The sequence below is a fragment of the Eucalyptus grandis genome, chromosome 4, assembly GCF_016545825.1.
Source record: "Eucalyptus grandis isolate ANBG69807.140 chromosome 4, ASM1654582v1, whole genome shotgun sequence".
NCBI classification, from domain to species: Eukaryota; Viridiplantae; Streptophyta; class Magnoliopsida; order Myrtales; family Myrtaceae; genus Eucalyptus; species Eucalyptus grandis.
Window position 1 is genome coordinate 6,821,612 of NC_052615.1, and position 72,089 is coordinate 6,893,700.

At 37.2% G+C, this 72,089-nt stretch overlaps 3 protein-coding genes and 1 pseudogene across 3 annotated transcripts; all 4 read right to left on the bottom strand.

Moving 5' to 3' along the window:
- Positions 1-7,146: 7,146 nt before the first annotated feature.
- LOC104440814 (purine permease 21) lies at positions 7,147-10,660 on the bottom strand. Its single transcript, XM_010053796.3, has 2 exons — positions 10,501-10,660; positions 7,147-8,628 (listed from the first exon to the last, which is right to left on the bottom strand). The coding sequence occupies exons 1-2, from the start codon at positions 10,550-10,552 to the stop codon at positions 7,445-7,447; spliced, it is 1,236 nt and encodes a 411-aa protein (XP_010052098.2). The 5' UTR covers positions 10,553-10,660; the 3' UTR covers positions 7,147-7,444.
- A 13,080-nt stretch (positions 10,661-23,740) lies between these two features.
- On the bottom strand, positions 23,741-27,067 carry LOC104440816 (purine permease 21). Its single transcript, XM_010053797.3, has 2 exons — positions 26,898-27,067; positions 23,741-25,084 (listed from the first exon to the last, which is right to left on the bottom strand). The coding sequence occupies exons 1-2, from the start codon at positions 26,947-26,949 to the stop codon at positions 23,910-23,912; spliced, it is 1,227 nt and encodes a 408-aa protein (XP_010052099.2). The 5' UTR covers positions 26,950-27,067; the 3' UTR covers positions 23,741-23,909.
- Positions 27,068-45,192: 18,125 nt separating this feature from the next.
- On the bottom strand, positions 45,193-51,417 carry LOC104442545 (annotated as a pseudogene).
- A 9,959-nt stretch (positions 51,418-61,376) lies between these two features.
- LOC104442547 (purine permease 21) lies at positions 61,377-64,242 on the bottom strand. Its single transcript, XM_010055964.2, has 2 exons — positions 64,191-64,242; positions 61,377-62,557 (listed from the first exon to the last, which is right to left on the bottom strand). The coding sequence occupies exons 1-2, from the start codon at positions 64,240-64,242 to the stop codon at positions 61,377-61,379; spliced, it is 1,233 nt and encodes a 410-aa protein (XP_010054266.2).
- Positions 64,243-72,089: the final 7,847 nt, after the last annotated feature.

The following is a 72,089-nucleotide window of genomic DNA, read 5'->3' on the forward strand; positions in this document are numbered from 1 at the left end:
ATCTATTTACTTACCACAAAATTTGAAATTTCCACAAAATGAAGTCTATTTTCTAATGATAATGTCATTGGTAAGAAAATGCACTTGGTAAGAAAATTCAAATCTAAAAGAAAAAAAAAAGATTAACTAAAGTATTCACTCAATAGATAGTTATGCGAATAAATTACAAGATAGAAATAAATATACACGATTTACCCGACTCAAACTTTCTGCATTCTCAATGCACTCTTCAACATTAATTGGCACGCAAGCAGCTCTCAATAAATCTCGAGAGCAAATCAAACCTTCCACCACTTTAGGAGTTAAAGAGCTTTGAAAGTCATCAAGTACACGTCCGATGTACTATAGGTTGACTTTGAAGCAATGGTAGTCATGGGAATAGACAAAACATCTCGAGCCACCAAAGATAAGATTTTACACTTTAATCCAGTGCTTTTCCACCACATCAAAAGGGCGAGATTAAGGACATCTTCACTTTCAGATTCAAGATACTGATTAAGCTTAGATTTTTATTTTTATTTTTATCAAACGATCTTTCTTCGTGTGGAGAAAGCTTTTTCACCAAGCTTGGATGTCATCCTCATTGTCATTAGTATTGACATTGAAACCACTACTATTAGTACTCACACTTGAACCACCAAAATTTGGTTTACTAGAATAACCAACAAAAGATTGCTTATTAATTTTCGTTTTATCATCATAAATTTGTTTATAATAGAACTTTACATAATTCAACTTCTTTATAGGATTCAATGCAACCCCAATCAACACTATCATATTTATTTTCTTTAGACTGCCATAATACTTGTAAAACTTCTCTCTCATTTTTATACCTACAGCTTGAAGCTTTAGGTCAAAGAATTTGCTGCATTATTCAAATATTTATAATCAAGTTAAGTATATGAACATTACACCTTCTATGTAAAGCACCAACATTCAAAATCAAAACTATTCTCTTGAAATTTTTTCCTACAACACTACAAAATTGATGATTTTTTTATACAACTTCCAATTTTTATCAATAAAATGTGTAGTGAGATATAAGTAGTTTAAGTTTTGAATGAAACTTTATATATCAGTCGCGAGTGCAATTCTAGAATTAAACTTACCAAAGTAAGCTTTCAAATAAGTTCTTTCACTGAGATATAATTTCATACAATCTCTAGCCACCATAAATCATGAAAGATGTTGGAAAGGAGGTTGTAATTCAGTAACAAAATTGTGAAAACCGACATGGTCAACCGTGGAAAAAGATTGTTTATTAATAATGATCATTCGAGCAAGCATATGCCTACAACATTCTTGATCAAACTTTCACGTTGTTAAGACACTACCACCACTAGTATTTTCCCCTACCTTGCCAGTCACATCTTTGTTACGTGGTGTAAACAATATTTGCTTCTTATATGCATGAGGATACTTTTTACACTTTCTCAAGTGCTTTCACATAGTATATGTTCCATTATCAACATTATACCCATACTCAAGCCCATAATGAATTCACTTCACCCTAATTGTTTTATGTATTTTCTCATTTACAATTCTCGAAAAATTATCCCAAGCCTTTGATTAGCTCGCTTTTTACCTAGAGGAGAACAAGAGTTAGGTACCCTTACCTTGCTTGTCTCACTTTAATACCGAATTAGGCTATGTGCATTTGGTGCCTTTGGGAAGTAGTGTATTGGGGATTGGGGCTTAGGTCTTGTGTGCTTGGTGTTTTCCTAGAGGGGGTAATTGTCATTTAGGTTAAGAGGTTTTGTGTTGAGATGAAAGGTGAGGAGCGTATTTGATATTGTTGCAAGAGTATTTGTATCTGAAAGGAGGTCCAAAACAACTAACTCTCCTTATGATGATTCTGAAATTTCAGAAATCTATAGAAGTATGTCCAATCAATCCGAAGGAAATATGGAACTTGTCGTCTAGTTTAAATGGCCAAAAAACTTTTCTACCTAACTTTGAGTAGCACAATGGAAATAAAAGAGATTGGCGACAACTTGACAAGACCTTAGTCATTTTTTTTTTTTTTTTGAGAAAATTGTCCAAAAAGCCTTAAATGTATTGCAATTTTACAAATTTAGTGCTAAATTTTTAATTTTGTCAATTGAGTCCTAATTTTTTTAATTTTACCACTAATTGAATCCTCAACCTTTTAATTTTGCCAATTTTTCCAATCTACCAATTGAGTCAGGAATTTGTTGACTTGGATGTTGGCTATTCTATGTAGCATAATCGGCTGACATGTACAACTTTTAATAATATTTTAATATTTTGTAATTTTTTTATTAAAATTTTCTTTAATTTTTTTTTCTATTTAACTTTTCTTCTTGTTGTGGCTAGCAATGGTTCTGAGCTATTGGCGGCCACCGGGCAAGGGTGATCGGGCCCTCATTGGCCATTGGCGAGGGCCACAACACCCTCGCTAGCGATAGGCAAGGGTCGCCACCCTTGTCCAACGCAGCCTAGATTTGGGCAAGGTTGTCTTACTTGCATCCTTGATGTAGCCATTGGTGCCATCTCCTATAACCTCTTCAGCTTTGCCTCCACCTTCAATTGTCGCTTTGATGGTTTCGTTGGCCGCCACTTCTTTTGACTCAAGAAGATCCCCTTCGACCCTTTCGACTATAGCTTCTTCCTTTACCAATGGACCTTTGCCATCGTTGTTGCCGGCATCACCTGTGGCCGTACAATCCACCGCCAAAAGACCATCGTGGTTGTGGGCAAGTCTTGCCCAGATTTGAGTTGGCCTCACCCCTAGTCATGATGGCCTTGCTTGGTGGTTGGCAAGGGCCCAACAACCCTAATCGGCCACAACAAGAAGAAAATTGAAAAAGAAATTAGAAGAAAAGGATAAAATGGAAAAGAAAATAAAAATAAAAATCAATAAAAATTTGGAAAAATTAAAGATATTATTAGAAATTATTCACGTCAATGTTGGTTGTGCCACGTAGGACAATTAGTGTCCAAATAAGCGAATTCTAGTCAAATTGACTAGATGTAATGATTGGCAAATTGTGAAAAGTTAAAGGACTCAATGGGCAAAATTGGAAGATTTATGATTGAATTAGTAAAAATGTAATAGGTTTAGGAATTTTTGAACAATTTTCCGTTTTTTTGTGTCTATTAAGCAACTTAAGTGGGGGATGCTTTTTCCACTCCTCATTTAGACACTTCCTTTTTTTTTTTTTTTTTAATGTTTTGATCATATTGTCCCTTGTGGGGTCCACCACTTTGAATAACTTTACAAAAGTGATCTTTTTATTATTATTTGATCAACACTAGGGGTGAGCGTGGTTTCCGGGTAGAAGCGAGAACCGGAGAACCGAACCGCAGTTCCGGTTCGGTTCCGGTTCTAAAGAGACCGGTTCCGGTTCTTATGGGAACCGGAACCGGTCAAAGTTAAAAAAAATAATAATAATCCTATAACACATTATTTCTCTTTTCCCCCACGTGATTCCCCCTCTTCCCCTTTCTTTTTCTCTCTCTTTCTTTTCTCCACCTTTTCCTCTCACGTCACTTCCTGCACCCCCCAACTTTTTCTTTTCTTCTCTCTCCTCTTTCCCCCTCTCTCGGCAGAAACCCCTTCTCTTCTTCTTCTTCTTCTTCTTCTTCTTCTTCCTTTCCTCTTGCTCGCTGTTGCTTCACCCACCACCACACTTTGCCGCCTCATGCTCTACTCACCACCACCACCAACTCTTGGCCACCGAACCACCACCACCCCGCCGCCCCACGCTCGTCCGACGAGCCGTCTCGCCGTTGAGCCCAACAAGTTGTCGCGCCATTCGCGCCGCCCCTCACCGCCGTGAGCCACCGCCGCCGTACCCAAGCCACTGTCACCACCTCTTGCCACTGCTGTCTTGGCCGTCCGGGCCGTCGTTGCTCAGAACCGCCACTGCCTCCGCCAGAACCGATCTCTTCCCCCCTTGGCCGTGGGTTGAGTCGCGACCGCCGCCGTCTTCGCCGCGCCGTCTGTGCCGCCGTTGGTGCCGTGAGACTCGTGTCTTCTTCGCCGTCGCGCCGCCGCGTGCTCGCAGTCGCCCAACCTCCCTCGACACCCTCGAAGTTCTTGGGGTTCATGTGGAATCCCCGTCCGGGTCATAGAGCTTGCTGCTATCATGGCCATTGCACTTACAAATGGAGGGGTTGGTGAATTTTTCTTCTACTGTTCTGTCTCTCTTTCGTTTTTAGGGTAAAATTTGAGTTTTTGTGAAAGATGGTATCCATTTGTTTTTGATTCTTCCTTTGCGGGGCAAGCCTCCAGATTGGCAAGATTTCATAGGCATCGTCACTATTTATAAACTCCACTATTAGCTTTATCGAGGAGAACAATGCCAGTAACGCTACGGTTTGAAGAGCTCGCTAAATCGATTCTAACCACTGAAGTCGAGGTTATCTAATGAACTCAGAGCATGTGCATTGCTTTTTTGGCTGCGATAGTTAGTTTTAAAATGGCTTATTTTGCTTCATGTTGCGTTCTTTTTTTATAGGAAACAAAGTGATAATCATAATATAGAAGAAGCCAAGAAATTGACCCATTAACTTTATGCTTCAGTTTGGGCATCCCTTAACCGAGTCGTTCTTGTACTTTGGATCAATTGGTTAGTCTTTGTCTTTGGCGCACTTCATCTTGAAGGAGAAACTACACAAGCTAGGGATGTTGGGCTGTGTGATGTGCATTGTCGGTTTGGTCATAATTGTCATCCAAGCACCGCAAGAAAGTCTCATTACTTCTGTTCAAGAAATATGGATTATGGCGACTCAACCAGGTCGGTCTTCGGGCTGGTTTATGTGTTCTTTATACGATCACTGATTTGCTGATAACTGACTGCATTTACATATCTTTTTCAGCTTTTCTGCTTTACATCGACTTGGTAATCATGTTGGTGTTCATCCTGGTTTCCATTTTTCACCTAGATGTGGGCACACGGATGTGCTAGTTTACACCGGCATCTTGCTCATTAATGGGCTCTCTCTCGGTAAATCAAGCGCATACGCATCTTTTGGGATTTTTTCTTCCTTCCAACCTACTTTAGTGTATTTACGCCAACCAGATTGTTGGAAGCGCCACTTAAACACAAGAGTTGACCTTGCATCGTTAGCTTTAGGTAGATCATTGATTCGGGGGTGCGGGGAGGCTCATCACCGGGGACAAATTGTATTTTTCTGATTCTTTTTGTCCTGTCAAAACAAAGTTAATGAGTTACAATAATTGTTGTGGGGACATGTCTAAATTACTTCTGCATATGGGTATTTTTTTCTTTCTCGGTTTTCATAAGTTGTATGATCTATCTGCAGGTGATGAGTGTGAAAGCACTGTGGGACTTCTTTGAAGTTGACTTTTGAGGGGAAGAATCGGTTGATCTATTCCAGAGACTTGGTTCTTTATGTTGGTGGTGGCTACATGTGTAGTTACCCAAATGAATTATCTCAACAAGGTCTGTCCCAAGATGTTATCCAACTTTAATTAGCTAACTTGCTTAATGCTGAATTTGTAAATTTCATTTGTCATTGCCTCACAACAATCGATAATATTGAATGACACCAAATTTCCTCTTTTACAATAACTTTTACTTTTCCCATATGTTGAGATTTCATAATATTGGGAGAAAAGGAAGTCATTGAATATATGCATCTTTCTTAACTAGATTTTCACCTGTAAACTTGAAAATCTATGTTCCGTGGCCTTTTGGCAAGGTTCTTGCCCTCCTTCTTCATTGCTGGATGTGATCTGTCCTTTTCATTTACCTATGTGGTAATTCTTTATGTCGGGATTGGGAGTCAAATCTCTTGCTTCGAAACTATTTACAGTTGTTTTTTTTATTGCAAAAGGTTTCTTTGGGTTCTGTTTACTTGTGGATGATATAGTGCTTGATGAGAGCTTATCTTAAGAGCTTTTCTTAGTCTGCTTGGTTTCTCTTTGGTTTGTCTATTTCCTTTTTGTTATAGTTCAAATCTGAAAATGAAAAAAAAAGAAAAAAGAACCTGTTGGAATCTGGAACCGACCCCGGAACCTGTGACAGGGTAGGTTCCAGGTTCTTGGTTCTGACGGGTAGGTTCTAGGTTCCAAAAAATGAGGAACCTGTACCCGAGGGTAGATTCCAGGTTTCAAGCGGAACCTGTAAGGAACCGGGAACCGCTCACCCTAATCAACACTTTTTATTTTGTTTCTTTTTTTTTTCCTCATGGGTCTCACTTTCCTTCTTTTTCTTTCATTCAATGCCTTTGACATCTCTCTCTTGCAAATCGTTTATCTATTCTCTCTTATAGGCCATTCTCTCTTTTCTACACCTCATACTCCTTCTTTCACAAATATCTCCTACATCTGCAATTCCCAAAAGAACTACTCACTTCGACAATTCACACCCTCCTCATTCATGTGGAAGGTATGGCTCTGGCAAAAGATATATATTTTTTTCCTTTTTAGTTTCTTGGTCTCAAATCATACTCATTTGGGTTGCTATTGAGTATTTCTTGATATCTTTTCTTAAAAGTGAAATTGAGTTTTGGGTTGTGGAAATGCATAATCTTGTGTTTCAATCCTGCATTTAGAGCGTAGATGCATCAAAATAGTGTTTGTTAATTAAATGTGTAGTTGATTTATAGTCTGAAGCATACTTGCATCCTATAGACTTTTGTTGCCTCTAGGTTAATAAGAGGATCTAGATAGGGTGTAATGAGTTTTAGATTGCCACACTATGCCTAGTCAGTTCAATGATATGGCGACACTCAAGAGGCTTGGTTAAGAATTAGCAACTGTCAATAACACTTTTCTCTAGTGTTATTCCAATTAAAGATGAACTTACATATATAATTTGATCTCAAGAATATTGAAAAGGAAAAAAAACAAGCTTTCACTAGATTGTTTGATAGCGAATAAGGAGGGCGCGAATTGTTGAAGCAGTTCTTTTGGGGATTGCAAATTCATGAGAGATTTGTGGAAGAAGAAGAAGAAGAAGGTGTGAGAGGCGTAGAAAGAAGAGAATGGCATGCATAGGAGAAAATAGAGAGACGATTTGCAAGAGTGAAAAACTAAGATGACAAAGGTGTGGAAAGAAAGAAGAAGAAGAAAAGTGGGACCCACAGAAAGAAAAAGAAGAAACAAAAAAAGAAGTGTTGACCAAATAATAAAAAAAGATAACTTTTGTAGAGTGGTTACCAGAAGTGGTGGCCCCACAAGGCATAAAATGCGACACCCTTTAAATTTCTCCAGTCCCAATTTATAATAATAATATCTAAGTATACACCATTGATTGGAATAATTAGTCAAATAACATATAAGTACCCTTTCTTGTAATAAAAACAGCGAAGAAATTAAATATTAGCAACATTTTCAATCTTCTCATTCTGTTCCTCGTTCTCTTCCTCCTAATGGTTATAGCAAGAAATTACCTCTCTCTCTCTGATTGAACTTGGCTAAACTCAAACTAAAACACTCCACCATCTTTAATTATCCGCCAATTCTCGCAATTGGAGTGTTTAGTGGTGATGTCACGCTGACCTCATCCCCACCAACACTCTTCCTTTGAGCCTTAAGCTCGGCATCTTCCAAATAATGTTGGTATACATAAGAAACGAACCCCCAAACGGCCAAGATCATGGCAATCACCTTGACACCATCCATCCTCTCCCCAAAGAACACGACTGCTAGAATGGGCACAATCGGCAAGCCCACTGCACTAATCGAGTTTGAGAATAAAGACGAGACGTCGAATATCAACCCGACTGCGCCAATCATGAACACTTGCCAAGCAATTGCCGTCCCGACCAAATTCACCACATACCTCACCTTCCCAAGCTCATAACCATCCATCTCTGTTCTCAAATGCTCCCACTCGCCACTAGCAAAAAATCCCACCATAACAATCACACTAGACACTAAAGATTGGTAAACAAGCATGTCTAGAACTGCCCTAAACGTCTCCTTCCTTATGACCCTCCTAAAGCAAAGCTGGTTCAAGGATAGAAGAAGCCCATAACCAGCTGATGCCCCGATGGTGCATGCAAACCCTAGCGCATATTTCCCTCTGGAGACTCCCTTGGGGTCTTCTGAATTTGAATGGAACACAAGGAGGGTTGAGGAGATTGTAAGGAGGACTAGGGAGTTGGTGATGTAGGGAGTGAACTTTTGGGCATTTAGGAAGAAGGAGAAGATGGCATTGAAGGCCAATTGGGAGGAGCTAATGAGGGAATAGGTGGAGACAGGGAGGTACATGAGGCCGATTGAGTATAAATAGCAATTTAGGGCCACAATTGTGCCTAGAGAGAGGTACACAAGGGCAAGGCTCTTGAGAGAGGGTGACTGTGAATGAGATTGAGCTTCTGGGTTTGTTTGGATGTGGGGGTAATTAGGGTCATTGGGGTCTTTGTGCGAGGGGATAAAGTAGAGAAAGAGGAGGATTGGGAAGCCCACAAGCTGAACAAGTGTGGCAAGCCACTTACTGTTGCCTCCTTTGTTGTAGTAGAGCCTCCCAAGGAGAGTAGCCACCGATTGGCCGGAGAGCACAAAGAATGAGTAGAGAGCCACTCTAATCCACCACCTGAAGTTCTTGGGTTTGGGGGTTAGTGTCGATTGATTATTGGTGATGGTGCTTGTGGAGTGGTATGAGTTCTCTTCTTTGGCTCCTTGATCACCTGGTCAAAAGTTGGATAGCAATTTAATTAAGGATCTTAATTAGTAAGAGAGAAAGAATACACATTGCTCGTAAAGGGAATTGGGGTCCAAATAAGTTCAATGATTAGTCCCAATGAATCGTATACATGACTATGATGACTATGATGAAATTCACCATTTAGTGAGCACATTACATCTATGTCCAACGTAAAAATTAACTAATTATATATTTATAATATGTATGCAAACTAAGTACTGTGTCAAAACGAAATGGTTTATTTAAACTTCTACTTTGTGACCATCTCTCTTTACGTGAAGAACTAGACCTTCCAATTTTTGGGAAAATATTTAAGATTTAGACCTTTTATCGGGAAAGCAGCTAGGATTGAAGAATGCAATACCATCTTTACTTGATTCATCGTGTGTGTAGGTGGAATCACACGAGGGACCAAAGCAAGTTCATCCCCCATTGACAATGATGCCTTCCCTAGTTGATCTCGGGCGGTCTTGACCTAACCCCGACAAAGACTTTCTCATTAACATTATTATTGTAATTGAGGAATGATTACGTCCTTTCTCGTCAGAGGCCACTCATAGATATCAACCAAAAGTTTCAGATTGCTGCCAAACAAAGAGAAACTCGACCACAAATTGAGGGGCTTTGTTATAAGAACCGTCTACGCACCTATGTCATGGAAAACGAGATGGAATTTGCGGCAAGAATGGTGATGCCAATGAAAATACTTCCCTAGAAGACTTTCCAATCAGTTGGCAGAGCTAACTATAAAAATGTTATTTATAATACTGAATACTGATCGCTAATACAGAAACTATGATGTTAATCTCAGTTCCAAGCATTTAGACTCAAATAATGGGCAAATGATTATGTACTAATTCAGTTTGACATGCTTTGAATTAGACAAACTGTAGTTTTGACATTGTCAATTACGCATGATTCTAATTCTTTTAAATGGGTTTGGCTTTTTATTTTAACAACGATAAAGCCCTCCTTAATTCCATAAACATCGATCCATGAAGTATCTAATGAAAATCATAAATGCATAAGACTAAATTCCAAAGCCAGGAAGATGGCCCAAACATGAAATTATTTGTACTTGGTGTTGATGAAAATCTAATCTGTACCATGACCTAATCTAAAAATATATATTAGATCCTTCATTAACCACTAAACCAATGATGCTTTTTCCCTATTAAATCCATCAGTTAAGGCCACATCATCACTCAATTGGTCAAAAGCAAACAGATGCTCAAGGTAGGTCCAATTTTTAGTCACCACTAGATTAAACATAATGCATCATGCTTGATTTTCTGAACTGATACAGACGTAGAGTTTGGTCAAGATTTTTTGCTCAGAAGTTCATGCATGCAAAATATCAATTATTGATAAGAAAATGGCATAAATACCAAGATAAGAATTAAAAGAAAGGCGATTCATTGGACCACCTACCTAAGACCAACGCCTGAAAACTTCGATCTCTTGCATTGAAGGATGACAAAAAAATTATAGGTTGAGAAAAGCACTTTTGTATTCTTGCTTGTCCAGATGAAGAAGCAGAAGTTAAAAGTCCCAAGATTCATCAAAAGTCCAGGAGCAGGAGCTCACGATATTTAAAATTTTAGCTTGTTCACATCAAGAATTTAACCATCTGGACCTTCAACACACATCCATGTATATTCTTTACAAAACGAGACAAAACACAGAGTTGCAGGGAGAGAAGTGAACATACGCATGGTGGTTATTTTCCACGCCTCTCTTTTGGGTCCATCTCAATTCGTTTCATCATTTTTGCTTCGAAGGATCCATGCATAAATTCCATTGCAAAGCTCAAATAATTCAGATATCCGTATACTCTTCAGAGAACTGGACTTACCTGGGACGTGGAGTTGCAGCTCCTGAGGATGATGATGAGCTAGTTCTCCCATGTCGAGAAGGAGAGAGAGAACCCAGAGGAGAGTGACAGAATTATTATGAAAGCTGAGGGAGTGTTAAGACAGAAACCTATCAGAGATGAAAGAAGAAGAAGAGGTTCCTATGTGTGAACGTGTCCCGAACGCTACTCTCCCTAACATATATACCTGATAAATGTCCATTTTCGTCAAGGCACAAAAATATTAATTATTCAAAAGGGAAATCGACGTGTGAAACAACGTGTAATAAGAAATCGGTTCTGCAAATTTGATGTGTTCAATAATGTGATGGACCATAAGTTCTGCAAATTTGAAATTCAGTCTAATAAATCGCTCATTACCTAGCGTTTTCCTTCATCTGTTGCTGCAATGTCGTCTGAACTCTGAACTAATTTAATACGACCTTTTTTTTTGGGGTCGGAATACAAACCATTTATTATGCATATACTTTGGTTATTTTTGGGTAAAGTGGACTAATGTTCCTAAAGTCATGTTCATAAAAAAAAAAATAAAAGAAAAGAGACCCCAAAAGATGAGATGATTTGATAGTTATCTTGTTAGTTCATGGTAGTTGAGATTAACAAGGACATCATTACGTAAATTCCCAAAAGAAAGAAGGAGGGACACGGTTGATCAACCGAATAGGGGATATGCTATGCATGAAAATACGTAGTTGTTGTCTGCGCAAAATCAACGTGGTTTTTTTCGTTTTGCAGAAATTATCGACGTGTAGCACTCTTATGTAGGCTCAATTTTATAGAATATATGATAAACCACTTCACTTTGCATATTTAGATTATTTACTGATGCCTACTAATAAGTGCTCTTACATTTACATAAAAAATACGTGATTTTTAAATTAAGTTTCCGTCTCGCTCACTTATGCAGAACTAACACAAAAATTTAATCCTTAATTTGAAAAATGACCATATTTTATTTGCAAACATCATCAATAGAACCTCAAGAAAACTTTAATTGTCCAACGAAGGTGGACAATTAAACTATTTAGATCCGGCAAAAGCTTTTCACTCAGTCAATAACTTAAACTCCCATTGTTTTCAAAATCCCTGCAAGTCAAGGAATATTTAGGTGAACCGTAGAACATCAAGAACTAGAAAAAATAAAAAAAACGAGATACAATGATTGAACCAAACAAAAGGACTAACTTGTCCAGTTAAACATTAAGACTGTCGAAGCACCTCACTATTAATAATCCAAAAGTAAGTAGACACCGTGGAATTTTTGGGCAAGTTTGGTGAGTTCGTGTATTAACTAAGCTATTGTACAGGGAGACGAACAAGACATGTCCATCCAACAACTTCTTCCACCTGCTATTTGAGATCGGTTCGGAAGAATCTCTACCCGTTCTGCGTCAGATAAACCTTGATTTAAATCTTCTAAAATACAAGGTTGAAACTATGTGATCTCATTTGCTTCGAAGGTCGCATCCTCCGATTTGGGGCCCCAACCTCAAATTGGAGTTTGTCTGTTTGTGGTGTTGTTTGGACGAATGGCAAAAAGTGTGGTGGTGGCGGAGGCTAGGTCTGGTGATGCTTATGGTAGTGGTGGATAAGTTTGGTTTTGCTAGGGGTTCGGTAGTCCTCGTTGACCGCGTGGTGGTTGACGAATATGATGCTCGTGCCGATTTTACTAATGGTAGCGTTATTCCATCATGGTGGTGATGGACAGCTGATAAGTCCAAAATTTACTGTACGACAATTGTAAATCTTTTAATTTTATCAATTTAGTCCATAAACATTGGATAATTTGTCAATTTAGTCTTCCCAACCAATTTAGCTCTGAAAATGTTTGCGTGGATACCCAGTCAACGCCAATTTAGGGTGCATTTAGGAGTAGCATTTGGAAGGGACTTTGGACATCCAAAACCCCTTAGGCCAAATATTGGGTGTTTGGCAAAAAATTTGCAAACCCACTTGAAGAAAAGTGGGCATTTAGAAGTAGGGGTGAGCAGCGGTTTAGGGTCGACCCTTGACCGACCCCTGGACCGGCCCAACCCTGCCGGTCCTGGTCCGGTTCCCAAGGGGACTGGGTCGGTCCTTGGTCCTGAAATTCTAGGACCAACACTGTGCGGGTTGGTCCTCGGTCCTGAGAGTTTTGGGTCGGTCCAACCCTGGACCAACCCTGTATATTATATTATTTATAATTCTTTTATATATTCAAACCTAAGTAAAATTTATGTTATATTATATTATATATAATTCTTTTATATATTCAAATATAAGTAAAATGATGTTAAAGTTGTTGACTCCTCATGCTCACGAGTCATAGATAGACAGCATCCAATTCCAAAAGGTGTGAAGTTTACGTTGTAAAGGTTTTCACGGCCTCCTCCTCCTTGATCTAGACTCAGTACATTCTTCACCGTGAGGACCAAGGACTCCTCATAGTCATGGACTTGCGACGTCCAAAATGGCGTGAAGTTTATGCTGTAAATCTCCTCACGGCTTTCTTCCCTAAAGTACGTTCTCTTCCATTTTGTCTTCTTTGTTCTTCAATTTGCCAAAATCAAAAGTAGCAACATCCCGCTCGCCTCGGTTGCCGCGCCACTCACCTTTGACCGTGCGCGCTGCTCGTGCCGCTCGCCACTCACCACTCGCCCTTTGCTATCGTCGCTGGCTTCGCTAAATGCTCGCCACTCACCACTTGCCGCTAGTCTTGCTCAACGCTCACCGCTTGCCATTGGCCTCACTAAACACTTGCCGCTTGCCAGTTGACGCTCACCCCACTCAACACTTGACGCTTGCGCTCGCCACTCGCGCCAGTCGCCTCACTTATCGCCGAGTAAATCAAAAGGAAAAAAGAAGAAGCCCTAATTAGAAACCCTAATGCTTAGCTTGCCCTTGCTTTCCAAACACAACTTGACTAGTGATATCTACTTTGTGCTTCATTTGAGATCTTGTATTGGTATTTATAGTTTAGTTACACAATGCCGCATTGTCGATGGATGTGTAATTTGAATTTGTAGGTTTACTTTTTTAGGGAGTATAAAAAATAAGGCGAAATAAATTATCGATCGGTCCCGGGTTGACCCTGGAACCGGACCGAACCCATTGGGTCGGTCCGGTCCTTGGTCCTAGGCTCAGTAGGGTCGGTCCTTGGTCCTAAAAATTGAGGACCGACACTGTACGGGTTGGTCCTAGGGTTAGGGGGTGGCCCGGACCAACCCGGACTATGCTCACCCCTATTTAGAAGGCTAAAAGCCCAAGGCAGATAGAAGGCTGTTTTAGGCTTCTAGCTTTATTGGCATGCCAAATGATACTGTGCAACTTTATTTTTCCCAAAATTGTCCTCATCAAATTTTTGTTTTTCTGTTTTTACCCTTGTTTTGTGACACTATTCATCTTCCCTGTTCCCCATGGCCGGCTTGGTTGTACCTAGCTATGAGGGGTTGACAACAACTTGAGAGACCAACATGGTCGCCGCGGCCTAGGCGACCATCGCCAGAGGGTCGGGCGATCTTCGTGGGTCGCTGCGCCGTGTGATTATAGAGTGGGGCCCGATCTAGGTCGCACAACCCCAAAAGTTGTGACTGCCCAGATTTGGGTAACCTGAGCAATCACGACCTAGCAGCCTAACAGCACTTGAAGAGGTCAAGGGAGCAAAAGGAGTCCCTAGGGTGGCGGCGATGATAGTGAGGGAGGCGTCAATGATGCGGAGGCAAAGGGAGAGGTCAAGGCCGGTGGCCTTTAGATAGTAGTTGAGGGCGGTGGGGAGTACTTGGTGTGGAGGGGGGAGGGACTTGCGGTGATGGGACTTGATGGCGTGGGAGGAGCGGTAGACGAGAGGGAGGACTTGCAGTCGAGCACTTCCTCGTCGAGCAAGTCGAGGATGAACGTGATCTCCTCGACGGGAGGTTGAAGAGGGCAGGGCCCTTCGGCTGGACCGTTGGGCTTACGCTTCTTCGTGGTCCTTATGAAGAGAAATTGTGAGATGTTGGAGAAGAAGATGGAGGAGAAGATGATGGTGGTTAAGATGAAGAGGAGGAGAAGAAGTGATGATGAGTTTGGCAATGTGATCTTAGCGATGTGTGACTAGGTGGCCCCCACCGAGGTCACGCGACCTCGGGTGCCCTTCGCCTAGGTTGCACGACCCTTGTTGTGGGTTGCTTGACCCCAAGCGGCTCTATCGATGGTCTCCGACAACCGCTTGAGGTCTTCAACTTAAGACGTCGACCGTCGGCATAAAATTTTGATTGTCGGCAGCCGCTTGCCCTTTACCAACCAACCATTTTTTTTTTTTTTTTTAATCACAAAAGTCCTTTGTGAATTTAAATTTCTCCAAACACTATTGTCGCGACCTATTTTTCGGGTGCACCACCTAAAATTAGGTTAATTGACTACCAAGTCTTTAAGCTTAGCTCGGGCTCTCCCAAGCCCATACCAAATCGCAACTTAAGGTTCAATTATCTAACATGCGAATGATTAATAACTAGGAGTCGCCACTAATCAGTTTTCGGTAGGTCGATTAGACACCTAAGTAAAATAATTGAAGCATTATTTTACTCCTATGAACCAGAGACTAAAGGTACGGGGACTTGGTTACACTAGATTTCTCTAATGCCCTTTCGGTACCATTTCTTTTTTTAATTTTCAAAAGTGTTTTTGCAGGCAGCTTGAATTTATTTTAACCTAAATTACTATCATGCAATGGGATGACCACACAGAAGCTCAATCATCATTAAATATTGAATAAAAAGATAAATAAATAAATTGCATCACACAAAGCAAGCAATCATTTTATTTTATTTTTGGTTTTCTTGAAATTAGAATTTTTTCATAAAAACATGCATTTTAACTACATGACCTAAACTATATGATGGGTAATGCGATGCAATGACATACAAAATTATTTTAACTAAAATGACACGCAACATACAATTTAGTATGCGAGTTATATGTCATGCGACATTTATTAAATAACTTAGTCTAATGACAAGGAAGTTCTAATTAAATGAACCTAATAAAAACTGAATGACATGCATTTGATATTTCTATTTTTAAAAATGCAAAAATGATCTAGCTAGATTAAAATTCTATCTAATTTAAACTAAGGATCAAGTCACATTAAATCCTAATTTAAACTAAGATATTATCTTAATCTAGCATGCAATTTATCTAAAAGATGATCTAAATTTAAAATGAAACATGCCATTCTAACCTAATATGCTCAATGATTTTTTTTTGTGATTTTCTTTATGAAAATTCGAAATTAAAATTAATACATAATTAAACATGCAATCCAAATAACAAACTAACAACTTAAATGTATGCATTTTTTTTTTTTTTTTTTTATATTTTTCTAAGTTCGAAATAAAATCCATATTCTAGATATGCAAGATAACAAGAAATATTCCAAAACAAACTGAATCCTAATTCAAATATTTTTTTGGATTTTTTTTATATTTTCCAAAACAAGCAATTATCAAATAAACATTGTATTTAAACTAATAAGGACATTCAATCAAATAAATGATTAAAATAATCAAAAAAATAACTGTTGCCTTACGAGGTCAAATTAATGATTATCCTAACCCTAATTATCACGACAAAGAGTTCAAAATAACTAAAAATCTGATCCGAATTCTTACGGATCAAATTAATAATTATATTGATTCAACACTTAAAATACTATTGACAAACCCTAAGAATTAATATAATTAAAAAAATGATCCGACATCTTACGTGTCGGATTAATAATTACAATAATTTTAGAGATAACTCTTGCAAGTAATGCCTACAATATCCATAACCTAAAAGTCACATCACAATATTCAAACTTAAACAATAATAATAAAACCAACTAAAAGTAAAGTAAAATAATAAAAAAGAAAAAAAAAAAAAAAAAGAAAAATAAAGAACCTAAGGAAAATGGAGGGTAGCCAATTCATCGACACCGGGTAGGGGTTTGGGTCGCTGGCGTTTGGAGTTTCGGCGAGGTGAATCGCCGGTGTGGCTAGACGGCAACGGCTCAACTCGACTTGGGTAGAGGCGGAGCAAGGCGGACAGGCGGTTGCTGTGGCGTGCGTCGCTCGGAGCAGCTCGTTGGGTGGTGGGTGGATCGCGCGAGCTCACGGGCAAAGGAACCTAAGTGGTAACGTAGCGAGGTGGATTGACTCGGGCGTTGCAGAGGCGCGAGATTGCAGCGGTGCGAGGGTGCGGGATCGCAGCGTGGCGGTGCGGCGTCAGACGGAGCGAGCTGTCGGAGCGGGGCTTAGGCGCGGCGGGCTTTGGCCACCGAGCGAGCAGGAGGCGAGCTGCTGAGGCAGGGGTCCGAGCAGCGTGCAGTGGGGTCGCGGGTCACCAGTGTGAGGCGGTGCTGGTGAGGCGACCGGTGCGGCTCAGTGGCTTCGCGGCTACCGGTGGAGGGCAGTGTTTCTGGTCGTCGGGGCAGGGCAGGGGCGCTGATCGAGGTGGAGGCGCGCGACGGATCGGCGACTGGCTCTGGCGTCGGGACTGGTCGCGACGGCAAGGAGCGGCTTGGCGTCAGGTCATCACTGAGATGCGGCGCCGACGCGGCGATGGCGGTGGCTCGGTGGGCGGCCCGCCGACGGGGGCGGGGGGAAGCGTCGAAGAAGATGATGAATAGTGCTAGGATTTTCTCCTTTTTTTTTTTTTTTTGGTTTTTTTTTTCTGTCTCCTGTTGCACGTCCCTTCCTCTCTGCCCCTTCACTTTTCTGTAGAAGCTTTTGCTTTTGACCTTTTTCTTTTTTTCGACCCCTCGAAATCCCCTAGAAAAGCCCCCCCTTTTATAGAGCAAGAACAAATCAATCTGTTCTACCAACGAAGATTTCATATATTGACTTAGCGATTGAAGATAATCTAAAAATTTTTGTGAAGATTTTCCAGATAATTCACTCAAGATAAAGCTCCATTATCCAACTCTAGAATCTTTCGAAATCTCTATCCGCAACAAAATATTTTAGATTATTGCTTATCCTCCTTAATATTCTCAACGATTTTACCACCAAAAGACTAAAGATAAGATTGTAATATTTTTTTTTTAAATGTAAAAAACCACCGTAATATCGCATCAAATCTCAATTTCTCATAAGATAATTAATTAATTAAAAAGCAATAGGCTTGGGCTAATTTGCTCCTTTCGTGGGCTTAATCTAACTAATTTGAACCCATCCGCACCGGTCCAAAAAATAAAACGCCAATTAAAATAAAATAATAAAAATGCACCTAAATCTATATGCTACGCAATTAATATATATTTTTGAATAAAATTAAACCCTAATTTTTAATGCGATAAATGACTAAACGGGCCGTCAAAATTTAGGTGTCAACAACTATTTTGCACAAAAATACTTCACAATGGACTTTTAGATTACAATTTACTAAACACAATATGCAATTTAGATTACTCCTTTGACTTTAAGTCCTTTGCACATTCTCAAAGGCTTTCCCCAAAAGTCCAACCAAATGCATCCTCAATAGTGGTTTCCGTTGAGAGATATGGTTTGGAATAATTGATAGACATGGTGATTTTCTTGTGAACTTCACACTAGTCGCAACCAACGTCTATTCTCCTTCATGTCACATCAATATCTTCTCACTCTATATCAAAATCTAGAACTCTCATCCCCATTTCTTCCATAGTAGTTTGTTTGGTAACTAGTTTCAACAATGATCACATTAAATAGTTGGAGATTAGTTGATTATTTTATAGATTGTTGGGATGGTACAATCTCTATGAGTGGTTGCACTATAATCCGACCCCATGTGGCCATCCTGTGGAATTCCCTAAAATTCTCGATACCTTCTACAAGGTCCTCATGATCCTTATCCTCATTATTAGTTAAGAACTTTGCATCGACTAGGAAGCTTAAGTGCATGTTATCTGAATCAATTTCATCATCCTGACCAAGCCATCACCAACACCCTAACCAATGTCCTTACCTTGACCAAACACCCTGAGTAGCACCTTCACTTACCTCATTATCAAAATATTCTCCATAAACCTCAACGCACCCTCATTGCAAAAAAGAGAAAAGTATATCAACAATAGTTATATAATTAAATATGTATTTCAAACCATTTTCCAAAGAATTTTGAGGAAAGTTAAAATAAAACTTTTCAAATTTACCATTTACCCCATTCTCGATGTCTATGATGAACACTTTCATAACTTTTTGAGCTGATATCTACACGTACTAAACTATCTTCCCCCAACATATTTAAGCATTGGACATCTAAATAATTTTTCAATGTGGAAAAGGCAAATCATTGTTGACTTCCCGTTCCTTCTAACCCTATATAAGAGGAGAACATATATTATAAGAGACACATATAGAAAGTCAACATAATAACACATGTGAAGACAATTTTCCACAAATATTTTGTATTAATAGTATAATTAAAGACTCTTTTATGGCCAAATATTTAAATCTCTCGGCAACATCCCTAAAGTACTGGTTATTGTTTTATATATGCATACATTCAGTGTCTTTCACCTTATTGAAAATTAGAAGTAATGAGCAACATGTTATAATGTAGAGAGGATCCATGAAATTCGTAATTTAAATGGATTTGATGTAGCTTAATTATCATGTAAACGTAATATTTGTTGAAAAACTTAAGCTCTATTTTGCCATATATCTTGAGTCATTCAGGGAGCTTTAGATTGTCGAAATGACTTTGTTAATTCTCAAATGCACAGATAAATCATTATTCATTGATCATAATTCTCGATGGAAAAGCCATCTTTCAGGCTTCCCAACATAGAAATGTTAAGCACAATGATGGAAAAATGAGAAATCAAGCCTTGTGACCCCTTTTCACGATGCTAATAGCATCGACAAAACGTTTCCCGAAAAAAGCATGGCAAATGCAAACCACTTAGCTCAAATGCACTCCTATATAAATTTAAGTTCAAGGATGAAAATTTTCTAACATTTCATCCTTGAACCTTGTTGACACCTTATTTTTGTTAAACAAAAAATAAAAAAAGATAAGAAGGAGAAATACAAAGAATATAATGATGAAAACAATGCAAAATAATAATAATAATAAAGGTGCTGTTGTACTAAGCATGGATAAAAAGATCACAAGAATAAAGAAAGTAAAGAATTTTTCTTTAAAAATAATAATAATCAAGTGGGCCTATTTTACCTAACCCATGTTTCTTTTAGCCAAGTTCTCAGCCCACTACGCATCCAGCCTATCCTCACTCTTGGACCCTACTTGTTACTTCTTTTGGGTCGGGTTTTATTTCTTTTTCTTTAACCCATGGATTAAGCCCAAGAGAGTAAAAATGTTTTGAGACACTAAATCTAATTATTTGAATAAAATAAGTCACAAATTCAATTGCATATTTATACTTTTGTCTACTTTTCTATTAAGGGTTTTCTTTACTGTTAATACTTAAATTTTGTATGGTAAGCTATATAAGTAAATATGTATTCTGAGATATTTTCTCTTTATCTGTATTTGCAGTTTTAAGCTCAAATATTTGAATTGTAGATAGAAAAACACAAGTTATGTAGGTAAAATTATAACTCATGAACTTTGTTCTTATCCATAATTTTAATATATTGAATTAAATGAATTTCTCTAGTCAGTGTAAATTTCATGTGTTGAAAATTACTTCAATAGGATATGTCATAATTTCAAATGACAATAGTTTATTCTGTTCTTCTTAAACGGGTTTCTTCAATTTTTCTGCAATATGAAGAATAGAAAACAGTGTACCCAAATTTGTCTTAAGTAAATAAATGGGTAGAATCTCTATTTTTTTAAATGAATTCGAGAATCCTTATGATTCTCTTTCTTTAATAATCAGAAGACAGTGTGAGGGCTTAAATGGCGCAATTTTCCACCGAATAGGATAATCTCTATCATTTGAATATTGACAACCTTAACGACTCTATCTTTGGCTGATCACATAAGGACAATTCGAGGGCGTTGGAAGCTTGATCTTTAATCAAACAGCACGATCTTTGATTCCTTTTCACGAACCAACTTTTAGTGCTTGAAGGCTTGATCGCTAATATAAAATGGTTGAAGTCTTGATGATCTGAATATCTAGTAAGGTGGTTGAAGTCCTCGCCACCGCTCTTGATTGGTTAAAATTACGAAACATTATTGAAGCAGTTTTAGATCTATTACAATTTTTCCAATTCAGTCTCAATTTTTTTTTTGGCCAATTTAGTTCTAAACTTTTTGTAATTATGCCAATTCAGTTTATTTGACCAAATTTGGCCGGCTGGGGTTGACATAAATGTCGGTCGGTGCCGACATGGACAAATTTTTAATCATTTTTATTTATTTTCTTTCTTCTTCTTCTCTCTCTCTCTCTCTCTCTCTCTCTCTAGAGAGAAAAAAAAAGGAGAAAGATAAAAAAAAAAAAAAAGAAAAAGAAAAATAATTGAAAAATAAAAATATTATTTAAAAATTATCCATCTCGGCGTCGGTTGGACAGTCGGCGTCAGTTAGGATCCACATTAGTGCTGGCTGGCCAAATTTGGTTGAATGAATTGGATTGGTACAATTGCAAAATATTTAGAATTGAATTGGCTAAAAATAAAGGTTTATGACTAAATTGGAAAAATTGCAATATGTTTAATGAAAATTAGATAGTATATCCACAGTAAGAATGATCAATATTTAATTTAATTTTAGCAAATCTTGATACCATTTGAATCATATATGGCAAAATATTGATTCATTTATTTGAAATGCATACCCTAATTTGATTGGACAACTACGCCTATGAATGAGAATTAGTGGGCACTGAAGTATCTTTGTAGAATTTCATATTTGGCTGAAAATTTTCGTTGTTTATGAATTTAAATTACATTGAAAATAAGCCATGTTGGTAAAGATTAAATTTTAAAGGGATAAGTGCACCAAAGTCTTATAATTAACATGAAAGTGCAATTTAATCCTAAAACTGTTTAAAAAAATAGAATAAATTTCTAAATCTTGTCAAATTGGTGCAATCAAGTCCCTCCATTACCTCTATCTAAGAGCTAATGAAAAATGCTAACTTGGGTTTATGTTATTTATTTATTTCTTAAGACAAACGACACCGGTGTGATGCCCATCAACCGCTTCATTAGAAAAACTTGACAATTTAAAAAAAGATAAAAAAAAAAAAATGGGAATGAAAACAATAAAAGAGAGAACCAAGTTTTATTTCTGTTTTTTGGATTTCACTCCGGTGAGCCCAGTGCACAAGAACAAGAAGAAAAAGAAGCTGCAGAACCGTGAGCTTTCAAGCCGTGCCCTCTGAATCATAAATAGGCCCGCAGAAAAATGGAATGATAAAGATTTTCTTGAATCCTTCGAACACATAGCCCTGGTTGTCAAATCAGTCCTTGTAATCTAGACTTTGTTATTTATCGATGATGGTTCAGCAACGAGAAAAACATTTAAACGCATTGAATCTGCATTTTCTGACTGGAGTATCGGTGGAATTATGGGCTTGCTTCATCAGATATGGCTTTGACCCCAAATGGCCATGCCGCTCGCTTCGAGCTCGATGGCCGCAAGCTTTGAAGCCAAATCTGACCTCGAAGTTCATCGACACCATGGCCAGATCTGGTTAAAGTAAAAATAGATTGGCTATAACGTAATTTCAATGAAGCCAAAACAACATCGATTTCGGCGAGAAATGTGAAGCTAAAATTATTTACCTCTATAATCAATGTCGTTTAGGCTTCACTAGAGCCGCGTGGGATCCACATCAGCAGCTCCATTTGCCTGTCGTTGACCACATAAGCCACCACGTAGGACTTATAAAGACGGGCTTGGATGGAACTATGATAGAGGGTTGCCAAATTCGTATATGTTTGGGGATTTTTCTGACATAAAATAAAATTTGGTGTATTGGTTTTAAAATAGGCATAATTTAGGATTTGGTGGAATTATCTCTCTCTGTTTTTTTTTTTTTGGTTATACTCTCGTGGTTGTATGCAAATACTCAAAGTGGGTCCATGATTTGAACTTCTTGCTTATGTCTTCTAGTTGTTAAGGTCTGTTTAAGTAGATTTGTTATCAAAAAAATTTAGGGGGCTTAAAGCATTGAAATAAGTGAGGCAAAAATGGGAAAAATTGTCCAAAAAATCTTCAACCTATTGTATGATAGCCAATTTATTCTTTAACATTTTAATTATGGCAATTTAAGCTTTGTTTATTTCACGGAAAATGAAGGATTTGGAAAACATTCTTAAAAATAATTGTTTATATTACTTAAAATAATTAATCAATGAAAAATGTTTTCATTATTGATAACAATTTAGGTCTAAACATTTTTGCTGACCTCCTAGGCGCACAACACTAAGTAATCCAAGCCAACCCACATTACTGACTAACATTGGATAATCATATATGAACTTGTGTATGGAGACAACATTTCATCGGCACACTAAAATGCATGTGTTTATTATTAGAGATTGCTTTGCCATCTTCAAAATATGCAAGAGGTTTTCCCAACATGTCAAACCTCTGACTTTCAGCTTGTAAACAAAGTCTTAAATCACGTAATGATCAACTACCACGATAGTATGTTTTGTACATATTGACTTGGTTATTTTGTGGCTTTCATCCTTTAAAAGATTTGCTCTATAGTTTTTGACCCATTAATTATGTAGAGCCGAAATTACTATAAAGAAATTAAAGCCTGACCTTTTTCGTACCAAAAAAAAAGCCCGATCTTTGTAAATCCATCGTCACATTGCATAAAATCGAAAATAAATAAAAATGCAGAAAAGGAACAGTTGAGGCCACCGGAAAAACCTTTTCGGTCACTAGAATTCTTCACTTTTCTTTTTTCTAATGACATCATGGTCGTCGAAATTAACTATTCAGTCCGATTTTTTCACAACGAAAACCCACTGGTAAAATATATGCACTGTCCGAAAATTAGTTATATTGTAACTTATTAGCTCTTGTACAATCAATCGCAAGGACATGTGCAATTTGACCGGTGAATATGCCCAAAAAACTATTCCCCCTTCTGCCAAGTAGCACAAGAAATTGAAAGGATTGTAGACAGCCAGACAGAACTTTAGTCAACTCTTACCTTTTTTGTGCATGAAGCAATTTAAGTATCTCTTCTGTCCCCGATTTAATATTATGATCCCAGTAAACACCACTAATTTACATTAGCTAGTACTTTCATATTAGTCAAATAACATATAAGTACCCAACTTGAATGATTAAATTGCAAAATGGGCACTAAAGACAAGATGCCTTTCTTGTAATCAAAGCATAGAGAAAAAAATCAAAGTATTAGCAACATTTTCAATCATCTTATTCAGTTCCACGTTTTTTCCCCCAAGTGGTTACAGCACGAGATCTCTACTTGAACTTAGCTAAACACAAACCAAAACACTCCACCATCTTAATCATTCACCAACTCTTGCATTTGGAGCATTTAGTGGCCATCTTATACTAAACTCATCCCCACCAACACTATTCCTTTGACCCTTCAACTTGGCATCGTCCAAATAATGTTGGTACACATAAGAAACGAAGCCCCAAATTGCTAAGATCATAGATATTACCTTGATCCCATTCATCCTATCCCCAAAGAACACGACAGCGAAGATGGGCACAATCGGCAACCCCACTGCACTAATCGAGTTCGAGAACAAGGACGACACGTCCAATATCAATCCAATTGCACCGATTCCAAACACTTGCCAAGAAATTCCTGTCCCAACCAAGTTCATCACATAGCTCACCTTCCCAAGCTCATACTCATCCATCTCTCTCCCCAAATGCTCCCACTCTCCACTCGCAAACAACCCCGCCAAAATAATCACACTAGCCACTAAAGACTGGTACACAAGCATGTCCAAAACTGCCCTAAATGTCTCCTTTCTTATGACCCTCCTAAAGCTAAGTTGGGTCAAGGATAGGACAAGCCCATAACCAGCTGATGCGCCAATAGTGCACACAAACCCTAGGCCATATTTCCCTGTGGAGACCCCCGTAGGGTCTTCCGAATCTGATTGGAACACAAGGAGGGTTGAGGAGATTGTGAGGAGGACTAGGGAGTTAATGATGTAGGGGGTAAACTTTTGGCCATTTAGGAAGAAGGAGAAGAGGGCATTGAAGGCCAATTGGGAGGAGCAAATAAGGGAGTAGGTGGAGACAGGGAGATATAGGAGGCCAAGTGAGTATAAATAGCAATCTATAGCCAGAATTGTGCCTATGGAGAGGTACACAAGAGCGAGGCTTTTGAGAGAGGGTGATTGCGATTGAGATTGAGCTTGTGGGTGCATTTGGATGTTTGGGTTGTTGCGGTCTTTTGGTGTGGGGATAAAGTAGAGAAGGAAGAGGATTGGGAAGCCCACGAGTTGGACAAGTGTTGCAAGCCACTTACTATTGCCTCCTTTGTTGTAGTAGAGCCTCCCAAGGAGTGTGGCCACCGATTGGCTAGAGAGCACCAAGAATGAGTAGAGAGCCACTCTAATCCACCACCCGAAGTTCTTGGGTTTAGGGATTATTGTTGCTTGATTATTGGTGATGATGCTTGTGGGTAGGGATGAGTTCTCTTCTTTCGCTTCTTGATCCTCTGGTCATAAATTGGACGCAATTGAATTAAGGGTTTTAATCAGTAAGAGAGAAAGAATATAGATGGCTTACTCAACGGCTAGATAAATAAATCAAAATACATGACTTTTACGACTATGACTAGATTCATAATTTAGTGAGTACACTGCACCTAATTCAAATGTAGGAACTAACTAATTATCTATTGGTAATATATGTGCAAACAAAGTAGCATGTGTCAAAATAAGGTGTTTGAGTGGCTTTGCAACCATCTATCTTTACGTGAAGAGCTAGACGTTTCTTTTTCCGGGACTTCAGCTAGAATTGACGATGACCTGTATATAGAATCACACGTGGGACCCGTTTCTAATCGAGAATGATATCCACCCAAGTTGATGATGTTCTTGGGTGCACTTCACCTACCCCACTACACTACAAAGACATTTCGTTGGTATCATTAATGTAATCGATGAATGATTGCGAGCTCTCTCGTGAAAGATATCCCGCTATATTGCTGCGCATGTACTCGACCACAACTCTAGGGGATTGGGTATGGGAACAGTCGACGATGACCTTGTTCATGCAAAAGAGGGTGGAATTTGCCGCAAAAAATTTGATGCGAAGGAATATATTTCCCAAAAGACTTCCCCATCGATAGGCAGAGCTGAATGTAGAAAGGATATCTATCATATTGAGTATCGATCGTCAGTGAAAGACTATGGTGTTAATCTCCATTCCATGCGTTTAGAATAAAACGATGGGCAAACAATTATGAATAGATTCAATTTGACATACATTCAATTAGACAAACATTAATATCGAAATTGTCAATCATGCGTGATTCTAACTTTCTCAAATGGGTTTAGTTTTTTACTTTAACATTGATTAAGCTTGCTTACCTTAATTCCATAACCATCAACCCATGCAATATTGAACAAAAATTATGGATGCCTAAGACTCAAGTGTAAACCCAGAAAGATGGTTCAAACACAAAATTATTTTTATTTAGTGCTGTCGATGAATCTGTACCTTAGCCCAAGTTACAAACACATATTAGATTCTTAATTGACCACTGAACCAACTATGATTTTTTCCCTCCTAAAGCCATCGGTTAGGGGCGCCTCATCACTCTTTGGTCAGAAGCAAACGGATGCTCAAGGTAGGTCCCATTTTTAGTCCCCACTAGATAATTTTCTTGAACTGATATAGACATTGAGGCCGGGGGGCATTGATAGTGTGTTTCCCTATCAGCAATATCTACAATACTTTTTTTTTTTTGGGAAAGAAAATTAACAAAAAAGATCATTTACTCGGAAGTTCAGAAGAAATATGAATATTGATAAGAAAGTGGCATAAAAACCAATATAAGAATTAAATGAAAGGCGGTTCCCTGGACCACCTATCTAAGACCCATACCTAAGACGCCCACCTAACAACTGGAGATCTGTTGCATTGAAAACAGAAGATAATGGATCCATATAGTACACACATGGTGAAAAAAGAAAAAAGAAAAAAGAAAAAAGAAGAATGAAGGATGACCAAAAAAATTCTGGATCAGAAAACGGACTTTTGTATTTTTTGCTTGTCCAGGCGAAGAAAAAGAAGTTAGAAGGCCTAGGATTCATCAAAAGTCCAAGAGTAGGAGCTTATGGAGTTGAAAGTTTTAGCTTCCTCGCATGAACAATTTAATCATCTGGATCTTCAACTCGCGCATATACATATACTCGTGCATATGAGAAAAAACACACAAAAGAACAAAGAGAAACAGAGAGTAGCAGGAAGAGAAGCGGTCGAGTTCCGTTGCAAAGCTTAGCTAGTTCAAGAATCAAACTTACCCACGATGTGGAGTTGCAGCTCCTGAGGATGATGACGAGCTAGTTCTCCCATGTCGGGGATGAGAGAGAGAGAACCCAGAAGAGAGCGATAAGATATTATGAAAGCCGAGAGTGGGTTGAAGCAGAAACCAACAAGGGATGAAAGAGGAGGAGGTTTGTATGTATGTACGGGTCCCGCATGCTTCTTTGTCTAAACATATATAATTACTAAATGTCTATTTTCATCGACGAAAAGCAGGTATTAGTCATAAAAAGGGAAAATGGAACTCGTGTCCCGTACTGCCAGTCGCTTTCTTTGTAACGTGCACGCCCGGCTTCCGAATCGCTGGGTCAAACATTCAAGATGCACATACAGCGCTGTATATATCTAAAATTGAGCATGCTCTGTAATTAACTTTTCATAGAGATCCCCGATGGTTAAAAGACTACCTGCACCATGTAAACTTGCTCCATATTACCATTTTTTTTTTCATAATAGTTGACCTCGAAATGTTAGACAATTCATATAAAACCTGATGCGGAAATTCATAACAAATCAAGGATCTTTGATCTTCATGATTCTCACAAATAGATGAAGACATACCTTTATCCATAGCGCTACGCTTGAACTTGATCAAAAAAGAAGAAATCCGATTTCTCTCCCTTAACCCACTAAACCTTAATGTATTCAATTGATGGAGGAGAGAATACGTTCTTTCTGTTTTGTTGTTCGTATGTGGGTGGAGAGAGGACCGGACTCTATTTATATGTTTATTGAAAATGTGCCTTCCATCAAAGCGATATACCCTTTCGTTTTATTAGAGTCGTACCTTCTCATAACCAATATTATTTATAGCATTTCAATCATTATTAAACCATATAATAAATCACATAATATGGGCCACAATAATTCTTACATTCTCCCACTTGGCCCATATGATTCTCCTTTCATGGTTTAATAAAGACTATAATGTGCACAATAAGATTATGCTATAACATTTCATTAAATTGGCAATCACATAATAATCACAATTAAGTAAAGAAAACTAATGCGAGTCATAGCGGTTATATGTCATTAATCGACATAGTCCCTTCTATGTACTACAACTATAGTACTTTATTTAACATGATCCATAAATGAGAAGTACAGTAATAGTCCAACCATAATGTTTCTTTAGAAACTATCCTGTTTAACATTCATCTATTTCCATAATGTATACTAAATAGAAAACAGGAAATATTAGAAACATGTAAGTGAGCTCAAAGTGTCAAATACATAAACTTAATACAATCATAATACAAACATTAATGACGTCCAATAATGCCCATCCTTTCAACATGCTCATTAAATGTTTTGGGCGGCAATCCTTTTGTTAAGGGATCTGCTATCATAAGATTAGTGCTAATGTGCTCAATTGACACTCTTTGTTTCTGAACTTCTTCTTTGACAGACAAGTATTTGATCTCCATATGCTTAGCACCCTTAGAATACTTGTCGTTCTTAGAGAAGAAAACTGCTGTAGAGTTATCACAATAGATTTTTAGCGGCTTGGCAATACTGTCGACGATCACAAGTCCTGAAATAAAATTCCGCAGCCATAATCCATGAATTGTGGCCTCAAAGCATGCCACAAATTCAGCTTCCATAGTGGATGCAGCAATAACTGATCGCTTCGCACTCTTCCATGAAATTGCCCCTCCAGCGGAAGAAACAAGTAACCAAATGTTGATTTTCTTGTATCGGCACATCCGGCTAAGTCTGAATCTGAATATCCAATCACCTCGAGATGATCAGATCTTTTATAAGTGAGCATATGATTCTTCGTTCCTTGCAAGTATCTAAGAACTTTCTTTGCAGCTTTCCAATGATTCATTCCAGGATTACTTTGATACCTACCCAAAGATTCCAACAAAGAAAAGCGATGTAAGTGCGGTGCAAGTTTGTGCATACATTAAGCTTCCCACAACAGATGCATAAGGAATATTATTCATTTGTCCTCGTTCCAATTCACTTTTCGGACATTGCATAAGGCTAAATTTATCACCTTTCTGAATTGGAACTATTCCTGCTGAACATTTACTCATATTAAATCTCTCTAAAATTTTCTCAATATAGGCTTTCTGAGACAATCCTAATAATCCTTGTGATCTATCACAGAATATTTCTATTCCTATCACATATGTTGCCTCTCCCATATCCTTCATTTCAAAATTCTTAGAGAGAAATTTCTTGGTTTCATGTAACAAACCAAGATCATTAGCAGCAAGCAAAATATCATCAACATATAGAACTAGAAAAATAAACTTGCTCCCACTAATCTTCATATATATACACCGATCAACGGTGTTTTCCTTAAATCCAAATGAAGTTATGGTATCGTTAAACTTAAGATACCATTGTCGGGAAGCTTGTTTAAGTCCATATATTGACTTCTTTAATTTACATACCATGTGTTCATTTCTTTTAACTGAAAAGCCTTTGGGTTGGTCCATATAAACCTCTTCCTCTAAATTCCCATTAAGAAATGCGGTTTTTACATCCATTTGGTGTAACTCCAAGTCATAATGAGCCATCAAAGCCATAATGATTCTAAGTGAGTCCTTCTTAGAGACTGGTGAAAATGTCTCTTTATAGTCAATGCCTTCTTTCTGAGTAAAACCCTTTGCAACAAGTCTGGCTTTATGTCGTTTAATATTGCCTTTTGAGTCGCGCTTGGTCTTAAAGACCCATTTACACCCGACCTTCTTACATCCTTTAGGCAATTCAACAATATTCCAAACTTGATTTTGATGCATGGATTTTAACTCTTCTTCCATGGCATTAAACCATTCATTAGAATCTTCACATTCCATGGCTTGGGAAAATGAATCGGATCATTTCCAATTCCTAAGTCAATTTCTGACTCTTGTAGATAAACCATATAGTCATCAGAAATAGCCGACCTCTTTTCTCTTTGAGATCTCCTTAATGCTATTTCTTGTGACTCGGCTATTGGAGGTTCATTATTGACAACTTTAGAAGCTTTGGGTATAGGAACTTCTACCCTTACTTCTTGAATGCAAGCATCACGCATTCTTTCACTCCCACTGATGTCACCATTCTCAATGAACCTAGCATTTCCAGATTCAACAATTCTTGTACTATGATTAGGACAATAAAATTTATACCATTTGGATTTCTCTGCATAACCAATGAAATAACCACTGGTTGTTCTTGAATCCAATTTCTTTTCATGTGGATTATAAATTCTTACTTCGCTTGACAACCCCAAACATGCGGGTGTCGTAAATTAGGTTTCCTTCCGTCCACAGTTCAAATGGAGTCTTTGGAACTGCCTTACTAGGAACCCTATTTAATAAGTACATAGAAGTCTTTAAAGCATACATCCACAAAGACAAGGGTAAAGATGAATGACTCATCATACTCCTAACCATTTCTATTAAAGTACGGTTACGCCTTTCGCTACACCATTTTGTTGTGGTGTACCGGCATTGTGTATTGAGCACAAATACCATGTCTTTCAAGGAATTTAGCAAATGGACTGGACATTGTCCCGATTCATCATACTTTCCATAATATTCACCGCCTCTATCCGATCTTACTATTTTCACCTTTCTATCTAATTGCCTCTCAACCTCTTTAATATACACTTCAAGTGCATTTACTGATTGAGACTTATCATGCAATAGATAAATATAACCATAACGTGAAAAATCATCAATAAAGGTTATGAAATAGCTTTCCTTACCAAAAGATGGAACATCAAAAGGACCACATATGTCAGTATGTATAATTTCAAGAAGTTTTGTGCTTCTTGTGACACCTTTCTTAGTGTGTTTTGTTTGTTTACCTTTAATACAATCAATACATACCCCAATGTCAGTAAAATCCAAATTTGGAAGAATTTCATTCTTCACTAATCTTTGCATTCTTTCTTTGGATATATGACCCAACAGTTTATGCCACAAGTAAGCAGAATTTTCATTCACCAAACTTCGTTTAGTGCCAACTTTATGATGCAGGGTCATTAATGTCTCAACAAAAGTATTATCAAGTCTAAATTTGTAAAGACCATCACATAAAGTTCTAGTTCCAATAAGAGTATCACTCTTAAATAGACTGAAAGATTCAGATCCAAACTTACAATAAAATCCCGCCACATCAAGTCTTGGCAAAGAAACTAAATTGCGAGAAAATGTAGGTACATAAAGGGTTGAAGCAAATCCAAATAATGCCCAGTATCTAAGATCAAACGATAAGTGCCAATGCCTTCAATCGGAGCTTTGTCTCTGTTCCCCGTAATCATATAACTTTCATTTGGCTTTATAGTTTGGATCGTAAGAAATCCCTGCATCGTATTTGACACATGAGTGGTGGCACCAGAATCAATCTACCAAGTATTATAAGGAACTTCAAGAAAGTTTGATTCAAAACATACTAAAGCACAAGGCTTACCTTTCTTTTCGAACCAAGCCTTACATTTCAGACAATCTTTCTTTAAGTGTCCAATTTTGTTGCAAAAGTGACACTTAATAAGATTGTGTTCTTTCTTGTGGATTTGAGAAGCCTTTGAAGAGTCATTCAGGATGTGTAGTCCTTTCTTCTTGCTCCTTCCACCTTTCCTCTTAAAATTCTTTCGAACTCTTTGATGACTTGAGAGATGAACAGAATGAGCCTTTTGATTCTTTATCCTTGTTTCCTCTTGAACTAGCATACTGGCCAATTCGTTTACATTCCACTTATCCTTTATAGTGTTGTAATTCATTTGAAATGGCCCATATTGCTCATGAGGTAAGGAATTAAGTATAAATTGTACTAAAAGTACTCATCCACATTCATTCCCAAAGTCCTTAACTTTGCTGCTAAATTGGTCATTTCAAGTATATGCTCATGCATAGTACGCGAACCATCATATTTCATGGTGGTCGTGTGCTCATCGGTGTACCAGCAAGTGACTTATCGCCAGTTTGAGAACGCTCTTCCACAAATTTCATAAATTCCTTAGCATTGTTAGTCTTGGGAAGAGAAGTTTTTAAGTTGTTTGCTACTGTCATCCGCATGAACATTAAGCTCACCGTTCGATCTTTCCCAAGCTTTATGGAAAGATTTTTCATCATTGCTACTTTCATCGGTAATAGCGGCTGGTTTCTCAGCTTGAAGTGCTAAATCAAGATCCAAGACACCTAAGTGAAATTGGACTTGTTCACTCAATCAGGAAAATTTATCCCATTGAATAATGGAACGGATGAGGCGTGCGAATGGAGTGAAACAGGTACAGATAATGCAAATGTGCAAGAAAATACTCATACATTAATGCTTTGAGAATATCACCTAATCAGATTCAAACTAAACTACACATGCACATCATAGTTCTCCTTTGGGCGATCCTATGATATACAAATATATATAAACCATAATGATGTTAATAACTTTTATTTGATAATTGTAAATATATCTTATTAAAATTTATTTGTTATCTTTGGATATACAAACAAATTTAACAAATCATATTAATTATCAACCATCATGTTCATGAATTATAAGAAAATAATTAACCTTTGGGTTAATCCCTAAGTTCTTATAATAAATGAACTTCAATATACCCATAAGTCCAAAACATATCAATTTCATACATAGCATCAATTAATCATGGGTAATTGAATAAAACAATTTACAATATTAAAAATTCAAAAGACTTCAAGGTTCGGCCACTTTGGTGACTAACAAACCTTTCATAATATGAATTTTTTAATATTGTAAAATACAAATATTTACCAAATTGCACACAAGGACAAAAACTTAATCAAAGCATAAGGGTAAAATTGTAAAATCCTAATTCCATAAGGGCAGAATCATAAAGTTATAATCCAGGGGCAAAATGGTAAATCTTCAGCAATGGCAGAACTGTAATTATTAATTAAACAACGGCAGAACAGTAAATATATTGCGAGAAGGACAAAATTGGAATTTTAAAAATGGCTAGGGAAAAAAACGTAAATAAGGCCGCGTGGGGACGTCGGGCGCGTGCCTCGCACGTGCGCGTCCAACGTGCGGGCGCGTGCGTTGCTCGCGCCGCAACCGCGCGGGAAACCCCGCGCGTGGATCCCACGCGCGCAGCGCTTGCGCGCGTGAAGGCGCTTGGCGCGTGGGTTCCACATGCCTGCAACCGCAACGCATGCGTGGAGCCCACGTGCCTTCTCCCTCGCGCACGACGCGATTCTTCGCCGTTTTTCCGCCGTTCCGCCACGGTTTCGCCGGCCGTTTCTTCTCCGGCAGCCCATCCTGACACAAATAAATAATGGGTTTTGAAGAACATGCCGGCACGATCACATGCGTCCAAGTTTCGGAGAAAATGACCAAAAAATTGGCCCAAATCAAACGAAAAATTCTCAGAACACAAAACTTCCACCACCGCCGCTTCCGCCGCTCGATTAGCCTCCGGCGAACACCGATATACCGGAAAACTCATGGCTAATGTTCCTCATGACAGTGCGACGGTGTGGGTCCGAAATCAAGCGGTGGGTTGCCGGATTTTACCCGAACCGGCGAGTTTCTTCCTTGCCCTCAAAATTCCGAATTCCTCCATTTTTGTCCTTTTCCACTCGTGCACACACATTAACTTTTCTCCACCATTTTAGTCCATGAAAAACGTCCATCATTCGGATTTTCTTTAACAGAAACTTCCAAAACATTTCAACAACAACAAATGCTACGAACATGATCATTCAACAAATCATCATACATAAACTATAATATTTCTTTAAACGGAAAAATCATGAGATCATAAACCAAACGCTCTGATACCAACTGTTAGACAATTCATATAAAACCTGATGCGGAAATTCATAACAAATCAAGGATCTTTGATCTTCATGATTCTCACAAATAGATGAAGACATACCTTTATCCATAGCGCTACGCTTGAACTTGATCCAAAAGAAGAAATCCGATTTCTCTCCCTTAACCCACTAAACCTTAATGTATTCAATTGATGGAGGAGAGAATACGTTCTTTCTGTTTTGTTGTTCGTATGTGGGTGGAGAGAGGACCGGACTCTATTTATATGTTCATTGAAAAGGTGCCTTCCATCAAAGCGATATACCCTTTCGTTTTATTAGAGTCGTACCTTCTCATAACCAATATTATTTATAGCATTTCAATCATTATTAAACCATATAATAAATCACATAATATGGGCCACAATAATTCTTACACGAAAATCCAAATCTAAGATCTGTCGCCCCCCTCCCTTCTCTCTCTCTATCCCTTTTCTCCCTCTGAATCAAGCACGGCAACTCTAGTCTGGCGTTGCCTAAGACCGGGAACCTTATGTTTGATGCCGCGACACGAATTCAAGGCAGATGTTGCAAACATAGCGAGGGGAGGATCAGTGCACCGTGGTGTTACATGACTCAAAGGAGGTTGGTAGCGATGATGAATTAGTTTATAACATATAAGTGGATATTTTATATAATGATAACATAATGTGGCAATGATTCGTGACGCGATAAGTCAATTCAAATTGAATGATTTCAAATTTTAAGAACTACAGATGATCGGATGCGTATTGCTCGGAAAACGTAATTGGTCAACCGTGCCGACCGTGCCAACCGTTTGACTAACCCAGAAACCAAATTTCTGTTAGAAAGCGTGGGGGGAGAATAAAAAAAGGGAAAAGGGGCAAAAGGAAATGGTCAAAAGTAAGCTGGAAGGTCCAAATGAACATATTTTAATGTGACGGTCAATGAGAAGCCATGAGCGAGGCTCAACCTCATCGAATCTGGCAAAGTGGAGCATTGCCCAAGGCCAACAAGGTTGATCTTGGCCAGCTTTGGGCAAGGGTTTAGCTTGCCAAGATTTAGAGATCTCAAGCATCGCCAACTCACGCCTATGGCTAGTCACTGGTCATCACCAAGGCCTGGCTATTGGCAGAGGAAGAAGAAACAAGAAAGAAAAGAAAAGAAAAACAAAAAAGAAAAAGAAAATAAAAATAAGGAAATTAGAGAAGAACAATTCCAAAAAATGTTTTCACCTATTTAGATTTAGAAATTTAATTTCCTACTCTTATGCATAAATATTTTGATGACTATAAAGTATATTCAGTTAACTAGACATTTCAATGAACTAAACGAGTAAAAGTTTGAAAAACTAATTTTTGGAAAACATTTCCACTCAAACAAACACACCCTTAAAAATTTATTAAATCATTTAGCAAATTTTTATCGTAGGTCAGTCTTTAACTTGTTGCATAGTATTTCTCATCATCTGTTGTTGTACTATTGTCTGAACTCTGAACTAATTTGATATGATCCATTATTTGTGACCATTGTGTATACTCTAGTTGATTGACACCATAGCGTTTCCCTATGTGAATACAGATATGCTATGCATGAAATAATGAAGTTGCAGTCTACTCTGAATCAATGTGTATTTTGTTTGTTATGTACCTAAGCTAAAAACCGACTCTCTTGCGGATATTTTGGACGGCAGCACGCTTATGTAGACTCTATTCTATTTAAAAATATACCAACATAAATGCAGGCACATTTTCCAACTAGTAACTTATGTGGAGGTTTGAGGAGGGTCATCGGCATCAATGCGAAGATGGCGGTGGTGGATCTTCTCTCTCTTCTCTAGCTATGCATCACAACAAAGACAAAAGGAATAAATAACAAACAAATAAATAAATGTTGAACTTCAAGTGTCATAACTTTTATATAACACTTACTTGAGGGTCACAACTTTTTTTCGCTTACTTAAATGTCACAAATTTGTAAAATTGATAACTTGAGTATCACCGGTAGTTTGCCTTGTTGAAAAAGCTAACGTGACACTAATTTATGGTACATCATCCGACATGGTGTGTCGGGAAGCTGAATTTAGCACTGGGGAAGGTAAACGATGTCACTTGAATGTCTAATTGAAGGACAACAAATGTTCCAATAACTTCACAAACACTCATTTTAGTACCCTAATTTTTTAGAAGTGAACACTAAGGTTCATCAATTTTTGAAAGAAATGGCAAGAAACGATGAGTTTGTTATACTCTTGCCATGCTAGACAAAGTTTTCAATTTTGAACTTCAGTTTATTTTTAAAAATCTACATCAAAATGGAAAATTAAACAAAAAATCCACATATGACAATTTGTTGAAAATGACATTCAAGTGATCAATCGGTATAGTACTCAGGTGATTGAAAAAAATTATAATATTCAAGTTAGTATCATACGAAAGTTATGGCGTTCATAATGAACTTATTGCTATTAGACTTTAAAGATAAACCCACAAAAATAAGTCTATCAAACGATGTGAAAAGTTTAATAGGGTTTATAATTTTAAACTAGTTAATGGAGTTTTTTTTTTTTTTTTTTTTAAAGATTTCTGTTAATTACAAAAATGATACATTAAAGATTCAGATCTAAAAAGTCACCATAACAAGGCAAGCTCATAGAGCTCCAAAACAAATCAAAATACCAGAAATTAAGGTATATCATCATAGCATAGTTGGTAAAGTTAATCACATGCTCGTCCTTATCCAAGTGAGAGGATTGGTGATTAATCACCAAATACACATCATTATCAATGATGATCACATACCGAGATTTCCATCTTTAGTTGCAGCTTTTCCTTTTGGCAGTGTACACCTAGATTTGGCCTTTCCAATGCCATCACCATGCGTAGACAATATAAAACTTGTTGAACAAGCTCAAATTTGACATTTGTGAGAAGCTGAAACTTTTATATAAAGCATAGATTTGACAATGAAGCTGCTGTGAACTATGAAGCACCAACACTCTCCAAAACCTCCGTGTTGTGTCGAACACTTCGACACATATGCAACACTCTATGACACTCTCCGACACTCGGTCAACACGTGTCGAAAAATCCAACACCTGATCAACTTTCTTGACACTCTTTTACACTTGAGTTGGAATTCTGACATACAAATTTCTTACATGTGATTTCCATAACGAGGTCAATTTTAAAAATTCAATAAATGAGAGGTCAAAATATATGTGTATGTGTGCGTGAAAAAATAAAACACAAGAATAAAAATAATAAATGGAGAAAGAAGAAAAACATAGTCTTCTCTTCTCTTCTCTTCTGACTTCTACTTCCTATAATACACAATTCACTTCTTAAGTTTTTTTGTCCTCTTCCAACATATCTAACATGCGAATATGGATTGCTTGTTTTTACTCCAAGTTTTATGAATTATTGAAATAGAATTAAATTTGTCAAATTAAAACAATGAATGATATTAATAAATAATGTATTAATGTTTTTAGTGCATATTCATTCTAGGCTTTTTAAATTATTTATTTATTTATGAATTTGATTCAAATTAATTTGATTGAAATAATAATAACAATGATAATTTATTATGTATATATAAAAATATATATTTAATATACAATATGTCCCAACATATCAGGAATTCTCTGTTTTTTGATAAATAACGTGTCGGCATATCGTATCGTGTTGTGTCGCGTGTCGCGTGTCGTATCGAGTCTACTTAGATTGTGAACACCATTAAAACTAGAGACAAATTACTTACTCATTAAAAATCTAAATCTATAATTATATCAGAGAGAATATGTCACAAATGGTTAATTGTTTGTTTAAATTTATAAAAGTAAATCTTTTACTCTTTTTGTCAAAATCTAAAATTTTTCAAATATTAAAAAGTATTAAAAAAATTTATAAAATAATTTGCGTGTCAATATTTATATATTATAAAACTTCATACGCCTATATCTAAAATAAATTCAAAATTCGTGCAACACAAGATTTTAAAAGATAATTTTTTTTTTTAAAAATAGTTACTTGAGATATAACTCATGAATTTAGTCAATGTATTCAAACTTATCGTAAAGGATAAGGCCTGGGTTGGATAAACTTTTTTGTGCATTTTGGGCGGTCGTCGTCAGGGGATATGTATAGACTTGTAGTAATTAATTTGGTGGGCACCACATAAAAAGAAGCCGAAGAAACAGTTTTATCCAAATTCAATTATGAGGTAAGTCCTATCCAACAGGCTTTAATTAGCTGATTGCACTGAACACTGTAACCTCGGATCAAAACAAACGAAACACGACAAAAAAATTGCCCAATGGAAAACTTCTAGAAAGGCTAGTGGTCAAATGTAGGACCACATAACGCGTGAAAACAAAGATTCAAGGACCCACGATAACGAGCAATTGTTTTGGGTTTTCCAAAGCAAAATTTGTTCCTTTTCCAAGTCACTCAGAGATATAACTCGTGAGTTATTCAAATTCATCAAAGCACCCTCTGCAATAATTGCGACAATACTCTCCGAGACTTACAATCAGAATCTCATTTTTTTTTTCTCAAAAAATAAGTATAAGAAGTAAGAACGAGCTCTTAGAGTGTCTTGATCAACTTGGGCAACCTTTGATAACATTTTGATGCATTGCTCTAAAGAATCGATACTTTTCAGAAGCTTTTGAGTTGTGTCCAACACTTTGACACGTGTTCAACACATTTGGACACATAATCAATGAGTATCAAAAAATTCAATACATGGTCGACTCTCCTCGACACGCTCCAACATGCAAGTCCGGAATTCCGACACGCGATTCCAGCATGCATGGGGTCAATTTTTAAGATTTTCAATACTAAAAGTGTCAAAATGTAAATATATATATAAAATGGGGGAAAAAGAGGTAGGGATGGTGGCTAGGTACTGCTGTTGTTGCCATCGTCGGAGGGGGCTTGTGACCTCATCAGCCCTAGGTGTTGGTGGGGGGGCCTCGCAGGCTCAAGTGAGGCCATCACCGGCTAGGCAAGGGTCAGTGAGGCTCGCCTAGATTTGGGTGATTCTTTGGCAAAGGCCTGGGTGAGGCTCGCCCAAATCTTGGTGATATTGCGCCCTTGCTCAGACCTAGCGATGGCGCTCGCCCTTGCGTGGGGCTTGTGAGGCATAACCTAGGGTTGGGGAGGCTCACTAGCCACAAGTGAAGGTCGACATTGCCTAGATTTGGGCAAGCCTTGCTGGCCTTATTTGAGGCATTGTCCAGATCTAGGTGAGCCTTGCTCAGATGTCGCTTGGGCTAGTGAAGGCCCCCCTCCGCTACCTACAATTGATGACCTTGCTTGCTATGACATCCTGAAATTTGACCCCGTCCTGATAATATGAAATGAGCATTTCGTTGACGCACCTATGGTCTCATTTCTCTGAGTTGGCTACTCATGAGTTAACTAACCTATTAGGTGAAGCCATCAAGGGATATAAACGCGACAAACTTGAGAATTCGATCGGAAATCGATCACTCGACCATGACAATCGGCAAGGGCCAATACTACATCGTTATAATTGAAATGTGATTGGATATCGGTTGATTCGACGGAAGCACGTCATTGCGGATGATTCCGCATGATTACGAAATTTACGTCAAACGACATTAACCCGATTTTTTGTCGATTTTATACTCGGTAACCGTAATTGAAACATTGCGATTTTTACGACAACTGAGAGTTGACTACGAGTTGAAGATGTACAAACGTGGATTGAAAATTATCGACCATAGGTTAAATGTAATAAAATCCCTAAAAACTACCCGATATGTTAGGTTGTACTAAAATCACGTTTGATCGATTTTAACCCCAAAATTAAATTCAGTTTTGAGAATCGAATGTTCGAGCATGTCACGATTCGTTTTTAGGACATCGTCTTATATTTCGGAGAAATTTCATCGAGCTTGGGATTTTGCGGAAAAATAAAAATCGGCAAAAAGAAACGTGAAGAAATTCGTATGGGCTTCTGAATTTCTGCATTTGGCCACCAAAAAGGCCTTAAATGGTGAACAAAGAAGATGAAAATTGCAATTGGATTGAGCCTTGACTTTGGGGGCATAACACTTAGTGTTTAGGATATTTTCCCTTGAGTTCTTGGCTTCCTCTCTCTCTCAATTTTCCCTTCCCCTTTCATGCGTACACACCCTCTGTCGCCCACCTCCCTTCTCTCCTTCCTCTCTTCTTCTCTTCTTCTTCTTCTTCTTCTTCTTCTTCTTCTTCTTCTTCTTCTTCTTCTTCTTCTTCTTCTTCTTCTTCTTCTTCATTTCTTTGTTGCTACATCTTCATCTCATCTTCACCGCTACTGCCCCTCTTCCATTATCCACCACCATTTAATTAACCACCAACCCTTCTCCAGTTCCCTTTGTTCTTACTGCCACTGCCACATCCCACCATCTCATACTTCACCAGCCCACCAAACAACCCACAACTCTTCTTCTTCTTCATTTCTTTGTTGCTACATCTTCATCTCATCTTCACCGCTACTGCCCCTCTTCCATTATCCACCACCATTTAATTAACCACCAACCCTTCTCCAGTTCCCTTTGTTCTTACTGCCACTGCCACATCCCACCATCTCATACTTCACCAGCCCACCAAACAACCCACAACTCCACGCCAACAGCCCCTCTTGTCCAGTGATCTCACCTCACGGCCATAGCAGCTCACCCTTCCACCGGTCTAGCATCCTCCTCAGCTGCAGTCAGCTCGGTCCAACCCTCCAAGCTGAACTGACCAGCCACCTTAGCCCTTAATCCAAAGCAGAAGCAGAAACAGTTTTTCTAGCAAACTGTGAGCTTACAAGGCTTTTTCAGCCTCATCCGGGCCTCCATTGGTGACGCCATAGGCTCGAGTCTTGGTTGCCTTCGCATCACCATTGTGTGAACCCGTCACCTCACTAATTCGGTGAGTTAACTCTTTAATCCTTGATTAAGTTATTAATTGCACTTAAGGGGTTAGATGAGTTCTAATTAGCTTAGTTTAATTAGCATTAAGTGATATTAGCTTTAAGATGGATTAGTGTTAATCTAGTTTGATTAGATAAGCTTAATATGAATTAATGTTAATCTAATTTGTTAGATTATCACTAATGAGGGTAGTTTAGTCTAATTTGGTGGATTTCTCCCGAATCAATCTACTGGACGCTCGCCGTTTGCCATTTTTGTGGATCGAAATGTGCTATGATTTTGAAGTTAACTCATTCTTGAAAAGTGTTCTAGACATCTTCAAATATGGCATATATTTTACTCAAAATTTTATGGATTTAAAAGAATGAGATTGCAGCTTCGTTTTAATCAAAACAGAACTTTCGTTTGTGTTGGAACTTGTGACCTTTTAGTGTTCAATGGATTTTTATCAACTTTTAGGGTTCGATTTTCGAAAGGTTTCCTTTACAAAATATTTTTTTTCACATTTTGTAATTTAACATAGTCAAATTTCAGATCAAACAGACAAGTTTTGGATTTCGAACCAAGCTGGTTTTGGAAAACATGATTTTTTTAAATGGACACAGTTTTGGTAACATATTTAGTGAATTACTGCTCTTAATCTAGAAAGATCTAGGTTAAGGTGTCTACTTGAAAAATTTTCATTTATGCGTTCTTTATAACATATTCAAATTTGAGAATTTTTCAAGCTTGTTTAATTATGTTTCTGGAATTAAATTCGGAGGCGTGCAAGTGGCCTAGTTTCTGCCGGTTAGGACCGATTGTGGTTTTGTAGTTGTCGTGGGTATCTTGCTTGTTGGGAAATGAATATGTTGTCACTTGGTTGATGTTTGGTATGCCGAGAACATATGTGTGATATCATGAGGTTGATTGCTCCATGTTGGTTGTTTATTACTATTGCAAAATATGACCTCTTGGACTATTAAATAAAAAATAAATGAGGCGTCGGGTCTAGACACCAAAACTTATTTGCCCAATAAAATAACGAGGTTTTAAACTAGATATGTGAAAATTTTAACGGATTAATTTTGAGTACGTGAGCACCTAGAATTTATTTCTAAAGGTTTTGAACAAAAAAAAAAAAGGATTACTAAGGTTGGTTTTTAAAAGAGGGTGGTTGGAAAAGAAATTATAAAAAAAATATGGTGTCGAATTTGGATGCAAAGTTTTATGTGCTCAACAAAACGATGAAGTTTTATACTAGATGCGTATAAAGTTTTGCGAGTTAATTTCAAATATGGGACCCTGTGCAAATTTATTTCGGAGAGTTTGAACAAACAAAAAAGGGTGCCAAGTGAATTTTAAAAAGGGAGGTTTTTGGGGTTCTTGGCTACATGTTGGAAGCTAAGAGTTGTCTTGGTTGATGAGGCGCCTACATGGTTAGGTTAATTAAGTAGTTCAGTTTAGTTAATCGTGATTTATCTATTTAATTGTAATTTATTTAATTAATTATAATTAGCATAAATTGTGACGGAATAGCTGTTTTGCACAATTTCACGCTGATCGTCATGGTTGAGTTTATATGTGAAATTGATTGCTTATTTGTGTAATTGTCATTGTGGATTATTATTGCAAAAATTGGATTTATGTTATTTAAATAGAAAAATACCGGGTGTCGGTTTTTGACGCTAAAAATATTTTATGCACTATATAAAATTGTGGAATTTTGAAAAGAGAGTATATTGCATTTTATAATTCGATTTGATCATGTGACCATGCGCAATTATTTTACTTGGTATTTCTAATATGAAGAAAATTGACCAAGTTAATTATTTGAAATGAGAGTATTTAAGTACAAAGTAGATGTTCTTGGCCAAATATGGATGTGCGTGTGATCATTGTTAGAACCTGTCACCCAGCGGGAGTTTGGGGATGATGCCTGATTTATCAAATGCCCAGTGGGGGTCCGGATGCCGAGTCGCGGTTGAGGCCCGACCGATACTCCTTTATGGAATGCCGTTTAAGTGGGGGTCCTAGACGTTGTCGTGCTCAATGAGGTGGGACAGTGCTCGATTTTTATCGGATGCCCGGCAAGGGTTTGGATAATCGCCGACTGGGAAGTTGGTTGTGGCCCGAGGGGTCGTAATAACTGAAACACGCCTTAGTGATGTGATAGTTGTGCCTTATTATGGGGTAAAATTGTGTGGCATGGAATGGGATATGTCATAACAATTTTATCTTATAATCGAGAGCCATGTGATTAATTGATATGTGAAAGTGAGGTGTTTCGGTTGTTGGTTACACTTGCTGCGTTTATAAGTGCATATGTGTTGAACTAATGTGCAGGGATGTGCTGAAGTGAGGTAAGTCGGTGTGCGATGTCTATCTTAGGCCGCCTCTAAGTGAATTCTCATCCTAATCGAGGTTTAGGGTGTTGACTCGCTGAGATATTGTCTCACCCCGTTGTGGTTTAAATTTTTCAGGTCTCTAGGATGGAGAATCCAGAGTCGGCATCGAAGGGATCTGAGTATAGGTCGGTTAGGACTTCTTTTGGGAGACAAACCTTTGTATATGAACCTGTAAGTTTAACTCGGTTTGTTTTTTTTTTTTTTTTTTGTGACCCAGGGAACCTCTGTGCGCCGTCTTCGCTTGGAGTAAACCCTGAAGGGAGTAGAGTCACCACCACCCTTACTCCTTGGATAAGTCATGAGTTCCTTTCCAACAAGGCAGGCGACGTAGGGATTCAAACTCTGGACCTCTCGCGAAAGGAACCAATGCCAAACCACTACGCCACCACCACGGGTGGTTTTAACTCGGTTTGTTTATAAAGTGTGGTTTGTGAAAATTATTGTCTTGCTTTTACTATCTCATGTGTTTGTTTATTGGTTGGGTAATTATGAGTTCTCTTTCGCATGTGCATAAAATGAATGGGTCGGCGACGAGTCTTGGGAATGTCACAATTTAATCGACTGTTGAGGGATGTGCACGTGCCTGGGGTTGGGGCATGACACTAGCCCTCTTCAACGGTGGCTGGGCATGCCCTTGATGGCAGCAACGGCGTGCCTCAGCAACAACCATGCCATATAAGATAGTCAGTATTTACGTTATTAATTTCTAACTAAAATTGATTAGAATGACTATATTGTCATATTGTCAAATAAATAAATAAATAAATAAATATATATATATATATATAATTAAATTGGCTAAATTAAAATATTCATGATTAAATTGGCATTTCTACACTAGGTTTAGCTATTTTTTTAAAATTCCTAATTATTTGAAAAGGGACATCCAGCCCTTGTAAATAATGCAATATAACTTGTTGAATCACAAAATTATCACATTTTTATAGATACCCCACTTAGTATTTTTTAAACACGAAGTTCATGTATTAAAATTCATTTCCCCTTAGAAACCAGAAATCAAATTCCCTGGTTTCAAATAATGGAGGAGACGGTTCGGTCGCTACAATAAAAGCAATGGAGCCATCGTCACATTTTCATTTACCTTGCATTTCTTTTTCAATTTGGAAGAGAGAGTGCTTCTCAGCCATGCCACGCTTGCTTAGGCCTACTCTCCTAATGTTGATTGCTTTCCTTTTAAGGCCAATAGTAACCGTCAAGCACTACTGATTTTTTTTTTCTCTCTCTCTTTCTTCTTTATGTTTTCCTTCCATCTGAATGGAAGTCGAAACTAACGATTGAAGGTCCTAAATCTTCGGGAGTCTCTTGGTTTCAACAATTTCATGATAGGAAAATTGATACATATGATCTTCAAACTTTAGTCCAAGTGCAATATCACTCCTAAACTTTTTATTTATTTAATGTGGTCATTGAATTTTAGCTCAATATGCAATGTCATCCTTGACTTTTAATTTGTCAAATGTGATTCCTAAAATTTTAGTATATATTCAATTTAATCCCTAACTATGCAAAAATGTTCAATGATGTCCTTTCATTAAATATTTTCATAGAAAACTTAAGGAATAAATTGAATATGTACCAAAAGTTCAAGAACCATATTGAACGAATTAAAACTTTATGAATCACGTTACACTTCGTATCAAAAGTTCAAAAATCACATTTAATAAATAAAATTTCAATAATAACATTGTATATTAGGCCAAAATTCATGGATTATTTTTGTAATTATCCCTTGATAATAGTGTTTCAATCAATGGGAAGGACAGGTGCAATTTGTCTTCTAGTGAAATGGCCAAAAAAGGAAAATCGACCTGTTTAAGAAAATAAAAATGATCGGAGACAAATGAGAGAACTTTACGCAGCTCCTGGTATATTGTGCATAAAGCAAATTACGTATCTCCTCTGTCCCGTATTTAATTTATAATTTCAGTAAACACCAATAAGATGCAATAGCTAGTAATATATATTAGTTGAACAACACATAAGTACCCGACTTTCATAATGAGATTGCAAAATGGCACTTTCTTGTAACCAAAACATAGTGAAAAAAAAAAAAAATCAAATATTAGCAACATTTTCAGTCTTCTTATTCCGTTCCTTGTTTTCATCCTCCAAATGGTTACCGCAAGAAATTACTCTTTCTGCTTAAAGTTGGCTTAACACAAACTGAAACACTCCACCAACTTTAATCATCCACCACTCTTGCAGTCGAAGCATTTGGTGGCGATCTCACACTAACCTCATCCCCACCGACGCTATTCCTTTGAGACTTCAACTTGGCATCATCCAAATAATGTTGGTACACATAAGAAGCGAACCCCCAAATGGCCAAGATCATAGCCATCACCTTGACCCCATCCATCCTCTCCCCAAAGAACACGGCCGCGAAAATGGGCAAAATTGGCAACCCCACTGCACTAATCGAGTTCGAGAACAAAGACGACACGTCTAATATCAACCCCATCATGCCGATCCTGAACACTTGCCAAGCAACTGCTATCCCGACCAAGTTCATCACATAGCTCACCTTCCCAAGCTCATACCCATTCATCTCTCTCCCTAAATGCTTCCACTCACCACTCCCAAACAATCCTACCATTATAATCACACTAGCCACTAAAGATTGGCACACAAGCATGTCCAAAACTGCCCTAAATATCTCCTTCTTGATGACCCTCCTAAAGAAAAATTGGGTCAAGGATAGTAAAAGACCATAAGCAACTGATGCCCGATGGTGCACACAAACCCCAGTGCATATTTCGCTTTGGAGACCCCCTTGGTGTCTTCTAAATTTGATTGGCACGCAAGGAGGGTTGAGGAGATTGTCAGGAGGACTAGGGAATTGGTGATGTATGGGGTGAACTTTTAGGCATTTAGGAAGAAGGAGAATAGGGCACTAAAGACCAATTGGGAGGAGCGAACGAGGAAGTAGGTTGAGACAGGGAGGTACAAGAGTCCAAGTGAGCATAAATAGCAATGTAGGGCCAGAATTATGCCTAGAGAGAGGTACACGAGAGCAAGTCTCTTGAGAGAGGGTGATTGGGAATGAGATTGAGCTTGTGGGTGTGGGTGTGGGCGTGTTTCCATGTGAGGGTTACTGGGGTTTCTAGGTGTGGGGATCAAGTAGAGAAGGAGGAGGATTGGGAAGCCCACTAGTGGGACAAGTGTGACAAGCCACTTGCTGTTGCCTCCTTTGTTGTAGTAGAGCCTCCCAAGGAGTGTGCCCACCGATTGGCCAGAGAGCACAAAGAATGAGCAAAGAGCCACTCTAATCCACCACTAGAAGTTCTTGGTTTGAGGGGTTATTGTTGCTTGATTATTGTTAATGATGCTTGTGGGGTGGGGTGAGTTCTCTCCTTTGTTTCTTGCATCACCTGGTCATAAATTGAATTGCAATTCAATTAAGGATTTTAATTAGTAAGAGAAAAAGAAGGTAAATGGCATATAAACGGAAATTGGGTCCAAATAAATTTGATGACTAGCCACAATAAATCAAAAGGCGTGACTATTCTGTCTACAACCTGGTTCATTATTTAGTGAGCACATTACATCTTCTATCAAACGCATGAATTAATTAGTCATATACTTGTAATTTATGAGCAAGCAAAGTAACATGCATCAAAACTAGGCAATCGTAGTTGATGAATGATTACGAGCTTTCTCGTCAAATGCCAGCCATATATATATCTACCAAAAATTTCAGATCATTGCCATATAAAGTGAAAGCACATATACTATATTGTAGACATGTGCGTGTACTATGCATTTATGTATAAATTACGTATAATTGGAAATATATATTTATAGTAGCAAGAATATATCCTTCAATTCTAGTGAAATAATATAATAAAGGTTACCTATACGAATACATCAATTTTATTGGCCATGTGACCCCAAATTTAAGGGCTTTGGTATAAGAACCGTCTACGAGTTTACCTTGATCATGCAAAAAGGATGACATTTGCTGCGGAAATGATGACGCAAAGGAAATCACTTTCCCGAAAGACTTTCTAATCAGTTGGCAGAGTCAACATGTAAAGGGTATTTATCAAATTATCATAATGAATATTGATCGTTAAGAAGTCTATGATGCTAATCTTAGTTCCATCCATTTGGAATAAAATAATGGGCAAATGATTATGTGTTAATTAAATTTGACAAACTTTCAGACAAACTGTAACTTTAAAATTGTCAATCAAGCATGTTCTAACTCTTTTAACTGAGTATAGTTTTTTACTTTAACAATGAGAAAGCCTGCCTTCCTTCTATAGTCTCAAACCATGAAAATGGCCCAAAAATAAAATTATTTATATTTAATGTTGTCGAAAATCAAATCCGTACCATGGCCTACCCATAATACATCATGTATAATTTTCTTGAACTAATATAGAAGTTGAGGTTGGTCGGCAATAATAGTCTGCAAAATTGTCACTTCCTATCAATTTTGAGTTAAATCATGTTGTGTCAAGTCATATATTGAAAATGATTCATTCGAAAGTTCATACAAAATATCAACAAAATTGCATAAAAACCAAGATAAGAAATTAAAGAAAGACGGTTCACTGGACAACCTACCTAGGACCCACCCTAGAGATCTATGAGAAAGCAATAAAATAGTATAGTAGGCACACATGGTTGGTAAAAGGCACTTGTATTTTGGCTTGTCCAGGAGAAGAAGCAGGAGTTAAAAGTCCTACGATTCATCAGAAGTCCAGGAGTAGGAGCTCATGGTGTTGACGGGATTAGCTCGTTCAAATTTTCATACATTAGTAAATTCTTCAAGAGTTGGACTTACCCACGATGTGGAGTTGTAGTTCTTGAGGACGATGATGAGCTAACTCTCCCATGAGAACCCAGAAGAGAGCGATAAGATATTATGGAAGCTGAGAGAGGGTTAAAGCAGAATCCAACGAGAGATGAAAGAAGAGGAGGTGATTTATATATGCTTGATAATTATCTTGTTTCGTCAAGGAAAAAAATTATTAATCAGTCAAATGGAAAATGAAACTCGTATCTCCTTTACTGCTAGTCACTTTTTACGGAAACATACAAACTTCCAAATTGTTAGGTGAAACATTCAAGCTGCACATGCACTGTGATTAACTTATGGTAGTGACCCTCGATAATTAAAGAATGACTGCACCATGTGAACATTGTGAAGTCAGCCCATAATAGCCTAAAAGGGCTGCATTTAGTAGTCCCAAGTTCAATCCAGATAAGATAACAAATATCTGGTGTTTGACGATGTCTTTCACGCTGGAAATTCTTGAATAAAATGCTATATAAGAATCTCAGAACAAGAGTGGGATAAATCCGGATTGGATAAAAAAATCTCAAAAATATATTAACAAATTATGTTATCTTCCGACATGGAGTGACAGAGTGAAGCTTCCAGCTAACATCAAGGACCAACCCACAATTCTTGTCACTCTTGCGGATGTTTCTTTGCTCTCCAATTGATCCATTCAGGAACCATCAATTATTCTTAACCTGCTTGTGTTCTTATCAAAACAATTTTGAACCTCTCTGCAGTTCGATTACCCAAAATGAAGAATCCATTGAACTGACCTTCTCACCAGAATGATCCTCTCCCCCTCCTCCACCAAACCCAATTTACCGTTATGATCGTTCATATCATCAAACTCCTTTGATAAATTGTCGCTATTAGTTTTCCCAGATTCAACCCTGTCCTAAACTCCTCCATTGTTGTTTTCACCATTGCCGCTGACAGCCCCCATGATGCGATTGTCATCACCCTAGAGATGCTGAGAGACACGATCGAGAGGAGGGAGGGGGAGAGGGATGAAGCCAACTATTGGCGCACGATAGATGGGGCAGGTGGTATAGGCTTAAGCTAGTAGGACGGAGTAGGCAGTCGGGGGAGCAGAAGTCGGGGCAATCGTAGAGTCAGGAGGCATCACAATAGCTCAGACATGAGGCGGTTCGATTTGCCCAAGAGGCTACGAGAGAGAGGAACTTCCGCTGGCTCATCGCTCTTACCAAGACAGTAGGCCTCGAAGAGTGAAGGTACAATGTACAAGGTCGATCACTCGGAAGATTTTTATAGATTTTAAAAAATTCTCGATTCTATTTTGAGTTGCACTAAACATTTCGTGAAATTTTTTACAACTTGGAGAATATTTGAGACTTTTAATTCCACTTTATCATATAAAATCTAAATTTTAAGCACCAAATAGGATGGTATGTATATTGCTCGGGAAATGTAATTGGTTGGTCATGTTAACCGCGTGACAAACCCATAAACTATTTTTTTAGCATAAAAAACCATAAACTATTTTTGTTATGTAGAGAGACAGGGTGAAAAGGAGAAGGAAAGGAAAAAGAGAAAGTAAGTATGGAACGTCCAAATGAACGAACTAACATATCAAATCTGAAATTATTAACTTAATATCCATATCTTTCAACTTTTTAATAGTCACGTGTGTTGGAGAAATATCTCAAAGAATTTTGATGATCCCAAAACTATTGTTAGTATAATATTTATTATGATACTTGTAGATGTTCGTGATAGAATGTAAAAATAGAAGTGATATCTAAGACGGAGAAAAGATCACAAATCTGTTCAGTTCATAAACAGCATCAACAGATTAAAAGAGCAGTTGATGATAATATTTATGTCAATGTTATAGATATCATGCCATTGGTGATGTTGGAGCAACGACCATTCCAAATGATTGTTGCGTAAATCCAATATAGCCATTGTCATTTGAAGATGCACACCAAAAGAACCGAAAGATATTAGAGAACTAGAAACAAGCTTTCTATCAGACTTGTTAGAGCCATTAGCAATGGGACAGTAGCAGAAGCTATTTCAAGCAAGCTTGCAAATGTTTAAGAAAAAGGATTATAGGGGCAATTGTAACTCTAAACAACAGCCCTAACAGAACTCTAACAGCTCCTTAATTCTGTAAGAAATCTCCAACGGGAAGATTGAAGATGGGAAGATGGCTATATAATAGAAGATCCTTCAAACCAAAATGTTAGATGTGCAATATAAAAAATCCAAAATTCTTTTGAAAGCTGTGTTCTTAATGAAAAGCGTTTCATTTAAGATATTAACTATAGTGTTCTCATGTGACATCCTGAAATTTGCAATTCTGTTTTCAATTTAATAAATCGGGCCTTTCATCGACGCGCTTATAGTGCTATTCTCAGAGCTGATCACCCCGAGATAACTAAACTATTTGGGGGAAGTCATTAAGGAATTTTAATACAATAGACTTGGGAATTCGACCATGAATCAATTACTCGACCGTGCTCATCTGCAGAGATCATTATGGCATAGTTAAAAGTCGACTAGAGATCAGAGATAGGTTGGTTTGATTGAGATATATGGTTAAACGTGGGTGATTTGACCAAATTGAAAAATTCTCATTGATCGGCACTAGACTGATTTTTTTGTCGATTTGGTACCCCTGTGTTCGTATTTGAATCCTTGAAATTTTCACAACCACCGAGAGTCACCAATGTGTTGAAAAGGTTCATTGTGGCTTGAAGAAAATCTACCACGGGTTATTTGCACAAAAAATTTATGAAAGCTACCCAGTAGCCAAGGTTACGCTAAAATCGTGTCAGATTAAAATTAACCGTGAATTTGAATCCGATTTTAGAAATTGAAAGTTCTGTCATGTCATGAGTCATTTTAAGAATGTCGACTTAGTCTCCGAAGATTTTTCTGCAAATCGAGGTTTTGTTGGAAAAAGTCGATATATGGCCGCTTTCGACCATAAAATGCATATGGCTGTTTTTTTTATCATGAAATTAGGATGCGATTGGGATTAATTGGTGAGGAAAAATATCAATTGGATCCATGACTCGATAATAGAATTTATAGAAACCAAAATGAGTTGATTCAATGAGGATTGAATTTCAATTTAAGCCAAAAGCCTTCAAAGTTCGTATGCCCCCCTTGCCCACAACTTATGGACCAACTCAAGACTTCTAGATGAAGCAATTGGTCTGGAAAATCTGAGGGAAAGCCAGCCATGGTGGTAGGACCCTTCAAGGAGACCAAAGGGATAGGAAGAGAGCACATTGGACCCCCCCCCAAAGCAAGCTTGTCCCCTTCTCCCCCTCCTTCTCTCTCACATCGTCGAACAGCCCCCATTCCAACTGATGAAGCCTTAAAAAATTCTAGCAAACCGAGCCTCCCTCCTCCCTCCTTCATCATAACCACCCACCAAGCCGCTAGACAGCCACTGCGAGCCGTTGCGTCACCATCACGCCTCGCAAGCCAGCCACTTGTTCGCGCCCATTGTCCCGCCTCTCTGCTCGATGTCCCAGCACCTCCGTCCGTCTTGGTTGCTGCCTGAGGCCTTCGGACCACCGTACGCCGCCGTTCTGCCGCCGTGAAGCCCCGCTTGGTCTCTGTTGCAACCTTGCCATTCATCCCTGCCCGTCTCCGCCTTAGTTGAGTCACCAACCAGCTTGTTTAGCTAGCCACAGAAGCGAACAATAGTGGGTCCCAAGCCACTGTTTGACCCGTTTTTGTGGCCTTCCGAACCTCGAAAGGCACACCCGATTTGGAGTTTCTCAACCTCGTCGCATCCCTGTCGTTTTGATTTGAGCGGATCTTTAATCAAGTGAGTTTAACTCACTAATCCTCACTTAGTTAGTTAATGACGTTTAAGAGCTGATTAGTTTAGACTAAGTATGGATTAAGTGGATAGTTTAAATAGATTAACAATTTAATTGATCGTTATTGCATGTTAGGTGGTTAAAGTAGTGTAATTAGAACCTAGACAAGTTCTAGTATTTATCTAGAGTGGTTCGAAAATTTTTCAGGCTTGTCTCGGCTTTTATTTAGGCTTTTCCAGCCTAAGTTGCTATTTTTGGTATTTAATAATTAATTTCCGTAATTATTTAATTAATTAATTATTTTCCGGAAATTAAACCGGGATAGCCGGTGACTGGAATTTTATGTTGATTGCAGTGGTGTAATATGTTTATTTGATTGACTGTTATTTTGTGCTAATTGGGTGTTGTTTACAATTTTGGGAAATTATCCCAAAATTTATTAATTTCAGTATTTAATTAAAAAATCACTGGGCGTTGGTTTATAGTGCCAAAAATGTTTTTATCGATTATATAATTAGTGGGATTTAATAAAATAAAGATATTCTATTTTTTGCAGAGGCCGATTGTGTACTCATATACGATTATTTTTATCAGGTATGATAAAAGTGGTGAAATAATCGGGTTGGGTAGAATGGTATACTATATTAGCCAAATGGCTTGATATATCAACTTAGAGTGAGTAGTATACCCTAAGTATCGCACAGCTTTGGTGAGCAATTGAGTATCGTACAACTTTAGTGAGCAATTGAGTATCGCACAGCTTTGGTGAGCAATTAAGTATTGCACAGCGTTGGTGAGCAATTAAGTACCGCACATCTTTGGTAAGAATTATCCGTATACTATATCAGTAGGAGGGCTTAGATATATCAACTTAGAGTGAGCAGTATACGTGGTTGTTACCTTTTGGTGAGCATTTCTATCTATCTTCAGCTTAGGGTGAGCAGTCCTGATTTGATAGGACCTAATAGATAGTATTGAGTGGTTTGACCGAGAAGTGATCATGATAACATAAAATCGACTGAGTCGATTGATCGATGGCTCGATCTGATTTGATTGGATGATATGGTTTGTGAGTATTTGAATTAAATTAATTTGCAAGAAGGAGTGGAGGCACAGGTAAGTCCTTTGACTCGTATTTGTGCTTGGGCAGCTCTTGGGGAATATTTTTTTCCTAGTCGGGACTTAGGGGATTGAACTCGCTGAGAAGTCGTCTTACCCCGTTATGGGATAACATTTTCAAGTCATTAGATGACAGTTCCTTCTGATCATTTTGGATAGTTGAAGAAGGTCACAGAACATAGGTCTTACATTCCGCTGCATGGGAGCGCTAGGGCCTAGACCTATGAGCTGGTAAGGTCCATAGTTTGATCGATGTAGGTCTACCTAAAAAGGTACCCCACCGATACAAATCATGGTATCGCTAGGCTCAAGATGGCTAGAGAGAAGGTCCTATACCGGAATCTAAGATACCTCTGTATGTGCTGGAGGTTGCTTTTGGGAAAGGCATAGCAGATCCTTCTAGAGGTTCGGTGGTAGACACGGTAGACCTGAATCTTGAAGATCTTGGAAGTTCGGTGTATTCAGCTACAGGCTCAAATGTTAGTGAGGATGTGGAGCAGTAGGAAGATTAGTAGCTGTTTGCAAACCTCCCCTTGTTTTGTAGACTTTGCATCTATATATTGACTTGGTTTGTATATGACTTGTTATGATATGTACATATAAGTGTGTTGTTGGTTTTCAAAATTGTGACCTTACTTTCTTAACCCATCTTATTGTTGTCTGGGGATTATTTATTTGCTTCCACATGTGCATTAAAATGAGGTTGACGACGCGTCTTGGGATATTGCTATTCAATTGACTGGAAAGGGATGGGCATGCGCTCGGAGAATTGAGGGCATGACATCTCACTAGCTTATAATTGTGTAAAAGATCACATGTTTACAATGACAGCAACACCTAAAACCTGATAGTGTGATCTATTATGTGATAGGATTGGTGTTTGTTGATTATAACTTGTCTTGTAGATTACTAGTACAATTTAGACCGTCTTGTGGTTGTTAGTGTGGATAACAGATGTAGGATTGAAGGATAAAGTAAAATCACTTTATATTGTTATGTGCTCTTATTTCTCTCACTCTTACTTGCACTGGCACTCAACTCTTTCACGATTTTTTTAAAATATCTGCTCGACCTAATCCTTAAAGAGTAGCTAACAATTTCTGCATAACTATCAAAATATTTCATAACCCATTTACCCCTCTTTTATGTTGCATTGTTAGCCCCAGAAACGTGTATGTAAAATTTTGCTGTAGAATTGACGTGTTAAATAACAAGATGGGCCAAAGGTTGATATTAAACATGCGGATGATATTCAATCCTTAGTAGAAGTTCGTTAAATTATTCAAGTATATTAACGTGGTAGGTCAATCGTAACTTGCCACCTAGCGTTTCCCTTTATCTGTTGTTGCAGTGTCCGAACGCTGAACTAATTTGATAGGAACAATGATGTTTGATTTTAAAACTGTGTATATTTCCTAGAATTTTAGGTAAAGTAGAGTGATGTTTCTGAGGTCACGCTCAAACCAAGGGAAATGGACCTCAAAACATGTAATGATCTTGATAGTTGTCTTGTTAGTTCATGTGAGTTGAGATTTACACGGATGTCATTATGCCAAACAGATTTATCCTTTTAATATAAAGATGATCTCAGTAGCTCAAGATTAGACGTTATGTTATGAAAGGTCAAACCACATGAAGGCTAGGCAAAAGCTCATTCCTAAGCGGAAGCTTTATCACTTGGCCTTCCCCAATTTTCTATCTCATTGAGCCAAAAAAAAAAAAAAAAAAAAAAAAAAAAACAAAGTAATAAAAAGTAAATAAGGGTGCGAGGTCAAAAGATTTCAGTGGTCACAATTACATCGTTAATGATAGGAATTAACCGCACCTTCCGTAACAAGATTCAAAATGCAAACCCCCGAGAAATGCAGGGAAAAGTTTGTTTGTTTGTTCTTTTTAAATAAAAAAGATGCATTTCTAATGAGAGGAAATTCCAACTCATCACTTATGTCCTATCACTGCTGACTTGGTGATCCACATTAGCTAAAAAACCTACGTGACTTAGTGCTCCACTTTCACGGGAGGTTTACATTGATTCTAGGTTTGGTGTTTTATCTAAGGGATCAAACAAGCTCTTAACTATTCGTTTTAGTGCTCTATCCCCTTAGGGGAAGTTGAATCCCTTCCACATCTTCTTGAAAGAGAAAGGTCGCCCTACATTTCAACACTCTATACCCTCTTCGGTGTTTCCTCCAAGCGATCAAACAAGCTCTTAAACAATTTGTTTTAGTGTTCTATCCCCTTTGGGAAGTTGAACCCCTTGCACATCTTCTTGAAAGAGAGAGGTCGCCCTTGTATACAGAAAATTGGGTTCTCTAAACTCTAGATCATTGGAAAATCGAGCCCAAAATTATTGTACACTGTGACAACCCGACCAAGTTCATTCCATAAGGCTGAAACTCATTCTCGAATTGGAGGCAATTTTAATGACATAGTGTAACTTACTTATGCTATTTATAGTTATTATAAGCACTAGTTGAGCACGATCCTTTATGCTCTAATAATGGTTATCTACTGAGAATTACAACTTTTGTGATCATCGGGATAATTAACTTACAATCATACATTCGTGTCAATCAATTATATTTCCAACACTCAGCTAAATTTTCAATAGCTGGCTGCCAATGACCTCCATCAACTAGTGAAGGCCCATTTTGATAACTCCTGCGTTATTCACTGTCCTTCGCTTCACTAGCGAGTTGCCGATCCCTTTTAATTTGTCGACTGTTTTATTCATAGATGACTTATTGTTTTGATCAAACTTTGCTTTTATAAACTAATATTTGCTACTTGTCGATAATATTTTTGATAATAACCATAAGTTAATTATTTTTTAGTGTCAATAGATCCTAACCTGGAATTATTCTTGTTAATTCTTATACATCATGTTAAATTAGTTATTCAGTACATAATGCTTATAATGGACTTAAAGTAGGAACAAGTTTTGCTAAGGAAAAATCCAAAACATTGGCTCGTTATCATGTGTGTGGTCCATACACTTCTTGTTTTTACACAAAATCAGGTCCTACAATTTACCAACAGCTTTTGTAGATGCAGTCTTGTGGTGGGAAATATTTTGTTTTGTTTCGTTTGTTTTGTTCGGTGGTTACGGTATTCGGTGAAATAGCTAAAACTCAAGTAGATTGGATAAAACTTAGATTATATTATTTTTTTTTATCTGACCTATCATTTATTTATTTTACAAACTACTGCATGTGTCATGTGCTGTGAATAGGTTGCGAATGATTTTTACCTTTTATTATTTTAACTTTTCAAATCTTGCCCTGTAACCACTGGAATTCGTCCCAGTGGCCACATTTCCAATATGGAAATGGGAGGTGAGGGTTCAAATCCCCACCTTCTCGGGAAAGATGGGGTGGGGACACGTAAGTTTTAGGAGTGGGTTTCGATTCCCACGCGCAAAGAGCAAAGCGAGACAAAAGTCCGAGAGTGAGTAGGAATAGAGTATGTAATAAAAAAAAAAAAAAATCTTGCCCTGTACATATTTTGATTTTGTTTAATAGTTAAGCATCTTAAATTTTCACTATATGCAATTGTTTACACATAAGTAGCTTGTAAAATTTTTCCAATTTTTAAATATTTGAATAATATTCTAGATTCTGACAAAAAAAGTAAAAATGTTGTTTTTATAAGTCTAAACAAACAATTGATCGATTATAACTCAGATCTCTTGAATTGTAATTCATACGGAATTAGAAAGAATGATGGCTTATTTTTATTTTTTATTTTTACTTATGAGTCTCACATTTTATTTTTAATCTAATAAAAAAATACTTGAACCATTTTAAAATATGCTAATTAATGACTTCGTCAGATGTCAAAAAAGCCTCAAATTTTCTATTTATTACGATGCCTTATATTCTAACTTAGAAATAAAAATAAAATGAATCTATCAAATACATTGAATTTATAAAATATGGTAGGAGAATATAATAAGTGTTATATTTAAAAAGTGTTTATTAATTTCTTGACTTGAAAATTAAATCGTTAAATTTCAAACCAGTCAATTACGTCTTGCACCATCCCTGCTAACTAGTTCAAAATTCAAAACTCTTTGAACTATTCAGATAGTCAAACAAGCTGACAACAGTGGATTTTAGGGATTAGCACTGAAAGTCTTAAATTTGTCATAAAAGTGTAATTGAATACCCAAAATTTATAAAAAGTGTAATCAAATTATAAATTTATTAAATCAGTTCAATTAAGTCCTCCAATTTACTCCATCCAATTTGATTAATGGAAAACACTAACGTAGATTTTATTTTATTTTATTTTTTCTAATAACAATAACCTGGCTAAAACAAGAATCATAAGACTGAAACAATATTATTTTGGTCTAAATCTAATTTTTAATGCAATTTTTATTTAAATTAAAAATGAAAAGAAAAAGAAAAAGGATTTCGAATTTGTTGTTGCCGCCCCATCATTGCTTGCAGGCCCTTCCCCACATCTGAGCAAGTGTCCCTAATTTATATTTGGACCAAAACAATATCGTTTTTTTCTTGGGATTAGAAATATATTTTAGAATTTGACCAAAAAAAGTTAACGGAAGCGTAATTTAAAATATATTTCTAATCTATCTACTACCAAGAAATATAGTTAACGGAAGCTTAATTCTAAACAAAGAATTGACAAAAAAAAAAGAAGAAGAAAAATTAAGCTTCCGTTAACTATATTTCTTGGTAGTAGATAGATTAGAAATATATTTTAGATTTTGACCCAAAAAAAAAAGTTACTTCTATAATTCTAAACAAAGAATTGATCATTTATAGCCGAGATCTCTTAGTTTTTTTTTTTTTTTTTTTTTTAAAAATTTCTTTGGGGGAATTTCATGTGGAACAAAATGAATTATGACTTTTATATTTAATATTTCACTTGCGAGTCTCACATTTTATTTTTATCTAACTCAAAATACTTGGACCCTTTTGAAATATGCTAATTAATGAATTCATTAGACGTCAAACGAATTAAGTTCAGGTTTATTGCGAGTGGCTTAATATTCTAACTTAGAAGTAAACTAGATCTATCTAATACATTGAACTTTATAACATCTTAGGGGTATGTAATAGCAGTTACATTTAAAAGTTGTTTATTAATTTCGTAACCTGAAATGTAAATCGCTAAAAGTTGTTTTCTAAACCAAAAAAGTTGGTGGAGTGTGTCAATTTTGTCAACCTGAGGTATTATTAACCTTGCTAGAAAGACGGTACTGTTATTTTCAAACAATAATGGTGGGATTGTGATCACAATAAAAATCAAAAGAAGGACAGTACGAAGAGTTTTGGAAAACGTAAAGTATCTTCATACAATTAAAATGATCGATACTTTTCATGTATTATGAAATATTAGGGAAAATTTTAAATAAGAGTCTGAAATACTCTCATTTTTTCAAATAAGGGCCAAATGTGAATTTTGCCTTAAATAAGAGCCTAAAGTGGCCATAGTTGTTTCAAATAAAGACCTAAAATGACCATGATGGTTTCAAATACAGGCCTAACCTCACTAGTTGCCGGCTGACTAAATATTTCAAATAGTCAATGGCATTTTCGTCTAATTGTAATTTTAATTTTAAATCAATTTTATTCTTTTCATTTCCTTTTTCACTTTTTTTTTTGGCCTGGATAGGGCTAGTAATTGTTCGGCAAGGTTGGTCATCGGTAAGGGTGGGCGAGGGCCTACCAACCCTCACCGACTATGGGCGAGGCCATCCTCACCAAATCTAGCTATAGTCAGCCTTGCCTGGGGCCAACAAGGGCTTGGAGACCCTTGTCGACCACTGGTGAGGGTGGCCTCACCTAGGGCAAGGCTTGCCTTGCTTGCCTCGCCCAGGCAAGGTAGTCCCTCACTAGTTGTAGGCCAGGTGATCCTCACGTAGATCTAGTGAGGGGCTGACCTTGCTGATGGTTGTGAGGGTGACCTCACCCAGGGCAAAGGTCACCTCGCCTAAACAAGGCCATCTCTCGCTAGTTATTGGCGAGGGCCGACCTCATTGATGGCTGCGAGGGTGACCTCACCTAGCCCTTTACGGCATCACTAGTGGCTGGCCAACCACTAATGAAAGAAATTAAACCAAAAAAAGGAAAAAAAGAAAAGAAAGAAAAAAGGAAAAAAATCAAAAAAGAAGGTAAATTACTAAAATGTCATGACCAGCTGAAAAGTTAAGCCTTTATTTGAAATAGAAATAGTTATTTCAAGCTCTTATTTGAAACGAAATCTATTTCAGGCCCTTGTTTCAAATAAGGTATACTTCATGCCCTTATTTGAGAAAATGAAAACACGTTGGGCTCTTATTTGGAATTTTTCCATTATAAATTAACTTAATATTTTTACAAATGTTTGCATGGTTAAGGCAAAAATGCTATCACAAATAAAAGAATCACATTTGCATGTGATAACAAAACAAATTTTAAGATGTTTTGGTCTTTAGTTTCGACAGGCAAAATATCTTAAATTAAGAAATTAATAAATGTATTAACCATTTGTCTAATGTAGTAAAGTTTGAAAAACCGGTATTCTACGATGTTTTATGCTTGATTGCGGTGAAATGAGTTACGGCCTTCTTTAATATGCCCATAAAAAAAAAAATCATGTTTGGCATCTTGTACTCTATAATGTCAGCAAGATTTTTTTTTTTTGATCGAGGAACCGCTGGAGATCACCTTTCGGGGATCACACGACCCTCTAGTACCCGGTGGCACCATTAGGTCAACAAGATTTTGACATGTGGTAACACGATAAATCATCCTAAATTGGGTAATAAGCTATCCATGCTTACATATGATTAATCTAGTAATTTGAAAAGGGACATCCAACCCTTGTAAATAATGCATTATAAGTTGATGAATTACACATTATTTACACTATTCTTTTGTCTTTTGAGAAACGTCATGTAGTTTTTTTAATACAAATTTCATGTATTATAATTCATTTCACACTTGAAATTGGCTAGGTGGACCCTCACTGCCCTCACCTGTGGTAGGTTGTGAAGGTCAGGCGATCGGCCGGTGACCGACCAAGGAAAAACGGAAGAAAGAAGAAACAAAGAAAGAAATGAAAAAGGAAAAAGAATTTTATAAAAATATAAAAAATTCAGAAAAATTGAAAAATGTGAAAAAAATGTTTATATTATCGCTAACCATACTACATAAGACAGATGACATCCACATCAATGATTTATAGCCAAAATTGATTACTAGGACTATATTAGTAAATGATAAAAAAAAGTAAGACTCAATTGGCCAAATTAAAAAAATTATGATTAAATTGACATATTTACAATATGATTATGACTCATTTTTTTTTTTTATAATTATCCCTAGTTATTTGAAAAGGGACATCCATCCTTTGTAAATAACGCAATATAAGTTGTCGAGTTACACATTAATTATACAATTTTTAGAAACCCCACTTAGTTTTTGTCGATACAAAGTTCATGTATTATCAAATTACCTAATTTCAAATAATGGAGGAGAAGGTTCCGTCGCTCCAAAAGCGATGGAGCCAATGTTACTTTCTCATTTACCATGCATTTTACAGAAGCTTAACTTTTTCTTTTTCAATTTGGAAGAGAGAGTGCTTCTCCGCCATGCCACCCCTACGTAGGTTTATTCTCCTAATTTCGACTGCTTTCCTTTTGAGGACCAATAGTAACCGTAAAGCACAATTTTTTTTTCCTTTTCCTTTTCTCTTTCTTTTTATGTTTTTCTTGCATTTGAATGGAAGTCCAAAATAACAATTGAAGGTCCTAAAACTTCGAGAGTCTCTTGATTTCAACAATTTTGTTTTAAGAAAAATGACACAGATGATCTTTCAACTTTAGTCCAAATGCAATATCACTCATAAACTTTTAATCTATTCAATATAATCTTTAAATTTTACCCCAACATACAATGTCATTTCTAAACTTTTAATTTGTCCAATATGATTCTTAGACTTTTAATATATATTTAATTTAATCCCTACCTGTATGAAAATGGTAAATGGTATCCTTTCATTAAATATTTCATATAATCTATGGAATAAATTAAATATGTACCAAAAGTTCATGGCCCATATTAAATAAATTAAAACTTTATATTATACTTCAGATTAAAAGTTCAAGAATCACATTAATAAATTAAAAATTCAAGAATGACATTGCATATTAAACCAAAGTTCATGAATTATTTTTGCAATTATCCATTGATAATAGTATGTTCAATCAATGGGAAGGACATGTCGAATTTGTTGTGTGAGAAAATAAAAAGGATCGGAGATAAACAACACCAATATACTAGAAAAACTCCTAGTTTTTTTTTTTTTTTTTTTTTTGTGTACAAAGCAATTTAAGTATCTCCTCTGTCCCATATTTAATTTTATAATTCCAATAAACATCAATAAGATGCATTAGCTAGTAATATATATTAGTCGAATAACACGTAAGTACTCGACTTTTAGAATGAGATTACAAAATGGGCACTAAAGAGAGAATTCCCTTTCCTGTAACTAAAACATAGTGAAGAAAGCAAATATTAGCAACATTTTCGATCTTCTTATTCCGTTCCTTGTTTTTATTCTCCATATGGTTATGGCGAGAAATTACTCTCTCTACTTAAATTTGGCATAACACAAATTGGAATACTCCACCAACTTTAATCATCCGCCAACGCTTGCAATCGGAGCATTTAGGGGCAATCTCCCACTAACCTCATCCCCACCAACACTATTCCTTTGGGACTTCAACTTGGCATCGTCCAAATAATGTTGGTACACATAAGAAACGAAACCCCAAATAGCCAAGATCATAGCCATCACCTTGACCCCATCCATCCTCTCCCCAAAGAACACGGCTGCAAGAATGGGCACAATTGGCAACCCCACTGCACTAATAGAGTTCGAGAACAAAGATGACATGTCTAAAATCAAACCCATCATGCCGATCCTGAACGCTTGCCAAGCAATTGCTATCCCGACCAAGTTCATCACATAGCTCACCTTCCCAAGCTCATACCCATCCATCTCTCTCCCTAAATGCTCCCACTCACCACTCCCAAACAACCCCACCACTATAATCGCACTAGCCACTAAAGATTGGCACACAAGCATGTCCAAAACTGCCCTAAATGTCTCCTTCTTGATGATCCTCCGAAAACAAAGTTGGGTCAAGGACAGTAAAAGACCAGAACCAGCTGATGCCCCGATGGTGCACACAAACCCCAAAGCATATTTTGCTTTGGAGACCCTCTTGAGGTTTTGCGAATTTGATTGGAACACAAGGAGGGTTGAGGAGATTGTGAGGAGGACTAGGGAGTTGGTGATGCAGGGGGTGAACTTTTGGGCATTTAGGAAGGAAGAGAAGAGGGCATTGAAGGCCAATTGGGAAGAGCAAATGAGGGAGTAGGTTGAGACAGGGAGGTACAAGAGGCCAAGTGAGTATAAATAGTAATCTAGGGCCAAAATTATGCCTATAGGGAGGTACACAAAAGCAAGTCTCTTGAGAAAGAATGATTGGGATTGAGATTGAGCTTGTGGGAGCGGGTGTGCTTCGATGTGGGGGCTACTGGGGTTTTTAGATGTGGGGATGACGTAGAGCAGGAGGAGGATTGGGAAGCCAACTAGCGGGACAAGTGTGGCAAGCCACTTGCTGTTGCCTCCTTTGTTATAGTAGAGCCTCCCAAGGAGTGTGCCCACCGATTGGCCAGAAAGCACAAAGAATGAGCAGAGAGCCACTCTAATCCACCACCAGAAGTTCTGGGATCTAGGGGTTATTGTTGCCTGATTGTTGGTAATGATGCTTGTGGGGTGGGATGAATTCTCTCCTTTGTTTTCTGCATCCCCTGGTCATAAATTGAGCAGCAATTCAATTAAGAATTTTAATTTGTAAGAGAAAAAGAAGATGAATGGCACATAAATGGAATTGGGGTCCAAAAATATTTAATGACTAGTGACAATAAATCAAAAGGCGTGACTATTCCGTCTATAGTCAGGTTCATTATTTGATGACATCAAACGTATTAATTTATTAATCATATACTTGTAATTTATGAGCAAGCAAAGTAACATGGATCAAAACTCAGTATTTTTTGGGGAAAATAGCTAGGATGTAGACCTTTTAATTTTGGGAGAACATGTAGGATCGACAAATGCAATGCCATCTTTACTAGATTCACCACGACGTGTCTATAGAGTCTCACGTGGGACCATAACCAAGTCCATCTCCAATTATCAGTGATGTCCACCAAAGTTGGCAATCTTGGGTGTTTACTTTGCCCACCACAAAGAGTTTTCATCGGCATTATAATTGTAATTGATTACGAACTTTCTCGTCAAATGCCAACCATATGTATCTACCAAAATTCAGATCGTTGCCAAATAAAGTGAAAGCATATATACTATATTGTAGACATGTGTATGTACTATGTATTTATGTAAAAATTACTTATAGTTGGAAATAAATATAGTAGCGAGGATATATAGTTCAACCCTGGTGAAAATACGAATAACTCAATTTTATTGGCCATGCCACCCCAAATTTAGGGGCTTTGGTATAAGAACCGTCTTTGTGAAAAGAAGATGGCATTTGCTGCGGAAATGATGATGCAAAGGAAAACACTTCCCCAAAATACTTTCTAATCGGTTGGCAGAGCTAACATAAAAAGGTTATTTATCAAATTATCATATTGAATATTGATCGTTAATAAGACTATGATGTTAATCTTAGTTCCATCCATTTAGACTAAAATAATGGACAAATGATTATGTGTCAATTCAATTTAGACATATTGTAACTTTAAAATTGTCAATCATGCATGCTTCTAACTCTTTTAAATGGGTTTAAATTTTTACTCAACGATGAGAAAGCCCGCCTTAATTCTATAAATCTCAAACCATGAAATTTCTAATGGAAATCATAGATACGTAAGACTCAAGTCTAGACCCATGAAAATGGCCCAAAAATAAATTTATATTAATATTGTCCAAAATCAAATCACTACCATGGCCTACCCATAATAGATCATGTATAATTTTCTTGAACTGATATAGAAGTTGAGGTTGGTCGGCAATAATAGTCTGAAAACTTGTCACTTCCTATCAATTTTTGAGTTAAATCATGTTGGGTCGACTCATTTATTGAAAATAATTTATTCGGAACTTCATACAAAATATCAGCAAAAAAAAGGAAAGAAAAGATAAGATATAAAAGAAAAAATTGGTTTGTTGGACAACCTACCTAAGACCCATCCCCAACAGCTAGAGATCCGTTGCATCGAAAACTAAAAACAATGAAATGTTTTAGTAGGCACACATGGTTGATAAAAGGCACTTTTGAATTTTGGCTTGTCCAGGCGAAGAAGCAGAAGCTAAAGAAGTCCTAGGATTCATCAAAAGTCCAGGAGTAGGACCTCATGGTGTTGAAAGGATTAGCTTGTTCAAATTTTCAGATATTAATTCTTCAAGAGTTGTACTTACCCACGATGTGGAGTTTCATTTCCTGAGGACGATGATGAGCTAACTCTCCCATGTCGGTGAGAAGAGAGACAACCCAGAAGAGATCGATAAGATATTATAGAAGCTGAGTGAGGGTTAAAGCAGAAACCAACAAGAGATGACAGAAGAGGAGGTTTATGTATCCGTGATATATATCTTATTTCGTCAAGGAAAAATGATATTAATTAGTCAAAGGGAAAATGAAACACGTATCTCCTTTACTGCTAGTCGCTTTCTATGGAAACATACCCAGCTTCCAAATTGTTAGGTGAAACATTGAAACTGCACATGCACTGTGATTAACTTAGGTAGAAACCCTCTATAGTTAAAGAATAACTGCACCATGTCAACATTGTGAAGTTAACCCATAATACCCTAAATGGGCTACGTTTGGTAGTCCGAATGTTATCTTATCTGGTGTTTGATGATGTCCTTCAAACCAGAATAAGAGTGGGATAACCCTGGATTGGATTTAAAAAAAAAATCTTTAAAATAATTTTACAAACACTGTTATCTTCCAAGATGGAGTGATGGAATGACGCATCTAGCGAACAATAGTGACCAACCAACAATTCTTGACACACTTGCATATGTCTCTACTCTCTAATTGCTCCACCAAGGAATCCTCAATTGTTCTTAACTTGCTCGTGTTCGCATCAAACGATTGCGATTTTGAACCTCCATGTAGTTCAATTACTCAAAATGGATAATCTATTGAAACCGACCTTCTCTCCAGAACGACCCTCTCCTCCTCCACCAGACTCAATTGACCGTTATGAACGTTCACATTGTCAGTCTCCTTTGATAAATTGTCGCTATTAGTTTTCCCCGACTCAACCTCGTCCTATGCTCGTCCATTATTGTTTTCACCATCGCTGCTGATAGCCCCCTCCATGTGATTGTCGTCGCCCTGAAGACGCTGAGAGACACGATCAAGAAGAGGGAGGGAGAGAGAGATGGTGCCAACAATTGACACACGATAGACGGGTTGGGATAGAAAGGCTGAAGCTAGTAGGACGGACTAGGCGGCCGGGGGAGTAGAAGTCCGGGCAATCGTAGAGGAAGGAGAGGTTGCAATAGCTCAGACATGAGGCGGTTTGATTTGGCCAAGAGGTCACGAGAGAGTGGAGCTTCCTCTAACTCATCGCCATTAGCGAATCGCCATTAGCGAAATATTGAAGGCCTCGAAGAGTCGAGGTGTGAGGACGATCCAAGAGAGAATGAAATTTTTTACTATCCGCACGATATTCAAGAGATTTTTAATTCCACTTTATCATATGAACTCAAATTTTTAAGCACTACATAGGATGGGATGTATATTGCTTGGGAAATATAATTGGTTGGTCATGTGAACCGTGTGACAGACCCATAAACTTTTTTTTTTTTTTTTTTTTTGGTTATGTAGAGAGAAGGGGGTGGAAAGGAGAAGAAAAGGGAAAAGGAAAAGTAAGTATGGAACGTCGAAAATGAACAGAATTTGAAAGTACTAGTATGAACACCTAAATGTGGTAAATAGGTGTTTAAAAATAAACATTGGCAAATAAATGTAGAATAAAATAAATTTCGAACAAAGTTCGAATAAGGATCTGAGTCTGATTAAATGAGCAACTAGACTTCTGGTAAATGTTCAGAATCTGTTATGCGATAGAATAAACTTCTGAAATAACCTGTAACTATGTAACAAACTTAAATATGAAAAGTTAAGGAAAGAGAATGTTGCACATGAAATTTATAGTGGTTCGGCTTAGATCAAGCCTACGTCACTCTCCTACACTAATAACCTTCTGGTTGGATTCTACTATACAATTAATAAGAAATTACAGTTTTGAGTGCAAACACTTAAAGGTAGATCACACTATCTCACTAAGTCACTCTTTTAGTATTTCTTTCACGATCACAAACATTTAAGCTCACCAAAGACAAGTGTATAATCGAAAGTTGCTTAGACATTGGAATTATAAATTCTACGCTCCGTCTCTTACTTGCTCATCAATCCTTGGTCTCCTTAAATACTCATCCACTTCTAAACTAGCTATTGAACAGTATCTAAAGGATCGTCTGGACAGATCTGTATCTATAAGATTTAGGCCCCATTTGGTTCGGCTTTGGAGGAATGTCCTTGGGAAATGCACAGGCCTTTAGTCTAAAGGGGTTTGGCGAAATGCAAATGCTGTTTGGTAAACAAAATTAAAAAGATGCATTGAGATGCAACTTGGGAAAAATGCCGTTTGGTAAATGCATTACATTTGGAAAGTCCTTTCATGTGCCAATTATTAAAATTTTGCAACTTTAATTTGTTTAAAATCAAAAACAAAAATCAATGACCTTGACTTTTATATATTATTTTCAAGTTGAGAATAATGTATAAGAGACATAATAATAAAATTTTAAATAAAAAAAATCACATCAAGCTCAATTAAAAATAGAGTAATTTCATGACAATAAACATGATAACAACATATGTCTGAAAGAAATAAATAAATAGTTAAATATTACAAATATCCTTAACTATTTATCAAGTTCATACCTATTTTATCACGTAAATGTGACATGTCAGGGAATACATTATCATTTGAAGCACTTGTCCCCTCATTTACAACATCATGGCCGATTGAATATCCATACTCAGGATCCAAATCTGCTGTTTCAAAATCCGTATTAGTTACGGCATTTTTTCTTATAAAATTATGCAAAGCCATTGTAGCTATGACACTTTGCACTTGCTTTTCATAAGGATAATTTGGCATAGTAGTTAAAATCTTTTACTTCATTTTTAATATGCCAAAGACTCTTTCAATTTCTTAGCAAAGTGAGGAATGTGCACGGTTAAACACTTCTCGATGACTCGTAGGTGTAGGACCTTGTCAAAATTCTGGCAAATAATATCTAACTTTTCTATATGGCTCAAAATAACCCGTGAGATTTGGATATCCAACATCTACTAAATAATATTTTCCTACACAAATATAATATAAATTTAATTAAATTAACATACACACACACACACACACACACACATGGATATACATAAATCATTAATTAACCAACCTGGAGGTGGATGGGGAAATTGTGTATCAAGTCTTCCAATGGCATCATAGAAAACACGAGTATCATGAGCTTGTCTCTCATAACCAGCACAAATGTAAATAAATTCCATATTAAAATTACATACAGCTAACACATTTTGCGTAGTCTTTCCTTTTCGACCAATAAAGCGAATTTGATCATACGTCGGTAACACTGCTTGAATATGTGTATCATCCATAGCTCCAATGTAATCCTAAAACAAATAATGTAAAAATTACATGATTTAAATTTAGTTTTTCATTTTTATTATACAGTCATAACTTACCTTAAAATATGGATAAAATCATCGATCTTTCTTAATCTTCTCTGGAACTTCCCGAAATTGTCGATCAATTGGTTGGATAAAATCTTTTCCCATATTGCATACTTTATTTAAAACTAAACTAAAATGCCTACTTATGATTTCCCCAGAGCATTGAAATTGTTCTTGTGCTACCCTATTACCTATACCATGTCCCAACATATAAAGAAATATTCCAACCATTTCTTCAACATAGTATTCCTAAATCCTTTAAGGCCATAGCATGTTACTAAATCACGTGTTAAATTATTAAATATATCCCTATGTATTCTAAACATATTATAGCATCTTATTGGATTAGTATCTTCAGCCATTAACTCTCTCATCCATGCATGACCTGTATATCCCTATGAAGAGGTTATAGAAGGTTGTTTGCTAAGGTACATTGCTTGAAAAACAATTGAAGTATTAGCAATTGAAAGCAAATCCAGGAATTCATCTTCCTCTTGTTCACGATTTTCCTTTTGTTGAGAATCATCCATAATTGCCTAACGTAACAAAATATAGAGTAAGAATAAGAAAAATCATGAATAATATTGACAATCCATTAAGAAAAACAATAGTATCAATTAACATATATATGCAAAGTCAACCACATAAAGCGAACCCCAATTAGAAACAATTCTCACATTAAAAACATTAATATAAATTAGGTCCATACATAATTTAAATAGAGTTCGTATATAAAAATAAAATAGAATATTCAAGAATTCAAATAAGCAGCTATGACAATATCTTAGTTATGATTAAGTTCTTCCATCTCAAGCTTGAGATACTTCACCTTTAGGGCATCGGTACTCAAGCTCATGAAGACCTGCCTATTGTCCACCCTGTCCTTAAAATGTTTAATTGCAAAAAAGTACAACTTTTCATCTTGCACAATCTTCGGTATGGCATCCAACATAGATATAAGGTCCTTGTAAGGACCGAATTCCTCATATGCTCGAGAGGCAACATCATCAGCGCTCCTACTAGCACTCCTACTTTCAACAGCAGAACAAAGCCTGTTAATTTGGCTTCCAAGCAATTGTGCGGGCTCAAATTCTTGGCTTTCTTTCCTTGAGTTTCCCTCATTGAAGTTTGCGCTACTCTTTTACGAGCCTGAGTTTGAATTGGTTTATCAATATTTTCACCCACATCACATTCCAAATTATTATCAGTAGATCCTATGGCATCATCAATATTGGGTTGTGTGGCATCAACATTCTCATCAACATATAAACCTTGTGCAGGATTCCAAGTATTCCTCCAATAGCAACCGTATCCCTGAACATTCTATCTAGCAACACTTCAAGATCATGAGGTATGCCTTTCGTCCTAAAAACCTTAACTTTAGGATTGTCTTGTTATAAAAAGCGTTTGAGTAAGTTGTATATAATTGAAAATAAAAACTTAATCGAAAAGTAAAAGAACAAATGATAAACACCTGGATTTTGCTCTCCCACCATTCATCACTCGCATTGATGGTTTTCTTCCTTGGATCGCATCCTAATCCCGTTTCACTATAAACCAATGTCCTCCATCTTTTCCATTCTTCCTTAAGATTATCCCACTTACTCTTCATTTTAGTTTTATCGTACTTTTTGTCCCTCAACTCCTCGAACTTATTAATTATGATAGTCCATCCATCTCTCTTGTTGGTTGCCGGACGATTACCCTTATCGATTTGTTCAACACACAACTTACAAAATGTTTCCACGTCTTCAGCGGTCCAATATGCCTTTTCCTTTATTGAACTCGCCATCTTTCAATAATATGAGCATGAACAGATTTGAGAGATATATAATAAAGAAATAATTCAGCAATTGAATTAGAGACAAATAAATGTGAACTAGTAAAGAACAAATCAATGTTAAATTGTATTAGGTATCGGCCCAAAAAACAAGAAAAAAAAAACCAACAACATATCAGTCCGGGGCTGTACAAGATACAAGGTGGTGGTTTTCGCAATATAGAGGTAGAGGATCCACCAAAAAAAAGGGAAAAAGTAACCTTTGGATATAGAGATAAGATCAAGAAACAGCTTCACATCTCTTCACACCAAAAAAATATTAACTAAGCCCCAACATTAGAAATTGAAATAAATAACATAGCCTCAAAACCAAATTTCTAAAACTTAGATGATAAGAATGAAGTCACCACCGCCATAAAAGCAGGAAATGGAACTCGAGAGAGCGAAAGTGCGAGATCAGAAGGCAAATGTATATGTCTAGTAAAAGCAAAGGAACTTGAATTCAGAATAGGCTCAAAATAACCAATCAACCACCAAACTCCCATCAAATTCAGAATTTTGTATACTGAAAATGCAGTTAAAATGATTGGAAGACAATTCAGTTCGATGGGCAACCGTGGATTGAAAAAATCTGACCTGGACAGAAGCGAGCACGAGCGTGAGCGTGACAGGAGAGCTTGAGGGTAGCGAGCATTAAGGAGTGACGCGAGGAAGAGAACTCAAACCCCTGCACATACGATAAGGCACCAAATCTTGAGAAGTACATTTTTTCACAAGCAACAACCATTCAAATGTGCATTTGTATGTTAGTGAAGAAACAAAATTTTAGGTGACATCTGTTGACTAATTACCGTCCTCCAACAATTATCAAAGACTGGCATGTTTTCCATGCTCTTGGACAGACTTTGTCATTAGATTATTTAACTCCCAAATGTGAATTTTGAACTCAAATTCTGCTTCGTGATTTCATGAACTGATAGTTACTCTTTCTGTCAAATTTGTTAATATAAGGTAATCTATGTATCAAATTAATGGCCATCCACAAAAAGAGAAGAAAACAGTTCTCTTTTATTTATAATCTCAATTCCTTATTCTGATTAGAAATTGCACTTTCGAATGGCAACATCAGCTATGTAGCGAGCCTTCACAAGTCTATAGTTGTTCTTACTTTCTTGGTTGCATAAAAGTAGTCTTAGATGTTGAATTGCTATTCAAAAGCCAGATATCCTCTACCAGTGTAAACTTCTAATTAAAAACTCAAAACAATAAAACTTGGATGATACATAGCAAAACTTAAGAGATCCCTACAAAAAGCAATAAGCAGCCAGGAAGTATGTACCTATTTAGGAAGAATCTCTTTATGAGCTTTAAACGATAGAATCACATTCCAAACCAAAGCAATAACATTAACGGCAAGGACCTAAAATTATATTTGTAAAATAAGATCTGAGATACATTCAATAAGCAAACTTATGGCAATAGATAAGAGCTCGATAAAAACCGAATAACAAGCTGTTTTCCATGCATTCCATTTTGCTAATATCATCCAAACATCACCAGCTATTCATGAAATCTATTGAAACTCGAGAATCAAAGTGCTAATCTTTATGCATGATAGACAAATTGAGAGCAATTACTTTCTCTCGGTGAAGATAAAGGAGCTTATCAGTTTGAATATGGAGAGCAGGACCTTCTCTTGTCCTTACTTCCCAATATCATAAATGATTTTGTTATATATAAACACCACCATAGACAAATTTATAGTAACAAACTATAAAATGGAGCACATTATATACTATGCTTTTGTTTCAATATTCCAATTCCAGATTCCCTGTGAGTCTAGATGCTGACTAATTCATATATGTGGCACAAAAATTTCATCTTTCTTGCCAAAAATATGTTACTTTCTTTATCCCCAAATATTTTTATAGATAAACTTACAACTAACAAGAATCTTTTCACTCTTACTGGAGAAAATGGATGAATTCTAAATAAGTCGGTTTGGTTCAACCGATGGAGGGGACCAAGCAAAGCCAGTTTGGTTCAGCTCACATAAAAAAAAAAAACAAGCAATGAAAGGTTTGGACTGAACTAAGTGCGAAAGCGAACAAAACTTGACAGTTGGCGATTGACCAAAACACAAAGGCCGAACTGAAGCCAACTTGAGGCCGCAGCACCATAAGGCGGCGGCACTAAGGAAATCTTACCTGGAGAGGCGAGTGTGAGAGCAGAACGGCGGGAGGCGATCTTTGAGGTTGGGATGGCTGATCTTGGATGAACACCAGAGAGCAGCTTGCGAAGGAGACGGTGAGGGACAATGACGAAATCTTCAGTGGTGATCACGAATCGGATGAACGAGCAATGGAATCGAAGCTTCTGAGCTTACCCAACTGCCCTGCTACGAGCGCGACGCGAGCGCGAGAGCAGAATGGCGAGAGGCGATCTTCGAGGTTGGGATGGTTGATTTTGGATGGACACTGGATAGCAGCTCGCGAAGGAGATGTTTAGGGACGATTGAGAGAGGCGTGAGAGTGTAGAGGAGAGGAGGCGTGAGGCTACGGGAGGCTTTTAGGGTTTTCTTTAGAAAAGGGCAAAAACGAATATTGATTAATAAATGAGGGTAAAATTGGCAACTGACATATTTTCATTAAACAAAGCCCTAGCATTCTGAAAATGCTAATCTCAAATGCACCTTGGACCCTCCATTCCCCTAAAGCCCCTTGAAGCCCCTTGGAGATGCAATTGCATCTCCCCAAAGTCC

Bases quoted from the DNA above. Each gene is read 5' to 3' on its own strand.
- LOC104442547 (XM_010055964.2), bottom strand. From the start codon at position 64,242: ATGGGAGAGTTAGCTCATCATCGTCCTCAGGAAATGAAACTCCACATC. The intron at 62,558-64,190 runs GTAAGTACAACT...ATTTATGACCAG, and splicing joins AATGAAACTCCACATCGTGG to GGGATGCAGAAAACAAAGGA.
- LOC104440816 (XM_010053797.3), bottom strand. From the start codon at position 26,949: ATGGGAGAACTAGCTCGTCATCATCCTCAGGAGCTGCAACTCCACATC. The intron at 25,085-26,897 runs GTAAGTTTGATT...ATTTATGACCAG, and splicing joins GCTGCAACTCCACATCGTGG to AGGATCAAGAAGCGAAAGAA.
- LOC104440814 (XM_010053796.3), bottom strand. From the start codon at position 10,552: ATGGGAGAACTAGCTCATCATCATCCTCAGGAGCTGCAACTCCACGTC. The intron at 8,629-10,500 runs GTAAGTCCAGTT...ACTTTTGACCAG, and splicing joins GCTGCAACTCCACGTCCCAG to GTGATCAAGGAGCCAAAGAA.